The sequence below is a fragment of the Coffea arabica genome, chromosome 6c, assembly GCF_036785885.1.
Source record: "Coffea arabica cultivar ET-39 chromosome 6c, Coffea Arabica ET-39 HiFi, whole genome shotgun sequence".
In the NCBI taxonomy this organism is placed as follows: domain Eukaryota; kingdom Viridiplantae; phylum Streptophyta; class Magnoliopsida; order Gentianales; family Rubiaceae; genus Coffea; species Coffea arabica.
Genome location: NC_092320.1, coordinates 26,795,147 through 26,867,235, shown reverse-complemented (window position 1 = coordinate 26,867,235; position 72,089 = coordinate 26,795,147). Strand labels below are relative to the sequence as shown.

Here is a 72,089-nt window from a genome sequence, read left to right as displayed (position 1 = left end):
TTTTGTCCATTTAACTATTGTACCGACCTTGCAATTTTTTTGCAACAGCTGCACTACACTACGGAAATTGTTACGTCCAGTTATTGTGCTCCATATCATTATTATTATTTGTTGGTTTTATCTTATCATTTTATTTTTTTTTAGTTTTTATTTGCTCATTTTTCACCATTACTAATTTGTAATTTATGACAAATTTTAGCCTTTTTTCCTACCTCTCCAAAATGAAATATTAAATTTTCACATGAAAAAATACTAGGGGTTCAACAATTTGCATTAATTTTTATGTTAACTTTTATAATATTTAGTTCAAATTTTTATATTCTTATTGTTCAATTATTAAATAGTATGTAATTTTACCACATAGAGTACGGATGGAAAAAAATTAATAATTACGCTTATTAAGTATTATAAGTAAATATTTAAAACTAATGATGGGTGTAAAGGATGGTATAAATTGATAACTTAGTTAGCAACAATGAATTTAAATGATTTTGCAAAAATGAATTCATGCAAATTTGTGGGTTAACTTTGAATAAAACTAGAACCGATGAATGGAGAATCCACAATCCATCCCCACATATCACACCAGAAGCAACTGCAGGAACCATTAAAATGGGGATCCATTATCTAACATCCTCACACGGCAGCCATCATATTTTTAGGGAAAAGTTGGCTGCCGGGCTCTGTCAGAAATTAAAAAAAATAAATTTTTTTGCTGCCGGGCTTAGTCAGAACCTTATTTTTGCAATTTTTTTTTCGAACAATAACCTGATCAATTAGCCGTTATGATGGGATAGAGGCTGATGCCATTTGAGTCATTTTCCATTTTAATGAAATAGCATAAAAGAGTCATAATTATTTCCTAAGGGCAAAAAAGAGAGTCAATATTGACAGTTTGTCAACTTTTTCTCAAAAAAAAAGAAAAAAGAAAAAAAGAATGGTTTGTTAACTTAGCATGCTTCGAAGCATTTACATTTTTTGCAAGTGGTTTAAAATATTCAACGACTTCCGCCCACAATTTTGGACATGGCTAATGACCAATGAGAGAAGAAAACTTGGAAAGTTGGAAGTTCAAACCGTGCCTGACAGTTTCCTCATCAGTACTTTATAATTGTCAAAATTATGTGTCCAATAATTACTGTTTTGCGTATTGTAGAACCTTAACTGCTTCGAAAATGTAAGACTTACCTCCTTTAGAGGCAAATTATGACCCACATGATTGATTGATATTCTAATTAATTGATTGATAATTAATTGGTATCTCCCATTAGACAATGATTGGTGATTGGTATCCTAAATAATTGATTGACATCTTATCAATAATTAATTAGTATATTCCATTTGTTAGTGATTGATTGATATCTATTATTAATTGATATCTTATTCAATCAGTTAATCAATCAAATCAATCAATTAGTCAGAAAATATTAATTTCAGTTATGAATTTTAGCAAGAGTTCCTTGATGGAAGGAAACCCTAGGGATTTTTGTATTTGCCAGTAAGGGTCCCTAGCCTAGCCTATAAATAGCTTGTTGTATTCCATCAATTATACACCTTTTGGTTAGGCATAGGCTAGAAGATCCCTACTCTAAATTCTCCTTCTACTTTTCTCTTCTTCTACACATCTACATAGTCACTTTGTCTACACAGACAAGAACAAAGTAAGAAGACAAGGAGTTGCAAAGATCAATCTCTGTTCAACAACAATGGCTGGAGGTAAATCATTTAAATTTCCGCTGCCAAATACAAGTTATTTGTACTTATTTGATTTAACATGTGGTATCAGAGCCAGGTTCTAGCTATGTTGTTTAACATATAACTTCATGGTTTGTTGGCAATCTGAGAAAAGTTATATAGATTCATTTAATATTGAATGAATCAAATTCAATTTGTCATGGGATCTATGTATCCATTATCTCAATTATTGAGAATTAATGGCTAATTCCATGTATATGTATCATCCTTGTGATGATTTATTTATCATGCAAGTATGTTTCATACATATATCGTTAGTATGATATTTAATTTTCATTTGGTTATGCCTGTATATAACAACATAACTAATTTTATCTTGCATGAATTATGATTAGTATACTTATGCCTTTTGACTTTGCATCATGTATGCTAAATGAAGGTTGAACTTTACTTTTGAGGCAGTTTATGAGTTCTATTTAAATAACTCCATGCCTCTTGAAATTATTGGTTAATAATTGGCATAGCAAGTTGCTTGTTTCGCCTAATTATTTAAACTATAATTTGTGACATTTATCAACCTTTCATTTTGTCACCTTTATAGATGTTATCATAAAGATTTTGCATCTTGTATTTAAGAGTAGCCACAGCATCTTATATGCTTGATGTTTAGAATTTTAATCACATAAATGTCTAGTGATTACTTGAATAACATCTAATTAAGTAAACAATTAATTTATTTAAATTATCACTTGGCCCACAGGAAAGTGATAGTTTTAATAAGATTAGTTGAAATAAGATGGTAAATTTAACATTGTGCTAAGAGATTTTCCTAGACCCACAGGTATGGAAATTTCTATTTTTGTTAATAGTTTTAATTTACTAGTCTTATTATAAAGAAAGTAAATTCAATGCGTGTTTGGCAACCTCTACCCACAGGAAGGTTTGAATTTATTATTTGAATTAACATTGGTTAATTCAATCTTTATGTCTTAAATTTCATAGCAAAAATGTATGTTTATTCTTGGATATTGCAGTTTTTTCTACCACTACTCTTTTTAATGATTCATCTCGTATTCCAATGCTATCCGGTGAAAACTACACCGAATGGAAGGACAAGATTCTTCTAACTTTGGAGTGCATGGATCTTGATTTGGCTCTTCATGAGAATGAACCACCCATTTTCACGGATTCTAGTTTGCCAAATGAAAAGGCTGCTTATGAGGGGTGGGAGCGATCTAATCGCCTAAGTTTGATGCTCATTAAGTCGCATATCAGTCAAAGCATTAGGGGTTCAATTCCTGATTGTGACCGAGTCAAAGCTTACATGAAAGCAATTGATGAACAATTTGTAAGCTCTGACAAGGCTTTGGCTAGCACCCTTATGAAGAAACTTGCAAGCATGACACTTGACAAAAGTAGGAGTGTGCACGAGCACATTGTGGAAATGAGGGATATTGCGGCTAAATTAAAGTCTCTTAAAGTTGAGATTTCTGAATCATTTCTTGTACATTTCATTCTCAATTCTCTTCTGTCAGAATATACTTCGTTTAAGATCTCTTATAACACACATAAAGAAGAATGGTCAATTAATGAGCTATTGACCATGTGTGTTCAAGAGGAGGAGGGATTGAAACATGAGACACCGGAAAGTGTTCATGGTAAAGGAAACACAAAGAAAGGAAAAGGCAAGAGTGTTCTTATGAAAAAGGATGGCAATAAAGACAAATGCCGTTTTTGCAAAAAGAAAGGGCACTGGAAGAAAGATTGCCTCAAGTACAAGAAACTCGAAAAGAAAGGTAATCTCACCTTTGTGTGTTATGAATCTAACTTTACTGAAGTTTATGATAATGCTTGGTGGATTGATTGTGGATCTACAATTCACATTTCCAAAACCATGAAGGGCTTTCTGAACCTAAGGAAGCCATTGGGAAGTGAACAAAACATCTATTCTGGAAATCGGATGCGTTCATCTGTTGAAGGCGTGGGGACCTATAGACTCATTTTAAAGACCGGTTTTCAATTAGATCTTGAAAATACTTTTTATGTTCCATCCTTTTCTAGAAATTTGATTTAGACTATCTATTATTGGATATGATTCCAATTCTCATCTTTCAACTATGAATCTTTTAAAAAATAATAAAATTATTGGTTCTGCCAATTTGGATGGAATGTTATTTAAACTTGAGTTAGACCCCACATATGAATATAGCCTTTTAACTGTGCATGGTACTGGTACTAAACGCAGTATTATCAATGAGAACTCTCTAAAACTTTGGCATAGGAGATTGGGACATATCTCCATTGATAGAATCAAAAGGTTGGTGAATGATGGAGTCTTATAGACTTTAGATTTCACTGACTTTGGTACTTGTATAGGCTGCATAAAGGGTAAGCAGACTAACAAGACCTCAAAAGGTGCCAAAAGAAGTTCTCAATTACTTGAGATTATACACACAGATATCTGTGGACCTTTTCCTACCCCTTGCTTGAATGGTCAGAGATATTTTATCTCATTTATAGATGATTATTCAAGATTTATGTATCTCTATCTCTTGTTTGATAAATCAGAAGCACTTGATGCTTTTAAAATTTTCAAATTAGAGGTAGAGAAACAAAAGGAAAAGAAAATCAAAATTGTGAGATCAGATAGGGGTGGTGAATATTATGGAAGGCACACAGATAAAGGACAGGCATATGGTCCATTTGCTAAGTTTCTCCAAGAAGAAGGTATTGTTGCTCAATATACAATGCCTGGCATACCACAACAAAATGGTGTAGCCGAAAGGAGAAATAGAACTCTCATGGACATGGTTAGAAGCATGATTAGCCGTACCAGTTTACCTTTATCCTTATGGAGTGAAACTTTAAAAACAGCCGTGTATATTTTGAATAGGGTACCATCCAAGTCTGTCCCCAAGACGTCTTTTGAGATTTGGAATGGATGGAAACCTAGTTTAAAACATTTACACGTATGGGGTTGTCCAGTTGAAGTGAGGGTATATAACCCACACATTAAGAAATTGGATGAACGTACAGTTAGTGGCTTCTTCGTAGGCTATGCTGTTAACTCCAAAGGGTTTAGATTTTACTGTCCTTCACACACTCCAAATATTGTTGAAGCTAGAAATGCTAAATTTCTTGAGGAGCATGAAATCAGTGGGAGTGGTTCTCAAAAAGTGGAATTTGAAGAAGTAAAGGATGCACTTGTGCCACCTTTACATGATCTAGTTGTTATTCAAAATATTGAAGAACAACCAATTGAGCAACCTCCACTTGAGCTACCACAACAAGAACAATCAACAATAGTTGATCCCACTAATCAAACTCCCCATGAAACAGTGGGAGTTAGAAGATCTACAAGAATTAGAAGGCTAGCAATTTCTAGTGATTATGAAGTATATCTCCAAGAGTCTGACTATGATGTTGGACTTAAGGATGACCCTAATTCATTTCCACAAGCCATGAATGGAGAAAACTCCACATCTTGGTATAATGCCATGAAAGAAGAAATGGAATCAATGGCTAAAAATAAAGTCTGGGATCTTGTTGAATTACCCAAAAAGATCTCTATTGTGGGTTGCAAATGGGTTTTCAAAACCAAAAGAGATTCAATGGGTAATATCGAACGATATAAAGCTAGACTTGTAGCCAAAGGTTTTACTCAGAAGAAAGGCATTGACTACCATGAAACCTTCTCTCCTGTTTCAAAGAAGCATTCATTGCGTGTTATCATGGCAATAGTAGCCCACTTTGATTTGGAGCTACATCAAATGGATGTGAAAACGGCATTCCTTAATGGGGATCTTGAAGAAGAGGTATACATGTGTCAACTTGAGGGTTTTGTCGATAATGATAACAACCAACTTGTTTGTAAGTTAAAGAAATCTATATATGGACTAAAACAGGCTTCCCGTCAATGGTATTAAGTTTCACAACGTTATCTCTTCATTTGGTTTTGTAGAGAATATCGTTGACCAATGCATATACCTTAAGATAAATGGGAGTAAATATATATTTTTAGTCCTATATGTAGATGATATTCTTCTTGCAAGTAATGATATGGGTTTGCTGCATGAAACTAAAATGTTTCTTACACAAAACTTTGAAATGAAGGATATGGGTGAAGCCTCTTATGTCATTGGCATAGAGATTCATAGAGATAGAACAAGAAAAGTTCTTGGTCTGTCTCAAAAGGCCTACATTGAAAAGGTTTTGGAAAGATTTGGAATGAAGCACTGCTCTTCCATTGCAGCTCCCATTGTCAAAGGAGAAAAATTCAGTTTGGTTCAATGTCCTAAGAATGAGTTGGAACGAAAAGAGATGGATAGCATTCCGTATGCTTCACTTGTTGGAAGCCTTATGTATGCTTAGGTCTGTACCAGACCTGATATTGCTTTCATAGTTGGAATGCTAGGTAGGTATCAAAGTAATCCTGGAAAGCTGCCAAAAGAGTTTTGAGATATCTGCAAGGGACCAAGGACTACAGACTTACATACAAACAGTCTGATTATTTAGAGGTAGTTGGATATTCTGATTCGGATTTTGCTGGATGTGTGGACTCAAGCAAATCTACTTCAGGGTACATTTTCCTTCTTGCTGGAGGAGCAGTATCTTGGAGAAGTATAAAACAAACAATTGTTGCATCATCCACAATGGAAGCAGAATTCATTGCTTGCTATGAGACTACATCACAGGCTTTATGGTTGAAGAACTTCATATCGGGCCTAAAAGTGGTAGATTCAATAAGTAGGCCACTGAAGATCTTTTGTGACAACTCTGCTGCTGTGTTCTTTGCTAAGAATAACAAGAGTGGAAGTCGAAGTAAGCATATCGACATCAAGTTCTTAATGGTCAGAGATCATGTTAAAAAACAAGAAGTAATCATTGAGCACATTAATACTGAATTAATGATTGCTGATCCTATGACTAAAGGACTGCCGGCAAAAGTCTTTCAGGATCATGCAACTCATATGGGACTCAGTAGCTCGTGCTAGATTATTTCTATTTTCTTGACAATTTGTGTCTAGACATTTGTTATTAATGTTTGCGCGCATTAAAATTGATACATGTATAAAGAAGTGATCTTTTGATCCATAAAGTTGGACCCTGAGTAACTTATATGAAGTCATTCATAAAGTTCTTTTAAAGCACTTAATTAGGAAATATAATATATTGTAATACATGGAATGAAGTGTTCGCAATAAGAACATAACTGCCATGATTCGAATATTATCATTTTCTAATTAAGCAACTGCTCATAACTGTCAAGCCTATTGAGTGACAATAAAGACTTATGGCCACTTAAGCATCTAGTCACTCAAGGTTATCTGACTATGGCATGTGGATCAAGTGGGAGAATGTAAGACTTACCTCCTTTAGAGGCAAATTATGACCCACATGATTGATTGATATTCTAATTAATTGATTGACAATTAATTGGTATCTCCCATTAGGCAATGATTGGTGATTGGTATCCTAATTAATTGATTGACATCTTGTCAATAATTAATTAGTATATTCCATTTGTTAGTGATTGATTGATATCTATTATTAATTGATATCTTATTCAATCAGTTAATCAATCAATTAGTCAGAAAATATTAATTTTAGTTATGGATTTTGGCAAGAGTTCCTTGATGGAAGGAAACCCTAGGGATTTTTGTATTTGCCAGTAAGGGTCCCTAACCTAGCCTATAAATAGCCTGTGGTATTCCATCAATTATACACCTTTTAGTTAGGCATAGGCTAGAAGATCCCTACTCTAAATTCTCCTTCTACTTTTCTCTTCTTCTACACATCTGCATAGTCTCTTTGTCTACACAGACAAGAACAAAGTAAGAAGACAAGGAGTTGCAAAGATCAATCTCTGTTCAACAACAATGGCTGGTGGTAAATCATTTAAATTTCCGCTGCCTAGTACAAGTTATTTGTACTTATTTGATTTAACAATTTTTGTTCAAACATAATTTTGGTTCTCTTGAACCTTAACCTCATTTTTCATTCATATACATAATCACCAAGGATGTACTTGTTTTTGATATTTTTAATCACATTTCGTCAATGTAAAGAAAGGAAAAACAAAAGTTTGAAATTTAATAATTTCCCTAACCCTCATTTAATCAGAATTCAAACATGTAATTCTATTGGCAATGCATCTTTGAAACACTTATCAGTTCTCCCGAGACATTTAAAAGGCATGGCCAAGTCTAAAATATCCTTTTGATTATGTGGAGCTTAGATCAGAGGAGAACTTCGTATTTGTAATTTCGTATGCATAAATGGTTATATGGAGAAATTGTTTACTTGAGTTAAAAGTAATTATATTTTATCTCCTTTGTTTTTTTTTCTTTGCTTGACTAACCTTGACAAACTTACTAACTTGAGACATTACAATTAATGGTAACTTGTTTAAAAAGTCATGATTTTATCTTTTGATTCAACTAATTGTTTCCTTGCTTAGAAACCATTGGTCTACTGGTTAAAGTTGTTCAAATCCCCCTTTCCTTTTCCTATTTCTTAAATTCCACCGATCCCTTACCAAAACAAAAAAATTTAAAAACAAAAAACTTCTAAAAATTCCAAAAATTGCCTTGTTTGTGTTACATGAGAACAATCGTGACATGCAGTAGTAATAACTCATTATGTAGTTAATCATGTTTGATACTGGTTTTCATTGTGAGACTATTGTCATATGTTAAACAAATTGTATTTGAATGAGCAAATCCTTCAAATAGTCCTCCAACTATTTTACTAATCCACGTTTGGTTCTCCATCTTAAAAATGGGGCAAAATGGTCTTATAACAAAATTGTTTGAATTAAATTGATCCCTATGTGGTGGAGCTGTCAAGGGAATTCAAATCTCACAACCCCTTTTGTCCAACTATTTCTTGATGGCTAGACAGCATAGGGACCAATTTGGCTCAGAAAATTTTATTGAAGGATCGTTCTGTCCCATCTTAAAGATGGAGGACCAAATGTGAATTGTTAAAATAGTTGAAGGACTATTTGAAGAATTTGCTCGGATTTGGATTTATCCCAGAATATCTATTGCTGAAGTTTTATCGCTCATGACACGTATCGTGTCAACGCTAGAAGGACTTATTCTGTTAATTGATGTCAATAAACTAATTTCACTTTGCTTCGCGGGTGCTTATGCATTTAATGTACCGAAACTTGTTTCTTAAGAAGTTAGCGCTGTTCTGAAATGGTGTCTTTATTGCAAGAAGAGAAATCTTGAGGCTGTTGACCTTCCAATATTTAGGCATTCAAGAGCATTAATAGTTTGTTTTAATTTGAATTGCTATCAAATTTTGAACTTTCCATAATAATATTTCTCTTAGTATTATGTGCTATTGAAGTTTTGTCCTTTATGAATTAACTAGAATTTTTTCTGTGTCTTAACACGGTCTTTTTTGATTTATTGCGAATTTATACAAATATAAATAATATAAAAACAAAAATTAACAACAATCCTATATGTTTAACAATATTAACTTTAAAAAATTAATATATTCTAAATGTTCAATTATTTACTAATTTTTAAAAATATGTTTACATATTTTCACTATAATATGATATTATACATCAAATCATGTACTCCATATCAAAAAACTTGGTAGATATTCTTCTTTTTTACAAATATTCTTTTAGATAATATAAATTTTTATAATGACCATAAATCTAGAACTACATATTCATATTTAATTAAGTAGAAAAATCCAGCAATTCATTTTTTCATTAATAAATATTCAGTTTCCAACAGTATTGATAAATCTATCAATGTAACAGTTAAGTCTCTTTTTTACACTAAATTAATACAAAATTAAGGGAATAAATGATTAACAATTTGAATACTAATCAACAGTACGGTTGTGAAAGGAAGTCATTTGGGATATGTAAGATTTTAATAATAGTGATTAAGGAAGTAATTTGGGATATGTAAAATTTTAATAATTGTGATTTGGAAAACGTTTTATTATAGTTCTATAGGGTAAAATACACTAAACCCCCTTGTGGTTTGGGTTATTATCATAAAACCTCCTCATTGTTTAAAAACCCCCAAAGTACCCCCTCATAGTTTAGACTAATTTGGGCAATGAACGGAAATCGTCTAATTTGACGGAAAATATGAAATTCCTATATTAACCTTGTTTCAAAACTTATCATCTTCTCCAAATCTCCATTTTTTCCTTCGACAACAGTAGAACAGCTACCAATTACCACAGCCACCATTCAACTAAAAACCCATTCTCCTTTGACTCGGCCTCCGTCACCGCATCCACCTCAATCGAGCCCATGTCCGCTGGCATCACAGCCGATAACAGCCCTCCCAAACCATTATCCGAACCTAGAGTCGCAAGCTGCAGCAGAAGCAGAAGCAGAAGCTGAAGTTGCCTCTATTGAGTCCATTTCCAAGTTCCGAATTGCACTAGTCCAGCCCTCGGAAATCAGCCCAACCCGATCCAATTGCTAACAGAAACCTTAATTGTTCAGCAAAAGAGCTCAAAAAAAGAAGGAAACAGTTTTGCAAGAAATACATTAAAAAAAAGAGGACTTTTTTTTTTTCCAGTGCTACGTAGAAAGAAAGTACAAATTTAGAAGCAGAAAAAGTACTCAAAAAGCTTTCCAATGGCAGAGAGAATTTTGGAAGAAAAAGCAGAGAAACTTTCCTGGCTTCCTTTTCTCCCTCTACCCTCTATACATTTTTTTTTGTTTGCTGGGTTTGTGGAAAATGGGTTCTTGTTTCTTGTTCTCTCACCCAGAAAGATTGCAAAATGCCAATAGCGCAAAAGAGTCTTTTGATGCTTTTGCCGGATCCTTTAAACAATCCATTGAAACTTTGAGGCAGTCGCAGTTAGTGGATCTCTATGGCTGAAATCACTTTCCATTCTTTTCATTCCATTCCGTTGAGCTCCCTTGAATCACAATCCATCTGTATTTGTTCCAAGCCCGCCACCGCCTTCAATGCCATATTACTCTCTGCTCAGTCCACCAATTGATTACATCCCAAACCCACCTGGTATAGTCGGAGGAGGAGGATTTGTTCCGCACAGCAGCCCCCGAGTTTACAACTAAATTCATCTGGTATAGTGATGGAAGTGTACAAATCAATCTATCAATGGTAATTTTTGCTGCTTCAATTGCCATGGTCACCACCGTCATCGTCATCTTCAACATCATTGCGTCTTAGATTTCATCTAAATTCATGTAATTTCTACTCCAGATCGTTCAGGAGAAAGAAGAAAAAGGAAGAACAAGGAAAAAAAGAAAAGAAAAGAAAAGAAAACGTAAAATTATCACATTACCCTTGATGTATTGTTATCACACTCGCTTGTCAAGCGTGTGTAATTCACTTCCCGTCAAATTAGACGATTTTCGTTCATTGCCCAAATTAGTCTAAACTATGAGGGGGTACTTTGGGGGGTTTTTAAACAATGAGGAGGTTTTATGATAATAACCCAAACCACAAGGGGGTTTAATGTATTTTACCCTAGTTCTATATGTAATAATATGTTAGAAAGCAGTATCATTAAGGTAAGATTGGTTATTTTTTAAAACAATATCCTTAAGATAAGATTTGTTATTTTTTAAAGTTATTTTCAAATTAAAGATAATTTTTAAACATATAATATAATCCATTTAGTATTTAATATGGGTAAAACCCAAGTGACCATAACCCGTTAATTATCTTCAATTAGACATGTCACATAGGAGTAAGAAGTAACTCTGATTAAAATAATTATTTTCATATATATATATATATATATATACACACCACAATAAATTTGGGCCACTAACTTGTTGCGCCAGAGAACGTGTATCTAATAAACAACTATATTAACATTGTGGAGATTGATTTAGACTAACTGGGAAAACAAGCCTGTTAAGCAAACAACATTCGAGTGATTTAGGGTTATTGGCTAGAAGGGGACCAGTCATGGCGGCTTTACAGCCATTTGACCAGAACGATGACTTGACGGGAGTTTCTGCTCAGGTCATTTCTCCATTGTCATCCCCTCATCGTCACTTGAAGAGGTCGCAGCTGGAGTGTAGGATGTCGGTTGGGAGCTTAAGAGAGATCAATGTGTCATTGAGTGACTTGCAACAATTTCACAATGAGCAGGAGCAGTGTTGTCAGTCCTTCATAGATAATGACTGTCCTCGATCAGCTTTGTTAGATGAAGTAGATAAGGAATTACTAAGTGGTCTAGACCTTAGTTCTCAGGGTGTCGAGAAGGTGGCAAGGAAGGTTGGCAGGCCAAAAGGTATAAAGAAACAGGTTGCTCAGTCATCTCTAGCTTCATATCTTTTGATGTCTCATGTTAAACCCGTTTAGGTTTATTATTTGGAATATTCAAGGAGCTTCACTGTCGGATTCTCTTAAATATTTGCACAAGATCTGTGTTGATAATGCAATTTCGTTGGTTATTTTGTTGGAGCCAATGTCGGATATTAAGAAGGTAAAAGTAGTTCGGCGCCGGTTGCATCTTGATCATGGCTTGTCCTTTTTAAATAGTAAGGTGTGGTTTTTATGATGTAGCATCTGCAAATTCAACTTTATCAAGTTAGAGGAGCAGGTTGTGCATGCATGCCTCTCTTTTCAGGCTAGTACTGTTCTTTATTTGTTTATGGTGTACACTAAATGTTTGAGAATAGGTAGGCGTCCCCTCTGGAAGGCCTTGGAGGATCTTAGTGTGGGAATGCTTGACTCGTGGATTGTCGCTAGAGATTTTAATGTGGTATCGACAGCGGAAGAAAGTGTGGGGGCTAGCCGGTAAATGTCACCAATATGGAGGAGTTTTAACTATTCTATGTTCACTTGTGGTCTTTTCACTGTCAATTTTGATGAAAGCCCATTCACTTGGACGAATGGTTTGATCTGGTAGCGATTTGATAAAGCGTTGGTGAATTCTACTTCGGCAGCGCATATTGCACTCACTAAGGTCTCTCATCTTCACCGAGGTAGGTCAGACCATTTTCTGCTTCTAATTCAGATGGGTAAGGCTTCACCTTTGGTTCCTGCTTTCAGATATCTTAACATATGGCATAAACATCCCTCGTTCATGGACTTGGTTTCGACGGCTTGGAGGGATTCTAGGTTGAGAGTTGGAATGGTCCGTTTCTACTCAAAGTTGATAGCCACTCGGGCAAAGTTAAGAATTAGGAGTAAGGAAGTTTTTGGGAATATGTTTCTCGAGTTAAGATAGCGGAGGACCTATATAAGCAGCAGGAGGTGGAGTTCAACTCACTGCACGATGAATCTTCTAAGTTACGTCTGAATGAGGCCCAAGCTGTGTATTTGCAGGAGTTGTCCGTGGAGGGGGAGTTCTAGCATCAAAAGACAGCTGTCAAATGGCTCAAAGAGGGTGATGCCAATACCTCCTTTTTTCACTCGGTGGTGAAACAAAGGAGAAATTGTAACTACATCTCACGGATCAAGGATGAGATCATGGTGTGCAGAGAACGATATAAAGAATTCGGAGGTGGAATTTTTTTCAACTTTGTTTTAGTCTGAAGGACATGTTATGCCCCCCGTGCTCCCGTTCTCAGTGCTGCGGGTGGAGCCTGTAGAAGATGCTATGCTTCAGTCACTCCCGGAGATGGATGAGTTTCATTCAGTGGTATTCTCTCTAGATGCCAATAGTGCTCCAGGCCTTGACGGCTTTGGGGGCGGGGTTTATCAATTTTGCTGGGAGGTTATCAAGGAAGATTTGCTTGAAACAGTGCAAGATTTTTTCAAGGGTGTAGGCAACCTAGGAGTTTTTCTAGTGCGTTATTAGTGTTGCTCCCAAAGGTTGAGGGGGCGTCTCAATGGAAGGATTTCAAATCGGTTAGTCTGTGTAATGTCAGTTCGAAAATTATTTCTAAAGTTTTACTAGTAGGTTGGGGAGACTGGTACCCAAGCTAATTTCCCCTTGGCAGACTGGTTTCGTACCTGGGAGAGGTATTATGGACAATGTGTTACTAGCTCAAGAGTTAGTGTTAGATTTGGATAGGCGCCTGTCCATCCTGAATTTAATTCTTAAACTTGACATGGAGAAAGCATATGACAGAGTCGAGTGGCCATTCCTGCTATTCTTGCTTCACAGTTTTGGGTTTTCAGAAGAAGTAGTGGACTTGTTATTTAGAACTTTCTCCAATTCCTGGTTTTCTATTCTTGTTAATGGTCAACCAATAGGTTTCTTTAAATCAAGTCGGGGGGTTCATCAGGGTGACCCCTTATCACCCGGCCTTTTTCTTTTCGTGGATGAGTTTTTGGGTTGGGGTATTCAGGAACTGGGTCGGACCCATATGGGCAGCCGCTACATCTCTACTAGAGTGAAGGTGCCTTACCTGGCCTTTGCCGATGATACGATAATTTTTACTCGCTGTTCGAATTCTTGTCTGATGGCATTGCGAAATTTCTTACTGCTTTACCCCAAACATTTGGGACAGAAAGTAAATGTGAGCAAGAGCGTGTTTCTGGGGGTATTCGAGAATGTCTTTGGAACAGACCAGTTTGGTTGAATCAGTTTTAGGCTTTTCCAAATAGTCATTTCTGATGAAATATTTAAGGATTCCTTTAGTTCATGGTAAGTTGGGTGTGACGGTTTTTGATGGCCTCTTAGCAAAATTCCATGCTCGGTTGTTTCACTGGAGTTCGAAGTTACTAAGCATGGGTGGCAAGATTATTCTGCTTAGGCATGCGCTTGGTTTGCTCCCTCTATATATAGTACAAGTCGTCTGCCCCCCAAAGTCTGTCTTGGTCGCTCTGGGTAGGATATGTAATTCTTTCCTATGGTACTCAAACATGGAATCGAAGCGTTTACATTGGACAGCTTGGGAAAAGTTATGCTTCCTGGTTCGGGAAGATGGTTTGGGAGTTCAATCCTTTTCTAATATTGCTCGGGCCTTTGTGTGCAAGTCATGATAGAGTCTACGGAAAAAGGAGTGGGTTTGGGCAAATTTTATGCATGCAAAATATATTAAGGATCGTCACCCCTCTTTGGTGATAATTGATTGTCCTCCAGCCGCCTGGCAGCGTCTGCTTGATGTTAGGGAGTTTGTGGAGTCGTGCATTCGATGGAGTCTAGGTAAGGGCATGGTTGACTTCTGGCACGATATTTGGTGTGGTCAAGTGTCATTGGCAACAGAGCTGGGGGTGTACAATCCCCCGCATTTTTTGGTAGGGGAATTCTATACTAGTCAGGGTTGGAACGTGTCTCAGCTCAAGTAGTGGGTTCCGAGCCTCATCTTGCAGTCACTCAGGTCCAGTTTTATCCAGATCAAGATGATTTCATGGTCTGGCTTCCATCCCACATTGGAAATTTTATGGTGGCTTGAACCTGGGGGTAAATTCGTCAGAAATGGAATTTTTCCTTGATAAACCAATATGTGTGGAGTTCGTTAGTTCCGTTAAAGATCTCACTTTTTGTGTGGTGGCTCTTGAAAAGGTGGCTTCTGCTTGATGGTATTCTATAGGGGAAGGGCTTAGCATTGGGCTCTATGTGTAATTGCTGTAGGTCGGCACAAGAATCAGCAAGTCATCTTTTTCTCCATGGTCTAATGGCAAGGGGTGTATGGCGGCATTTCTCCGAAATTTTTGGGATGCTTTCGTTTTTGGTGTTTCTTCTCTGTTAGGCCGTTGGTTCCTCTCCCACCCCAAAGTATCGGTCTCACATATACAAGTCTTGATTCCTTTGTTGATTCTGTGATTTTTATGGAAGGGCAGGAATTCAGCCCGGTTCCAGTCGTGCCCCTTCCCCCCAGATCAGGTGATCTTTCACATTGAGGACTATATTAGTCAAATGAGGAAAGCAGGTTTGTTTACATCGACTTGCTTCACTATTGATGAAGATTGTCTGTGGGCAGGGATTGGGAGGGCGCGGTGGTGGAGGCTGCGCATCGAGTGAGTGTCCTAGAGCAAGCCATCGTTGGGATAGCTCAAATTAAACTCTAATACAAGTGTGGTGGACTGCTTAGATGGTTTTTGCATACTATAAGGAATTCAGGGGCTTGGATGTGTTGTTGGCGAAAGCTGCCTCAATACTTGCGGGATTGTGCTTCTGCAGTGATAAGGGCTTTAGCTCGTTTGTCGTGGAATCAAACCCTCAGGTTCTTGTTCAGTTGGTTCACTCTGAGGCATTGTCTAAGTGGTCGTTGTGCAATACTCTGCATGAGATCCGGCATTTGCTTAACAGGCTCGGCGAGTCATTGAGTCATGTGTATAGAGAAGCAAATGCGGTAGCTAATACTTTGGCTTCCTTGAACTTGGGATATCAAAAATATTGGGAGACATTGACAGATTTTCCTGCCAAGGTTCGAGCGTTGGTGCACGTTGATTGTCGTTAACGTGACAATTGTTCTTAGCTCTTTGTTATGTTTCTTTTCTAATGTAATCTCAGAAGTTTTTCAATATAATATAGGGATGATTCCCGTTTAAAAAAAAAACCTGTTAAGCTTATTGCTCAAATTTACGAAGTAGTCCAGTCTTCATATATTTCTTGATCACAAAAAAATAAAAAATCTTTTTGCATATGCCATACTAGTGCGTGGTAATTTGTACATGCCCACATTTATATCATTAGATCATTTGCAAGACTTTGATTTAAATTAATTGGAGCCCAACGAACTTAAGGGAGATTAAAAAAATGGGTTTTTAACTGTTTTGAGTCAAATTTTATAGATACTAACAATGCACGAACTATTACGATTGGATGCATGACATATAACTAAAATTTAGATTTCAAATTTAAATTCATATTAGTAAAGTTATCTAATAGAAGATTAATTCATTGCATTTTTTCAAGTTAATTTACTTGTGGAAGAAAACTACACCTCTCTTTTTCACAAGTTGCATTAGCACCGACCCTAGACATCTAATACATGGTGATTAGCAAATTTTTGGCATCAACAAAACAAATCTCTCAAATACATACTACATCTTGGCTACACTATTCTCTATCTCAGGAAGAAAATAATTTTCTTGACGTACCATTAGTAAACAAGGAGAAATAGGGTTTTGGACTATAATATTTGGCTTATGTGCTAAATTAGTTCCTAGTGTTTTGATTAAAATAAATTTGGTCCTCAAAGTTTCTAATTTTAGACAGATTATGACAACTAACACAAAATTACACTATCTAACGGTCAAAATCAAATTGGACTTAATCAAAAGTTTTCACTTTGTATTTTTGGTCCCCAATATTTAAAGTTTTAATCAATATATTCGCTTATATTTCAAATATTTATATTTAAGGTTTACAAGTGAAATGAAATGTGAATTAAATTAGATGCACGACAAAAGTGTTCTCAAATCCAAATAAAAAAAACCTAAAAGCACTTTGAAAACTTAGGTTGATCAATCCTGTGTTTTGATGATAACAAACCAAAATGATGATTCTTACTAATATCTTTCCAAGTGCTTCGTGAGAATACAGGTATACAATCAAAACAATTAAGATTGAAAGCATTCAAATGCATAAAAAGTGATTCAAAGGATCAAACGCTGCTCTCAGACGCTACTCAATCATTTGGACGTCTGACAGATAACGATCACACTCTCAAATGGTATGATTCGGATGCTGGATAGACATTTAGGATGTCCACTATCATCAAACGCATTGATTGAATGCACAATAGTAGCATCGGCTGTTCAAAGAATTTGAGAAGAATTTGTCTACATTCTGTCTGCCATCGGATGAAGAGGATTGGACCTAGAAGAAAGGTTTGGCCATCCGACAAGAGTTGAAAGAAGTTTTTCACTTAGCAATCAGATGTATGCTTTAGACACATCCCTAGCATTGGACGTCCGATACTCCCAATAGCTAGTTTTTTAACAGTTAGTTTTTTTATTGTTGGAGAAACTTTTGGGGCAAAATTTCACCATCTATAAATACCCCTAAGTATGAGAAGAAACAAGACTTTTGTCGCGCCCCATTTTTTGATGAAATAAATAAATGGTTTGAAAAATGGATTTTGTGATTGGAAAATGAATCGTGATTTAAAAGAAAAATGGGTCAAGATGGGGGTTTGAAAATGCGACGATTTGACCCAAAATTATAGTTTAAAAAGGGTTTTTTTTTAAAAAAAAAAATGGGAGTCGCCACTTGGTAATGAGTTAAGGTGTACCAAGTCACCTAAAAATGAATTTTTTAGAAAAAAAAAAATTATAAGAAACCCCTTTTAAACGACTCCTAGTCCACGTAAACCAATGAAAAAGGTTCGGGAGTCACATTTGACGAAGGGGAAGGCAAGGATAAAAATCCAAGGCACCCCTTCGACCTAGCCAAGGCTAGTTGCATGATTTAATCAAAGATTTTCTTGTTTTAACCAAAGAATTTATTACATTTGGATGCACTACGTGAATGCAAACCCTAGACCTAGGGGTATTGGGGGAAATTTCCCTTCAAAGGTTAAGTGGTGCCAATCACATTAATTGTGAAGCCCAATAACGATCCTTTGAAGAAATCACGAATAATGCAAGTGGGATGCAAATGAAGGGAATGCATGTATGCAATGTGAAGGCATAAATTTGAAAAAGTAATAAAAAACAAAGATGCATAAGTGAAAATGTGCACGTGAGTGGGCAAGGTATGGTATGTGCAATGGTAATATGAAGTGCATGTGTGCAAGTGATGATAAAGGTGTTCGTGTGTAAGTGAAGGGATAAAATGTGTACGTGTGCAAAATGGGACAAAAGTGTTAGTGTGCAAGTGAAGGGATAAAAGGTGTACGTGTGCAAATGGGAGGAAAAAATGAAAGTGTAATGATAGGGTGGATGCATGAACCTAGGGAATGCATGCATATTGGGTACGGGGAGACCTAAATCGTGACTCAATTTACCCTTTTGTAGAGGGAATACAAGCGTGCTAAGGCTTAGAAAAAGCCATACTCGTCTATATTCCATATTTAAGGGGCCTCTCAAGCAAATGAACCCTATAACTAGCATGAAATGCAAAAATCCTAACATGGAGGGAAAAGGGGTTCGAGGGGCATGCAAAATGATAAAACTAAAAAGAATGCATGACATGTAATGAACATGCAAACATGTACTAACGGGGGGAAATCCCTAAGGGTCTAGCGTTGGACTAGCCCATTCTATGCATTCCGACTAGCGTTGGACTAGTGGAAACGTCCATTCATCCATCACATTCATTCATGGCTAAGGAAAGCGAGTAGACATGCCAAATACTCATAAACACATAGCACATAACATTTAGCATGCTCGACTAGATGCAAGGCCCTAACAAAGCAAATTAACACTTAACACGTAGGCATGCAACCAAGCTAATGAACCTATTACATTCACTAACTAAAACAAAAGGGGAAAGGGAAAAAGGACCAAATTGCTCGCCACAGCCCTATCTATTACAAGCCAAGAGGTGTACACATTACCCCATTAAAAGAATAACTTAATGAAAACAAAAAGTAAATGACACAAGTAAAAGGAATTAAAGAAAAGCTAGGAAAGCAAAGTGGACATGCAATTCACTTAGCACGTTGAGCCACATAGGAGAGACACAAAAAGGGATAAAAGAAATTATACCGTCCCCTTTGAATTGATGCCCTAAATGGAGTGAAATCACTTATTTATCCTCCAAAATAAAAGAAATGGTCAAGATACCAATTTATTTGGGAAAATTAAAGAAAACATGCAAACACGGGCTCACATGGTCATAAAGCTCTTAAATTCATGCATGAGGTGCAATTTAAACAAAGCATAGTAGTTAATTGAAGCAAACAAGCAATGAAGTTGTAAAATTAAAAACTACCAAGGACCAAATTGAGAAAACATTCAATTGGTTGGGTCATGGTGGAACAAGGGGGAGACTTGGGGGGCCAAAGTGCAAATCTTAAAAGCCATTTGCATGCATCTACGTATGAAAAGACTTTGTTCTAATTTCTGCAACATGAACTACCCGACTATCCCTTTTCCATTTTATATTTGTGGACTTCCTCAAGCTTTAGGACCAAATCAAATGCAGTTCGCACCCAACAACAAACCACTACCTGATCTACTCACTTTACAATGCAACAAAAGAAACAATCAAGCCAAAGGAGCCTGCTAAACAACGAAGGAAATTTTCTGCTGCAACATTCATCCAGAATTTTTCCAACTTTAAGCTTTCAAATGCATGTTTCATAGAAGATTTCAAACAAAAACCAGCAAAAATCATCACTCAATCACCATTTAACAACTAAACACTTTGATTAGCACAATCCAATCGTGAACATCAAAGCATTAAAGATCCAGTGAGGAAACAGAAAGACAACAGATGCGGCAAAAAACCAGCTTTCTAAATTTCTTAAAGGGAACTTCATCATCAAAAACAATTATCGATCCCTAAAGGAACTCATCACAGCACTTAGCCATAAAATGCAGCAAAGATAGAAAGCAACTTGCGTCAATTTTCCAGCCATGGCTCTAGGCAAAACTACTGCAACAAGCAGTTTCATTTCTTTCTTAACCTTGTTCAGAAAAATTCATGCAAAATAACACAGGTCTAGATATGTTTAGCTTAGACATTACCGCAACATGTAACGAAACAACACAACGAAACACCATGAATGCTTGCTGCAATTTCAAAATCCAGCTTTTCAAGACATCAGACCCAACCATAACAAACAAACAAATGAGCACCGAATGATCCAACTTCCCAAACCTATCACCAAGATATAATACTAATCTCTGAAGAGAGAAAAATCTAGCAGAGGAGAAGTTGGCCAGACCCCATATTCGTTCATTAGCTTCAAGTTACTGGGTTTTCATCAACAAAGATACAACTGACAAGCACTCACAATTCTAATCAAATGGAAACAAATTATGCAGCTTGGAATTTAACCAAGATTCACCATTTGATCATCATATCAAACACATACGGCGACGAACATACACATGAGATACCGTGAAGCAAACAACAAGAGCCCAGGAGATAGTTTAAGCCATTCTGGAAATCTTTTACTCAAACCAAAAGATTGATTTTTCCCAGAAATTTCTATAACTAAAACAGAATTTCGGAAAAAACTGTTGCTGCAGATATTCAAACACAAATATAACCAAAACCTGGCTCAAATAAACCTCATGGGTTTGTCAAGAAAAACTATAGAAAGACTCCCTACCACCTTATCAGGATTCAACACTAAGTATGCAAACAAAAGGCAAATCTAAATGGGAAGAAAAGCTAGCAACAAAAACAGATTTGTTCATGCCACCTTTACAAATTTCTGACCTCCAAATTTGTGGCATATCAGACCCAACCGACAACTTGGAGCAACAATTTTCACTAAAAAACCTTAACCATCAGATTTATTTCCTCAAAGCAAGATTAAACAAACAGATTTGCAACAAAACTCAAACCCTTCGGCTGCCATAAGAAACAAAATAGCAAAACATGTTCATAACCAAACATAACCAGATCTTTGGCATATTTAGAGCTCAACCTAAACTTGTATGAGAAGTAGAGAGCAAAAAGAGATTACCTCTTGACGCCTTGCAGGGTCAGATGGACAGAGAATCGGTTAACAAGATTACGCCTGGATGCAGATTTCAGAGTGGTGGATTTTCTGGTGAAGATTGTCCAAGAGCTCTTCTAGCCGCCGCCCTCCTGTTTTCTTGTTGCCCTCCTTTGATTTTTCTGGTTTTTCCTTTGCCGTTGCTTTTGCTTGCTATCCGTCACTCTCTCCTCGTAAAAAAAATCTCCCCTTTCTCTCCTTCTGAAATTCTCTCTTCCCTAGCCACCGAACTCTCCCCGTTTCCCTTTCTGTTTTTCTTTTTTTCGTCCCAGAACAGCCGCCTCTCTTTTTTCTGGTTCCTTCTCTTTGCTTTTGCCGTATCTCCCTCTTTCTCTCCCGTCTCCCTTTCGTAGTCCTCCTCCCTTGCGGCTGCCCCTTCTTTTTTTTTTATACTAGGAACCCCCCTCACCCTAAAACCTTCAATCCTTCTTCTGCAATTTGCAGCCAAGGAGCCGCCTAGTCCTCTGTTTGCAAGCTGCGGCAATACGCAGCTTCATGCCGCGTTTCTGTTTTCTGTTTTTTTTTTTTAAACAATATTGATAATAATAAAAATAACAAAATAATTTAATTAACCTTGGATAAAACAAATAAACTAGAAACAACAAAGTATAAAATCCAATTCTTTTTCATTTTCCATTTTTATCATTTTTCATTTTTTCCAAGAAAGCAATGAATAAAACAAAATGACTAAAACATATTTTTTTTTGAATGTTTTCCTTTTCCTTTTCCTTTTTTCCCTTTTTATGATTTTTCATTTTTTCATTTTTTCACGATTTTTCCTTTCTCTCTTTTTTTTTTTCAAGAAATTCTATGCTAAAAACTTAAAAAAAATAAAAATAAAACTATAAACTAAAAACTAAAAATCGAATAAAACTAACACGACAAATAAAAAAATAAAAATAAACAGTAAATGAAATTACACCAAAATTTTGGTGTCTACAGTTTGCCCCTCTTTGTCTGAGTTTTGAAAAAACTTGAGACAAAGAAATAGACACCAAATACTTACCTGGGTCATTCGGCTTCAGCTACTTGAACGACTGCTGTTATTGACATGAGGACTGACTCATTTTAATGAGATTGACTCGGACGAGAAATTTAAAACAGGATAGACCCGAACTGGAAGTTTAAAGACGGGATTGGCCCAAACAGGAACTTAAAGCGGGACTGACCCGAGCAGGAATTTAAAACGGGACTGACCCGAACATGGATTGAAAACGGGACTGACCCGGACAGGAATGTAAATGGGATAGACCCACGGAATAGACCTGAACAGAAATTTAAATGGGATAGAAATTTAAATGGGATAGACCCAGACAGAAATTTAAATGGGACAGACCCAGACAGAAATTTAAAACGGGACTGATCCGAGCAGAAAAATTAAAATTGGGACTGACTAGAGAGGGAAATTCAAATCATGGGACTGGCCCGAACAAGCTTTAATCGCGGGACTGACCCGAATAAGCTTTGAATCGCGGGACTGACCTGAAAATGCTTTTGATCGTGGGGACTGACCCGAATAAGATTTTAATCGCGGGACTGACCCGAACAGGCTTTGAATTGTGGGACTGACCCGCATAAGTTTTGAATCGTGGGACTGACCCGAATAAGCTTTGAATCGTGGGACTGACCCGAAAATGCTGGGACTGACCCGAATAAGATTTTAATCGCGGGACTGACCCGAACAGGCTTTGAATCGCGGGACTGACCCGAATAAACTTTGAATCGTGGGACTGACCCGAAAATGTTGATCGTGGGACTGACCCGAAAATGCTTTTGATCATGGGACTGACCCGAATAAGCTCTTGATCGTGGGACTGACCCGAAAATGCTTTTGATCATGGGACTGACCCGAAAATGCTCTTGATCGTGGGACTGACCCGAATAAGCTTTTGATCATGGGACTGACCCGAAAATGCTTTTGATCGTGGGACTGACCCGAAAATGCTTTTGATCGTGGGACTGACCCGAATAAGCTTTTGATCATGGGACTGACCCGAAAATGCTTTGACATTCGGTCAGTGGGATTAAACCCGAGCCTGCCGTGATAAAATTTGTGTTGATTTTTGATTGATGATTTTTTCCCTTTGCTCTTCTTTTTGACTTTTGAAAATCTTTCCAAAAAATTAATTTGCCCCAGTATGATGAATTTTTGCAATGTGAGTCCAGAGTTGATTCTGTATCGCCATGCTGTTGCATTTTTTGATGAAATTTGCTTGCGACATTTTCAATCTGCCTTTGTTCACCGGAGGACTCTTTCCGACACCGATTCCAGTGCGAGGTGTGCTTACTTTCATCTGTGTATGCAATTTTCTGCAAAAGAGAGAAAAAAGAAAGAAATTGCCACCATCATTTGATCCGTTTTCCTTTGAGAATCGTGTAAACATGAGTCTTTCAAGGCCTTTATCAACTTTTGCTGCGGCAGTCGATTGAGTTGGATTTTTCACCCTAAGGCTTTTCCGATTTACAAACTGATCAGGTATGTGCTTTGCCATATTGCGAAGTCTGCGTAACTGACTTTGTTGAACCTTAACCCTTTTCAAGAGATGACTGAACCCAAGTGTGCTTTGAATAAACCACGGGGATTGTTATTCACCAAAATTCAAAGATAAAGAATGAGGTATGCAAGAAAATTCACATGTCATGTAAGAAAGAATATGCACAAGAATGCACACATAACCGTTTGTGCTTAAATTCTACAACAATGCCATGAATGCAAGTAATTTGGAAAAATGAGCTTCCTAAGAATGTATTTGCAAAAGAATGTTTTACAAAATGACACCGTTTTGGCCAACAAATGTCATATTCAATTCTCTGGATATCTTTGTTCTGGAATTCAATGTTGGCTGAGGTATGACAAAAATAAGGAGAAAATCCAAATGAACCAAGTCTTCAGCTGTTCCTTTTCATGCTTGCTTGCTGCCAAAAACCTGCCTTGGCGCCCTTTCGGGTTTTCACCAAGGTTGCCCTCACCCTTTTTTTTTTTTTTTCCCTAAAGAACAAAGAAATATCTCGACCATGATCGACTTAAAAACATGATTTGAAGATTTCTGGCATCAGTAGAATGTACTTCCCTTATGAGATTAGGCGAAAACATTACGGACATCACCTGCCTGTTGATTAGCAAATTTTCTTGATAGAGATACAGCAAAGAACGAAAGCCAGGACTTTTGGGCTTTTGTAATGAGGTCAGGTGGGGTGTTTCAAGAAAAGTTGAGGCTTGAAAGCAGGTTTGATGAAAGGTGTGAAATAACCTGAGATTGCATCATTTGAAAGCATCTTCAATTTCGAACGAAATTGAGGGAAATTTGCCCCAGTGTAGGGTTTTCTGCTTTTTCTTTCTCTTTCAAAATAAATTTGCCCCAGTGTAGGGTTTTCTTTTCTTTTGATCATCTCTTTTCCAAAATAACTTGGCCCCAGTGTGGGGTTTGCAACTCTCAGGGGCTGCCAAACGAAAATTACTGTTCTGATGGCTCAAAGGGGATAACTAGGGATGAAATGTTTTGATTGGAAAGGAAGATGGCCTGACTTTTACCTCGTCCCTTGCATGATTTCCCAAAAGAAATTTGCATAATCAAAAATAAAGACTTCTTACACATGTCTGATTTGATAGGTTGAGAGAACGTTTGCCCATCCATCTCTTCAAGGATAAGTGCTCCACTCGGTGGCACCTTTTTGAATGACAAATGTCCTTACACGTTTAGATCAAATTCATTTTTGACTTCATCTTGCATTGGCAAAACTCGCTTTAACTCTTTGTCCTCCTTCTCTAAAGGCTCGGAGGCAGACCTTTTTGTTATGAACACAGGCCACGCACTTTGATAACATTAGCCATGGCACATGGCGTTCAGCTGCTTTTCATCCATCAAAATCAATTGTCGGTGACGCTGCTTTAATCAATCAGCTTCGAACTTGGCAAAGAAGGGATTTTCTCAATGAAGAGATTTTTCAATGAAGGCTTCCTCAATGAACGAATTCTTAATAAAGGGATTTCTCAATGAAGGCTTTCTTAATGAAGGAATTTTTCAACGAAGGGATTTTTGGCATTTTCAAACGAAGGGATTTGTGGCTTTTTCAAACGAAGGGATTTTTGGCCTTTTCAACAAAGGAATTTTTCACGAAGAAAATTTTGAATGAATGGTATTATCGGAATCCAGAACAGTGATATTCAAATGGTCAAATAATTCCATCTTTGGCCATCTAACAGAATTAAAAAATTCGGGACAATAATCAAATAAACAGAAAAAACAAATTATGCATTTGATGGAAAAACTAATCAAAACGGAAACAAGACAAAAACTTAGTTGCAAAAGATGTTTTCATTAAGCTATTCACATATGCAAGAAATGGTTTTCGTGAACCTTAGTAAATAACAACCCCTAGATTTACCGAAATTTCCTTCGAGAGGGAAGATACTCGGCCATTCAAATTATGCAAAGCTCCTTCAGGATTTTCAAATTTCGTCATTGGAGGTGGATGTTTCGATGGTGTCCTTGTGTTCAGGGAAAGGATTTGTACTTATGCTCGGCCCTTGTTCACCTCTTTTCCTTAGCATTATTTCCCCTGCCTCGATCATGTCTTGGACTTTGTGCTTGAGTGCCCTGCAATCGACGGTTGAGTGACCAGGTACTCCCGAATGATAGGCGCAAATAGCATGTGGATTGTACCCAGCAGGCATGCCATGAAGGTAAATTGGAGGGGGAATCACACCTATTTTGTTGGCAGCCTTCAATTGCTCATACAATTGGTCCAAAGGCCTGTCTAGGTTAGTGAAAGTTCGGGTACGGCTTTGATTGTAGGTCTGAGTGGGTCGGGGATAGTTGTAGGTGGGTCTATTTAGTGGGGAAAATCTTTGGTGGTAAGGGGGTCGAGGACGAGTTTGTTGAAAGCTTGGTTGAAATATTTGGAAAGGAGTTGTAGGCGGGTTGGCATAATTTGGGCGAGGTCGAGGATGGGTGATATTGGTGTGGTAAACAGGACGAGGATTTGAGTAGTAGGGGTAAGGGTTTGAGTAGGTAGGGTATTGTTGAGGTCTGGGTCTTGGGACAGGGTTTTGACTCCAGGTGAAGGTAGTTTCCCCCTCTTGCTTTTTGAATTGTTGCTTCTTCCCATTACCTCCTTGGCTTTGCAAAGCTTCCACTTGAGTTTTTAGGGCAGACACATTAACAATTTTTCCAGCCTTCACGAAATCATCAAATTCCTCAAGCTTATTAACAATTGCGGCAAATGAGCATCCAGTCATGCGAAAAATTTCTTCAAAGTACGGCGGATCATGTGCCTTAATGAAAGTGCGTATGATTTCGTCCTCCGTCATTGGTGGCTCGACTTTTGCAGCTATTTTCCTCCACCTCTTGGCATAAGTCTTGTGATCTTCAGATGGCTTCCTCTTTGTCCCTTCCAACGTGGTTCGTGTTGGAGCCAGCTCGCAATTATACTCGTACTGCTTTACAAACGCATTGGACAGGTCCAGCCAGGTCTTTGCTTCTTCAGGTTTCAGCTTGGAGTACCAGTCGAGTGCATCCCCCTCCAGACTTTCTGGGAATAGCTTCAAAGGCAGATTTTCATCATCTGTTGGCCTACCCAACTTGTTGGCGAACAGTCGGAGATGTGTCTTGGGATTGCCCGTCCCATCATACTTGTTAAACTTCGGAGTTTTGAACCCCTCAGGCAATTGCACATTCGGGAAAAGGCAAAGCTCATCGTAATCCAGGACTCCTTGCTTGTTCAACCCCTGACTCTTCCTTATAAATTCATCAAAACGATCAAGGCGCTTAAGCAACTTCAGATCAACGGGAGCGGAAGATTCCCCCATTTCTGGCTTGGTTTGAAAAGTATGGTCCGGCAGGAATGGCTCAGCAGCAGGGTAATAAAAGGTATGTGGCTCAGGTGGTATATTTGAAGTGATTTGGGGTTGTGGACCTCGCATATGAGTAAGAAAAAATGAAGGATGAGGAGGGTAAGTGTATGGCAAATTTGTGGTGGGATAGGTGAAAGTTTCTTCGGGTGCAATAGGGAATGATGGAGTAACAGTGGCGTGGGCCGAAGGTAGGACAAATGTCTCTTGCTCAGGCTGTCTGGCGGGTACAGGTTCAGGTTGAACTCCGCTGCTAATTAGCTCATCATCCAACTTCCTTTGAGCGGCCATCTCAGACGCCATCTCTCCGAATTTGGTAAGCATCTCAGTCAACTGAATCCCCAAACTTACAGTCTCGGGTTGAGCGGTAGTAGCAGACCTATCTGACTGTTCTGGTTGTGAACTCATGTTTTCACGACTCCTCTAGGCTTGATTAAGAGATCGTGGTATGATGGGGTTTTGACGAAAAGCTAAGTTTAAATATTACCTGAAAATTTTTGAAAAATTGCCTTTAGATTTAACTTTCGCTTAGTTATTTCAAGAAAATAAAGAAAAGGAAAAGAAAAAGACAAGAGTTAGTAAATATCTAAAAAAATCGGATGTATGTCCTACGGGGGAGCCCTTTTTGTGCCAAGGGTAGGCCTAGCATGAAAATGCAATCCACTGAGGTAGGCACTATACCATACCTGATGGATCTGATCAACTCATTGAGTGAATAATAATTTTTTTTTGAAAAATTTGGTCAATTGGAGTGACGAGAGACACTTGTCAAAACGAGGACCTCGTCCGAAGGGATTGATCACTTTTGATTGATACAAGAATTTGCAAAAACGCACAGGTTTGACTTTGACGAACTTCCTATCGAAGAGATTGGAATTTGTTGACAAATTTCTCAGTGAAGCACGGGTCAAAACTCCAACTGATCAAATGCAAAGGATGGTTTTCTCAAAATCGACTAAGTTTCCATATTTGAATTTCGACATTGAAACCTTAATTGGTCAAATGAAATTGACCATTTATTTAAAATCGACCGGATTACCCTAAAAAGGGAAACGAGTCAAATGAATTGAGTGAAATTTAGAAACTTACTCAAAATTGACCGGATTATCCTAAAAAGGGAACTTGGTCAAATGAATTAAATGAAATCGAGAATTTATTCAAAATTGACCGGATCGCCCTAAAAGGGTAAACTGGTCAAATGAATCGGACGAAATTAATGATTTACTCGAAATCGATAAGATCGCCCTAAGAATGGAAAAATTGGTGATTTATTCAGAAAATCGACTAGATTGCCCTAAAAATGGGTGAATTGGCCAAATGAAATGAAATGAAGATTTATTCAAAAATCGACCAGATGACCCTAAAAAGGGTAAATTGGTCAAATGAATTAATGAATTTGATTTTATTCAGAAAAATCGACCGAATGACCCTAAAAAGGGTAAATTGGTCAAAATAAATGAATGAAATTGATTTATTCCAAAATCGACCAAATGACCCGAGAAGGGTAAATTGGTCAAACGAAATGAATGAAATTGATTTATTCAAAAATTGACCAAACGACCCTAAAAAGGGTAAATTGGTCAAATGAAATTGATTTATTCAAAAGTAGACCGAATGACCCTAAAAAGGGTAAATTGGTAAAATGATGGTTCATTCAAAATTAATCGACAAAACGGATCGACTGAATCGTTCGGCCATTGGTGGTTTCAAAAAAAAATTAGTCTATGAGCCTTCTAAAATCACGATTTGGCCTCAATTTATTTATCGTCTCAATAGGAGGAATCATTTGTGAATTTCTTCAAATTAATGTCCTTTTATGCAAGGGATTTTTACCAAAAATGGCCAAAAAGTGATTATTAGACGCTCATATTCCAAAGATCACTCTATGAAAATGATCGGATCCTACCTTACCTTGTGCACTACCCCTTTGGATGGTACAAAATGTAAACGTGCAAGTCTCGTTGGATTAAGTATCCGAGACACAAGACGGCTTATTCCTAACACGGGATCCCCTAAATGGCATTCCCTTTCTAGGGTTTAGTGCATGATGCCAATTATTAAAGCAGGAAAAAAATGCAATTTGAAATGAAACGTGACCTAAGGGACCCTTTATCTGCCAGGGTAAGCCTAAAAATGACATGCAATCATGCAATATACCAAAATCTTTAAACGTGCAATAGCCTGTCTACAAAGGTAGGTTCTAAAAGAAAGTCATGCCAGACCTTTTATCTCTTAATGTTTGTGAATGCAAAAGACAAAAGACAAGGAAACGTGAGCTCAACACATAATCACATAACACATTTGGACAATTAGATAATATAAAAGGCAATAAAGATAAATAAGGAAAGAGGGTTGGGACCCCTCCCCTCGTGAATAGTGTCCCTAATTCAGGATAAGGCTGACTCTACCCTAGGCAATTCTAATATGGATGCATGAGGCTTGGCTTACTAATGCATCTAAACTCGATAGGTCATAGGCCCCCGAGCCTTCAGACATCAATCCCAAGGTACTTCGTCGGTGGCTCGAGCGATTCCCCAAACACCGCTACGCACACATCGTGTCACGGCTACGTGTTTGAGTGAATCTATCAAAATCCCCAACCTTCGACTAAAAGCTAAAGGCTATCAACCAATAGCTTTAAGCGGAAGATTGAGTGACCCATTGGAACATGCTACACACACATCGTGTCGTGATCACATGTCCAAGTGAGTCACCTAATCCTAATAGGGTGGAGTGGCGTGACAAGCCACTAAAGAAAAATAAAAGGGATAAAAGAAGTAAAGCGTATGCTCGTATGCTAGTGCTCGTTTGGAGGGGAAGGGTCAAGAACCAACGCGAGGCTCTAGGGTGACCCATACCTCCCAAAATGCAATGCAAGCGCGAGATAACAAGTAAACATTCATTCAAACATACATTCATGAGTCGAGGGATTAGTTGGATACGCGTGAAATGCAAAATCCTAAAAAAGGAAAAAAATGCAACCCTAAAACACCCAAATGTGATATATGAAAAGGTTAAAAGAAGAAAAAGGTTGATTAAATCAAATTTGCTCGGACTCTCGAAAGTCCCCAGTGGAGTCGCCAACTGTCGCGCCCCATTTTTTGATGAAATAAATAAATGGTTTGAAAAATGGATTTTGTGATTGGAAAATGAATCGTGATTTAAAAGAAAAATGGGTCAAGATGGGGGTTTGAAAATGCGACGATTTGACCCAAAATTATAGTTTAAAAAGGGTTTTTTTTTTTAAAAAAAAAAATGGGAGTCGCCACTTGGTAATGAGTTAAGGTGTACCAAGTCACCTAAAAATGAATTTTTTAGAAAAAAAAAATTATAAGAAACCCCTTTTAAACGACTCCTAGTCCACGTAAACCAATGAAAAAGGTTCGGGAGTCACATTTGACGAAGGGGAAGGCAAGGATAAAAATCCAAGGCACCCCTTCGACCTAGCCAAGGCTAGTTGCATGATTTAATCAAAGATTTTCTTGTTTTAACCAAAGAATTTATTACATTTGGATGCACTACGTGAATGCAAACCCTAGACCTAGGGGTATTGGGGGAAATTTCCCTTCAAAGGTTAAGTGGTGCCAATCACATTAATTGTGAAGCCCAATAACGATCCTTTGAAGAAGTCACGAATAATGCAAGTGGGATGCAAATGAAGGGAATGCATGTATGCAATGTGAAGGCATAAATTTGAAAAAGTAATAAAAAACAAAGATGCATAAGTGAAAATGTGCACGTGAGTGGGCAAGGTATGGTATGTGCAATGGTAATATGAAGTGCATGTGTGCAAGTGATGATAAAGGTGTTCGTGTGTAAGTGAAGGGATAAAATGTGTACGTGTGCAAAATGGGACAAAAGTGTTAGTGTGCAAGTGAAGGGATAAAAGGTGTACGTGTGCAAATGGGAGGAAAAAATGAAAGTGTAATGATAGGGTGGATGCATGAACCTAGGGAATGCATGCATATTGGGTACGGGGAGACCTAAATCGTGACTCAATTTACCCTTTTGTAGAGGGAATACAAGCGTGCTAAGGCTTAGAAAAAGCCATACTCGTCTATATTCCATATTTAAGGGGCCTCTCAAGCAAATGAACCCTATAACTAGCATGAAATGCAAAAATCCTAACATGGAGGGAAAAGGGGTTCGAGGGGCATGCAAAATGATAAAACTAAAAAGAATGCATGACATGTAATGAACATGCAAACATGTACTAACGGGGGGAAATCCCTAAGGGTCTAGCGTTGGACTAGCCCATTCTATGCATTCCGACTAGCGTTGGACTAGTGGAAACGTCCATTCATCCATCACATTCATTCATGGCTAAGGAAAGCGAGTAGACATGCCAAATACTCATAAACACATAGCACATAACATTTAGCATGCTCGACTAGATGCAAGGCCCTAACAAAGCAAATTAACACTTAACACGTAGGCATGCAACCAAGCTAATGAACCTATTACATTCACTAACTAAAACAAAAGGGGAAAGGGAAAAAGGACCAAATTGCTCGCCACAGCCCTATCTATTACAAGCCAAGAGGTGTACACATTACCCATTAAAAGAATAACTTAATGAAAACAAAAAGTAAATGACACAAGTAAAAGGAATTAAAGAAAAGCTAGGAAAGCAAAGTGGACATGCAATTCACTTAGCACGTTGAGCCACATAGGAGAGACACAAAAAGGGATAAAAGAAATTATACCGTCCCCTTTGAATTGATGCCCTAAATGGAGTGAAATCACTTATTTATCCTCCAAAATAAAAGAAATGGTCAAGATACCAATTTATTTGGGAAAATTAAAGAAAACATGCAAACACGGGCTCACATGGTCATAAAGCTCTTAAATTCATGCATGAGGTGCAATTTAAACAAAGCATAGTAGTTAATTGAAGCAAACAAGCAATGAAGTTGTAAAATTAAAAACTACCAAGGACCAAATTGAGAAAACATTCAATTGGTTGGGTCATGGTGGAACAAGGGGGAGACTTGGGGGGCCAAAGTGCAAATCTTAAAAGCCATTTGCATGCATCTACGTATGAAAAGACTTTGTTCTAATTTCTGCAACATGAACTACCCGACTATCCCTTTTCCATTTTATATTTGTGGACTTCCTCAAGCTTTAGGACCAAATCAAATGCAGTTCGCACCCAACAACAAACCACTACCTGATCTACTCACTTTACAATGCAACAAAAGAAACAATCAAGCCAAAGGAGCCTGCTAAACAACGAAGGAAATTTTCTGCTGCAACATTCATCCAGAATTTTTCCAACTTTAAGCTTTCAAATGCATGTTTCATAGAAGATTTCAAACAAAAACCAGCAAAAATCATCACTCAATCACCATTTAACAACTAAACACTTTGATTAGCACAATCCAATCGTGAACATCAAAGCATTAAAGATCCAGTGAGGAAACAGAAAGACAACAGATGCGGCAAAAAACCAGCTTTCTAAATTTCTTAAAGGGAACTTCATCATCAAAAACAATTATCGATCCCTAAAGGAACTCATCACAGCACTTAGCCATAAAATGCAGCAAAGATAGAAAGCAACTTGCGTCAATTTTCCAGCCATGGCTCTAGGCAAAACTACTGCAACAAGCAGTTTCATTTCTTTCTTAACCTTGTTCAGAAAAATTCATGCAAAATAACACAGGTCTAGATATGTTTAGCTTAGACATTACCGCAACATGTAACGAAACAACACAACGAAACACCATGAATGCTTGCTGCAATTTCAAAATCCAGCTTTTCAAGACATCAGACCCAACCATAACAAACAAACAAATGAGCACCGAATGATCCAACTTCCCAAACCTATCACCAAGATATAATACTAATCTCTGAAGAGAGAAAAATCTAGCAGAGGAGAAGTTGGCCAGACCCCATATTCGTTCATTAGCTTCAAGTTACTGGGTTTTCATCAACAAAGATACAACTGACAAGCACTCACAATTCTAATCAAATGGAAACAAATTATGCAGCTTGGAATTTAACCAAGATTCACCATTTGATCATCATATCAAACACATACGGCGACGAACATACACATGAGATACCGTGAAGCAAACAACAAGAGCCCAGGAGATAGTTTAAGCCATTCTGGAAATCTTTTACTCAAACCAAAAGATTGATTTTTCCCAGAAATTTCTATAACTAAAACAGAATTTCGGAAAAAACTGTTGCTGCAGATATTCAAACACAAATATAACCAAAACCTGGCTCAAATAAACCTCATGGGTTTGTCAAGAAAAACTATAGAAAGACTCCCTACCACCTTATCAGGATTCAACACTAAGTATGCAAACAAAAGGCAAATCTAAATGGGAAGAAAAGCTAGCAACAAAAACAGATTTGTTCATGCCACCTTTACAAATTTCTGACCTCCAAATTTGTGGCATATCAGACCCAACCGACAACTTGGAGCAACAATTTTCACTAAAAAACCTTAACCATCAGATTTATTTCCTCAAAGCAAGATTAAACAAACAGATTTGCAACAAAACTCAAACCCTTCGGCTGCCATAAGAAACAAAATAGCAAAACATGTTCATAACCAAACATAACCAGATCTTTGGCATATTTAGAGCTCAACCTAAACTTGTATGAGAAGTAGAGAGCAAAAAGAGATTACCTCTTGACGCCTTGTAGGGTCAGATGGACAGAGAATCGGTTAACAAGATTACGCCTGGATGCAGATTTCAGAGTGGTGGATTTTCTGGTGAAGATTGTCCAAGAGCTCTTCTAGCCGCCGCCCTCCTGTTTTCTTGTTGCCCTCCTTTGATTTTTCTGGTTTTTCCTTTGCCGTTGCTTTTGCTTGCTATCCGTCACTCTCTCCTCGTAAAAAAAATCTCCCCTTTCTCTCCTTCTGAAATTCTCTCTTCCCTAGCCACCGAACTCTCCCCGTTTCCCTTTCTGTTTTTCTTTTTTTCGTCCCAGAACAGCCGCCTCTCTTTTTTCTGGTTCCTTCTCTTTGCTTTTGCCGTATCTCCCTCTTTCTCTCCCGTCTCCCTTTCGTAGTCCTCCCCCCTTGCGGCTGCCCCTTCTTTTTTTTTTATACTAGGAACCCCCCTCACCCTAAAACCTTCAATCCTTCTTCTGCAATTTGCAGCCAAGGAGCCGCCTAGTCCTCTGTTTGCAAGCTGCGGCAATACGCAGCTTCATGCCGCGTTTCTGTTTTCTGTTTTTTTTTTTTAAACAATATTGATAATAATAAAAATAACAAAATAATTTAATTAACCTTGGATAAAACAAATAAACTAGAAACAACAAAGTATAAAATCCAATTCTTTTTCATTTTTCATTTTTATCATTTTTCATTTTTTCCAAGAAAGCAATGAATAAAACAAAATGACTAAAACATATTTTTTTTTGAATGTTTTCCTTTTCCTTTTCCTTTTTTCCCTTTTTATGATTTTTCATTTTTTCATTTTTTCACGATTTTTCCTTTCTCTCTTTTTTTTTTCAAGAAATTCTATGCTAAAAACTTAAAAAAAATAAAAATAAAACTATAAACTAAAAACTAAAAATCGAATAAAACTAACACGACAAATAAAAAAATAAAAATAAACAGTAAATGAAATTACACCAAAAATTTGGTGTCTACACTTTATTATAAGAGAAAAATCCTATACAAGAATACAATTTGAACCCAACTCCAACCCTTACATATCATCTCTCATCTCCCAAGAACCCTCTCTCACTATCCATGTATAAGGCTACATGTCGTCTCTTGTATGCCTTTGTGTGTCTCTTTATAATATGTTAATGTACCTATTTATAGGGAATATTATTTGGCCAAAATTTAAATAATAACAGAAAATCAGTGCTAATCAGAATAGAAAATAATTAAATCCTAAACAAAATAAAAAATTTCTTAACCACTATTTCAAATAACTAAAATCAATTAGAAAACTAATTACTTCCACACAAAATAAGAAACCTACTTAAAAGAAATTAAGCTAATTTCCTAACAGATGCTAATGAATTTTCTAGAATTAAAGGTTATAAATCAGCTAAAAAATTTGAAATAGTTTGTGTGAAATACATGACGGTAATCAAGATATTAGAGAACAAAAGAAATCTCTACTTGTTGTTAAACATGAATCTTTCAAAATGGAATCTCATAAGAATGTTGATAAGTGTATTATAGATTTAGTGATATTATAAAGATCTTGAATTGTTTGGTAAAAAATATATTTTGGACGAGAAAAATAGAAAAATTTTAAATGCTTTATCCAAAGGTTGGGAGAGCAAAGTGATGGCCATTGAAGAGATTAAAAATTTAAATTCTATGTCTATTGAGTTTCTTATAAACTCTCTAACCTCCTATGAATTGAAATTTGAATCTAAAGTGCAAGAGGAGGAAAACATTAAGGCAAGAGAAGTATAACTCTCAAAACTTATCAAGAAAAGGATGATTTGCTCTCACTTGATGGTGAAGATGTGAATGATGTAACTCTTATGATGAAAACCATCTAGAAACTCTTCAACAATAAGAGAGGATTTAGAAGAGACGGACCAACCAACAGTCAATTCTCAAATTCCACAAAAACAAGAGCAAATAGCAGACAAAATTTCAACAACTTTCAAATTACATGGAATGATTGCAATTCAAATGGTGAGATTGAAGAAAATTTTGAACGGGTCAAATGACATTTATCGTCATTAGAGATGATGAGGTATCTTCTAACTATTCCTCTAATGATGAAATGATGATAATATTGAGACACTTGTGATTAAATTGTATGATGGTTTGAAGGAATTTTATGCAAAATATAAAGATTTGAAATCAAGATCAATGCTTAGTTAAAAAAAAATTCAAATCTTTTTCAACAAAACAAAATATTGAAAAAGAAAAATGATGATTTAAAAAAGTTTAAAGTTGATAGTGTTTGCAATCAAAGTGATTTCAAAAAATAATTAGATGAGAAAACAATGTTTTATGAAAAGATTAAAGAAGAACAAGCCTTGTTGAGAAAAAAAAAATGAATGATCCTAGTGATTTTCTTGAAAAAGAGAAACAAGATATTTTGGAAAAGAAAAATATTAGGAATATTTTGATTAATAAAAATTTTACTACTTATAGGAAAAATGGATTATGCTTTGTTAGATCCCTTCATTTGAGAAATACTCATATTATGTGATTATTGTTGCCAACATGGTCATATGAAAAGAGAATGTTATGTAAAAAAATGTGAATTTGAGAATGAAAGCCATTTAGGTTTTAAAAGGATAAAACTAAGCCTTATGGACCCAAGAATAAATGGGTCCTAAATGTGAGCTCTCTTATATAGGTATTCAAAAAGAATTTAATCCAAGTGAAACTTGAAAAATGATGCAAAATGCCACTTGGAGTCAATAGAACAAAAAACTTGAATGTTTGAAAAGTATAAAAGAAAAAGGTAAATCATGATCAACAAGAATGATAACCAATATAAGTAGATGGAATGATATTGAGGAATGTTTTCAAAACTCAATTTTTTTTACCTCAAATTTGTATGAAATAAATAAGTGATATTTGAATGCTTGATTGATGTGTATCCTAGTATGTATTCTTGTGAGAATAGAACACATAGATTTGATCTGCCTAATTATTTTAAAATTCTATTTATATATGTCCTATGTGTGCTTGATCTTGAGAACCCCCAATATTCTTTTTTTCTCTTAACTTACAAAAAAAGGAGGAGTTTCTTGATATTTCTTCATGTATAATGTCCCTTTATATTTATCTATTTTTTGATGATGTCAAAAGAGAGAGAAAATTGAATTATACTTCTTTGTAAAATGGGTTTGTACTTAGGGGGAATTTATTTCATCAAAAAATTCATTATTTTATTTATCATCATAAAAAAGGGGGAGATTGAAAACTTAGATCGATCAGTGCTTGATTTTGATGATAACAAACAAAAATGATGATTCCTACTAATTTTTTGCCAAGTGCTTTATGAGACTATGGGTATACAATCAAAACAATCAATATTGAAAGTATTCAAATGCACAAAAAGTGATTCAAAGGATCGGACGCTGCTCAATTATTCGAATGTCCAACATATAAGGGTCACACTCTCAAATGGAATGATTCGGACTTTGGACAGATATTTAAGATGTCCACTACTTTCGGACACATTGATCGGATGCACAACGGCAGCATCGGCCGTTTGAAGAATTTGAGAAGAATTTGTCTACATTCTGTCTGTTATCAGATGAAGAGGATCGGATACAGAAGAAAGTTTCGGCCGTTTGACAGGAGCTAAAAGAAGCTTTTCACTCAATAATCGGATGCACGCTTTGGACACATCCCTGGTTTTGGGCGTCTGATAGTCTTAATGGGTAGTTTTCTAACAACTAGTTTTTTTGATTGTTAGAGAAATTTTTTGGGTAAAGTTTCACCATCTATAAATACCCTATGTATAGGTGTGGAAACAAAATATTGTATGGGTAAAAAATACAAGTTTTCAAGATTGATTTTTGGGTAAAAAAATATTTTGAATATTATAGAGGTGTGAAAAAAGCTCTTAGATTTATGAGATTTCTTACCGAGGAGAAGTAAAATCTTGGATAAGATGAGTCTCACTTGTAAGTATTTCTTAATTTGTTGAGTGAGTTTTCAATTGTAGTTAGTTGAGAGTTAACTAAGAGAGTTGTAAAATTCCATGGCTATACTAAAGGATTTTAGGGTGAGGAAGGAATGAGTCTTCACTTGTACAAGTTGGTTAGTATCACCATCAATTGAAAAAACTACTTGGTTTATTCAATTCTAAGCTTGGAAGAAACTTGGGAGTTTGTTTGGATTGCATTTCTCTCTTCTTTTATTCTATTGTATGGTTATATTGTTTCATTTTTATTGCTATTTTGTATGCTTGATTGTGTAACCACTTTGGCTAATTTTGGTTAGTTAAAATTGGGTGAATATTTGTAATTACTTGCTTGATTCTTGAACAACTTAATTCATCCCCTCTTAGGTTGTTTTTGGGCCCTAAGAATTGGTATCAGAGTTTGATCTTCTAGAGATTAAATTCAATCAGTTTAGGAGTAAAGATGGCAATCAATAATATTTTATTTTTAGAGAGACAATCTATTATTAGACCACCTATGTTTAGTGGTTCACTTTTTAGTAGTTGGAAACAAAGAATAGAAGTTTTCTTACAATCTATTGATATTGAATTTTGGTTTATTGTTAATCTAGATTCTTATGAAACTACTCTTTTGGATGCAAATATGAGTAAAAATAGATCTAAAACTAGGAATGAATTGAGTGCTCAAGATAAGTTAATCTTACTTTAAATGTAAAATTTATGTATGTTTTGTATAATATTTTAGATGCCAATGAATCTTATGGAATTAAAGGTTGTAAATTGAATTAAAAAATTTGGAATAAATTGTGTGAGATACATGATGGTAGTCAAGATATTAGAACAAAAGAAATTTCAACTTGTTGCTAAATAAGAATTTTTCAAAATAGAATCTTATAAGAATGTTGATAAGATATATTGTAGATCTTGAATTGCTTGATAAAGAATATACTTTGGGTCAGAAAAATAGAAAATTTTTGAATGCTTTATCCAAAAATTAGGAAAGTAAAGTGACGACCATTGAAAAGGTTAAAGATTTAAATTCTATATCTATTGAGTTTTTTTATAAACTCTCTAACCTATGAATTGAGACTTGAATCTAAAGTGGAAGAGGAGAAAAATGTTAGAGCCAAGAACTTATCAAGAATGATTTGCTTTCAATTGATGGTGAAGATGTAAATGTTATAACTCTTATGGTAAAAACCATAAAAAAACTCTTCAACAATAAGAGAGGATTTAGAAGAGGCGGTCTAAGTAACAACCAATTCTCAAATACTGCCAAAATAAGAGCAAATAGAAGACAAAACTTCAATAACTTCCAAATCACATAGAATGATTACAATTCGGATGGTGAGGTTGAAAAAAATATGACAAGGGTCAAATGGCATTTATGGCTGTGGCGACTCCACTTCCCCCTAAGGCGAACTAGAGGGTTGGCGGGCCATTTGCTTAGCTCTCGCCAGGACTCACGCAAGCAATCTAGCCCAAATCATTCCGAAGAATAACCTAAGCTATTACAATAACGAATCTCCCAGAATAGATCAATTGCTAAAGCCACATAAAACTTAACTATTCACTCTCCAATTCACGACCAATATTCATTCTTATTTCTAAGAAAAGGTCCATTCCCAAACTTTGCCTGATTTTCAATTTTTATGCGAGTATATACATATATATATATATATATTTTGTAAAAAGGAACAACAAGTAATTGGATATATACCCAGTAATGGTTAAGCAAAAATTGAAAGGACTTTCATTCCATCCAGGTCACACCACAAATAATGAATACAAAACTTGGAAGTTCAAATATTCGTAAAAATTTAAAACATGCCTATAGGGCCAATCACAAGATAGATGTAACGTAATCATTAAATTCACAAGGGAGAACCTTACTAGTTACTCAACTAGGTCAATCCATTATAATACCAGTAGATCTCATCTCCTCGTTCAGTTTCGATTTAGATCAAGTACTAGGATCCCATTGGATTATACAAGACTGTCTATCAATTTTTCCTTCTATTATCTATCTAACTCTTCTAACGGTTTTGAACCATTAATATCCTTTGACGAGTTAATCTTAACTTTTCCTCGTGTCTCTTTTCAAGTTCAAATCGGATCAATATTTTCAAATTTAAGGCCGTAAGGTTTAAAAGGACACTTTTATTTCAAACTAAAATTATCTGTATTTTTAAGTTCCGTAAATCCAAAAATCACTAGTCCTATACCAATCAAAAGTTCTACATTTGTCCCAAAAGGCATCCTTTCAAGATAAAATTTGTAAATAAATGGATCTTGACCTTAAATTACAGCTTTAACAAATAGGAAAAACAATAATGAATTTGACATTTCATTTATCTTAGGAAAATTTCCGATGCTCATAGAATTTAAGAAAATTTGGAAATTTTTACACGGTGAAAAGAGCCATTGTGAACTTTTAAATCTAATAAACGAAACTAAATTTTGGATTTTTTTTAATGATATATGTGTGTGTATATATATATATTACACCAATGCATCACAAATTTTAAAACTGTACGGTGTTCCTTTTTGTAAAAGAAAAAATTTTTTTTAGCAAAACCAGGTTTAAAAATTATTTCCTTTCAACTTCAAATTTCATTTTCAAGAATCAACGTTTAAAATATTAAGCAAAATTTTGCCAATGATTTGTAAGAAAACAGGGCTAAAGATAACTAAACGTGTTCGGCCAGCAGCAATACTACCAAAATTTTCACCGATCCTATCATCACTTCCTTATTATAATTCATCAATCTCATGAATTAACCACAATATGCCATAATCAACATATATCAAGCTCTCTTATCTTATGCGGCAAGAATCACCAAAATTTTACACTATGAAGGATAGAGAATTCCCGAGGCATCTAGCCTAGTAATCAAAGTCCAAGGAATCTCTTCCATAACCCAAGCTCAATTAACCGGAAATCATTGAATTTAACCATAAACTTGTACATCTAACGAGTTCAAACACCTATCTCATCCAAAACTCCAACCCTAATTATAACAAGTCTTAGATCTCCAAAGTTTATCATAAATTTTGTCACACTCGCACTATTTGAAACTTCTTAATAACATCTTCTCTTATCCACTAGTTTACCCCTTTTTTTTTTTTTTTTTAAAACAAGGTCATACAAGAGGGAGAATAATCAACCAAAGTGAGAGCATGTCATTGCATGAGTCGATAATGAAAATAAAACTTTGCATGTGTACTTCCAAACAAGTTAACAAGCCGACATGATCAGGTACAGAATTTATAGCATTCAAATACTTCAAAAGGGATCAAATATCATGCTTAACAAAACATATAGGCCAAAGCACAAGTATCACCCCAACTATCATAAACTAAAGGTATAAAAGGTCGTGCTTTATAGTCTAGCTTGTAACTGAGCGAGGGAACTTAATTCCCTTAGGTAAGGCCAACCTCAATTTGAACATTAGAGCTACAACAACTATCTTTTCAATTAAAGTTCTGCATTCCATCGTAATATCTATCCTTTAACAAGCACGGGTCACCACATACTTAACTAGGTACTACAAAAGGTAGGCCTTCCAAATTCCAAGACATAATTCCAGTTATGTTCCCAAGGCAAGATCAAGGTATATCAACTCTAAAATATATCCAGTGGCAATGCTCAAGCACTAAAGGTTATCCCAAACAAATTAATCATTTATTTCCCCATAACTTAAATCAAGAACGCCTCCAAGCAAATGCCATTATTCAAGAAATTTACTTACTATCTTTTAAACAGTGTTTAATCTCTTACAATCTTCTTCTCTCTTGCTAGTCTAGCACAATAATCCTCAATTATTGAATCTTAATAACCATCGAAACCACAATTGCTCACTACTTCACTTTTTCACTTAATATTCAAACGAGCCCGAATCCCACTGTCCGGCATCCTCAACTTTTAGAATTTAGGATACACTACAGAGATCTGAAACCTAGAGTTCTGATACCACCTGTGGTGACCCCACTTCCCCCTAAGGCAAACTAGAGGGTTGGCGGGCCGTCTGCCTAACTCTCGCCAGGACTCGCGCCAGCAAACTAGTAAAATCCTTCCAAAATATAGCCTAAACTATTACAATATTGATCCTCCAAAATAGACCAATAACTAAGACCACATTAACTTCAGAGATAATAGCACCTTCAGATAGCGACTCGTCGATTCTTAAACACCTTACGCGTTACAAACCATGGAATAAAATCAAACAACGCCAATTAACAAATTCATACTCACCAAATACATTCTTACAAGCTAATTAACAAATTTACACAAGCCACATAACCAATCTAGGGTTTACACTTTTCCAGCTTCAAGTGGCAACCCGAAACAAAACTACATTGTTTAATCCGAAATACATTACAACTACAGAGCTAAGTCATAAGGTTCAAATACATTCATAAGAAAATAAAAGTAGGCTCAGATCTCTCAAATGTCAAGACCTGTCAAGGAAAACAAATAAACGTGGGGTGAGCTATAGCTCAGTGGTGCCCCAAAACATGCAATCAAATAAAACAAATAACACGCATTGATTTCAACTAGAGTAAACAACTAGGAAAGCGTGTAACAGTACAAGGTAGGATACAGGGCTCTCAGGAGCCATTTCTCCACGAGCTTGATCAAAATTTTCCGTAGTCGAACCCCGTCAACTTTCACTATCTAAGGTCCATGTAGAACTTCTTATTTTTCTTAACTCTGGCCACCAATTATACCCCTATTCAGGACCCGAACGCCAAGCGCGAAAGTGGTAATACTCGAGTATACCTTAATATAGGCTGGTCGAGGGATTCACCCAACGACGTTACGTCCAACACGTGGCTACTAGGTCAGGATAAGAGGCCCTCCCACCTTTAAGGTGTGGTACATTCCCCTGCCTAGTGATTTAGTACTTGAGATAGGATAAGAGACCCTCCCACCCTCAGGTGTGGTACATTCCCCTACTCAGTGCTTAGCAAGTGCAAGCAGGATGTTCACGAAAACATTTCACACAAGTCACCACTCGAAAGGCTAGTGTGATAAAGTACACACTGCTCACTTCGATGGATCAGAAACCATTTTTCAGTTTTCACATATCAAGTCAAGAAAGCACTTTAATCAAGTAGGCATAGAACAAGTAGGGACACTTACCTAGGAGTGAAGCTCAAAGGTCAAGCTGGGATTCAAAATTCCACGTCCTCGCTATACCCTAGAAAACCAGGTTTTAAAACTATAAGTTTTACTATACAAATGCTTGATTTATATACAAGATTATCGGGTTTTATAGCTAGATTATTTTCTCGAAGTAACTCAACCATTCTTTTGAAATTAAAACTAGTAAAAATGATAAAACATTCCGTATGGTTTCTTTTAAGAAAAATACTTTTCTTTCTAGAGGAGCAAATAGAACTTATTTATGTCAAATGGGTTTTCTTGCCAAACAAGTTTTCTACGGCTTTTGTTTAAAACTATTAAAATCTCGCGTTTGTAACGAGTTTCTCAAAAACAACTAGCCAGGGACAAATTTTAAGGAAAGAACAGAAAATAAAAGAATACCTAGGGTTTTAAAAGCAAGTGAAATCATTTTCTAAAAATAATAAAGCTAATTTAAGCTAGGAAAAGAAATAACTAGTTGACAATGTATTTCAAATCCCGAATTTCTCACGTGATCGTACAAGACGAATTTTTTGTAGTTTAATACATAGAGTAAAATATATTCACTTAGCCCGATTTGAAAATACTCAAGTTCACAGGGTCAAAACGAACTTTTCAGATTCCGATTCACAAGCACATTATATCTCAGATTTGCCAATATAGCAAAATCACATTTCAAACAGCAATATCACTTGGACTTCGTCAATCATTAGCCCTGGGTTTCAACAGATTCATATCTGATTAAAATTAAACAAATGACAAAGGCTTCATCAATCATTAGCTCTTGGTATCCAACAGGCTCATATCAGATCACAATTAAACAAATAAATTCAAGGCCTCTAGGCAATTCCATCGACTAAACCGCAAGGGTTTTATCCACCAAGTGAAACTAATAACATGTAATTCCAGCAGTTAATTCCATCAAAATTTAACGCTTGTGCAATTCACTCAATTAGCCAAGAATTTCCATCTCAACATTTTAGCCATAAACATTAAATTGTCACCCCAACTTTCTCATGCATGACCCTCTTAAAATATTCTAGAGTGAAATCAACAAGTGTGGAATATTTTACAGCTTGTCAAACTTTAAATGCAACAATTTGGAATCCCAAAATTCCTAAAGAAAACTGGAAAAATCTTTTCTTCTTCACTCGGCTATACTGGAAAAATTCCAGCAGCTTCATTTAACTATTTCCAGTTCAATCTCCCAACATATCAAGAGTTTCACATCTATATAGCTTACAAGACTTAAGACACACGTATATCAGGCATTTCTAAACATCATTTCCAAAGAAAATTTCCAAAAACAAGCTGCAATTCCAGCTTCACTCCCTCGGCACAAACAGAAATTTTTCCAGCACTTAGTTGGTCATAATCCAGCTTTTCTTTCGGCCAAAGCCTTGTATTTGGCACTCAAATCCAGCATGCAACTCCTTAACTAATTAATTAACGTTTCTAGTTCAAAATCAGATTCGGATAACAGCCACATTCATCCGAAATTCCAGAAACTTGTTCAGCTCTTCTCGGCTAATCTTGCATGCAACAGAATCCATTTCATTTTTTTATTTTTCTGGCTTAATCCGAGCTAACTAACCTCATGCAAGACTTAATCACTTAGTTTTTTAGTTAGCTAATCACATTTATGAGCTCAGATTACTTCAGAGAAACAAGATTAAAGCGGCAGTTCCATTTCAGCTTCTCGGCAAACCCATTTCCTTCAAAATTAGATTTTTCCTCTTATTCAATTCATCATCCGAACGCCTAAACTTCACATGCATGGCCATAAACAATTTAATCTACCTCTGATCAACTCATCTTAGCTCGGAAATTACCTCAAATTGAAGCTTATACACGCGACAAGAAAGCTGTCAAATTCTCCTCCTCTCGGCTCGCGCAAGGACTGCAGGTGTTGGTCCTGGTTGCGGATGGTTGCAGCTGTGGTTTTGATGGCTGGAGCTGATGAAGGTGGTGATGATCAGCAGCTCCCGCAACTGCCTCTTGCTCTCTCTCACTCTCTCTCTGTCTCTCTCACTTAACTTGCTCGGACAGAACAGAAAGGTTGCCGCTCGTGCGGCTTCCTTTCTTTTCTTTCCTCTCGGCTTGCAGAGTGCAGCTCTCTCTCACTCCTCGTCGATGATAACAAGGCAAAGGAGAATGTTGTTGTGGGTTTGAGGTGTGGTAGTGTGGAGATGAGATGGAGATAAGTTGCGGATGAGGGAGTTGAGTGTGCGAGTGGAAAAGAAATGCAGTCCGGCAGAGAATGGAAATTTTCTGATTTGAAGAGTGGCCAATGGAGCTCGAATGGTTGCATGGAAATTTCCGAGATAGTGGAGGGCTATTTTAGTCTTTTCTCGTTTCCTCCAAATTTCTACTTAAGTCCTCAATTCTAGTCTAATTCCAAAATTTACCCCAAAAATAATTGAATGCCTAACGATATACTAATCTCGCAAAGATTCAATTATCGAGATTTTAACGTCCTAAGTGTATCCAGTGTCCTTGTAACGGTTTATCTAAAATATATCGATTTCGTCTTAATTCTAGGGTTCCCGTTAACACTTAACGTTATTAACACTTAAAATTAGCTATCGGAATTCAAAGGATTAATATTAAAGCAATAAAATACTCTACATCAAGAAATATTAATTTAGCTTGGCAAAAATTCAAATAGTTTAGTATGTTGCACAATTAAATGAGTTGTATCATAAGAATTATTTTTACATACCTAACTAAAACAAATAATAATAAAATTTATTCAAAGTCTAAAATGCACATGCAACAAGTATATATATGTATATATGTATATATATATATATATTTTTTTTTTCAAGGCTCTCACAATGGCCATTAGAGATAACGAGGTATTTTTTAACTATTCCTCTAATGATGAAAATGATGATGATATTGAGCCATTTGTGATTAAATTGCATGATAGTTTGAGCAAATTTTATGCAAAAAATAAGGATTTGAAAATCAAGATCAATGCTTTGTTAAAGAAAAATTCAAATCTTTTTCAAGAAACTAAAATGTTGAAGAAGAAAAATGATGATTTAAAAAAGTTCAAAGTTGATATTGTTTGCAATTAAAGTGATTTGAAAAAAAAAATTAGATGAGAAAACAATGTTTCATGCATAGATTAAGGAAGAACAAGCCTTATTGAGAAAAAGAATGAATGATCCTAATGATTTTCTTGAAAAAGAAAAACAAGATATTTTAGAAAAAGAAACATATTAAGAATACTTTGATTAATAAAAATTTCACTTTCTAATAAAAATATTAGGAATATTTTGATTAATAAAAATTTTACTACCTATAAAAAAAAAGATCATGCTTTGTTAGATCCTTTTATGTGAGAAACACTTGTATTTTACATGATCATTGTTGTCAATATGGCCATATGAAAAGAGAATATTACATGAAAAGAAATGTGAATTTGGGAATGTAAACCATTTAGATTTTAAAGGGTAAAACTAACCCTTATGGACCCAAGAATGAATGGGTACCAAAAGTGAGGTCTCTTGTGTCGGTATCCAAGAAAAATTTAATCCAAGTAAAGCTTGAAAGATGATGTAAGATATCACTTGGAATCAAAAGAACAAGAAATTTGAATGTTTGAAAAGTGTAAAAGGAAAAAGGTAAATCATGATCAATAAGGATGATAACCAATATAAGTAGATGGAATGATATAAAAGTGTGTTTTCAAAACTCAATTTTTTTACTTCAAATTGTGTATGAAACAAATGGGTGATATTTGAATTCTTGATTGATGTGTATTCTAGAATGTACTTTCGTGAGAATATAACACATAGATTTTATATGCCTAATTATTTTGTAGTTCTATTCATATATGTCCCATGTGTGCTTGATCCTGACAACTTCCAATATTTTTTTGTTCTTGACTTGCAAAAGAAAGGGGGAGTTTCTTGATATTTTTTCATGTATAATGTCTCTTTATACTTATTTATTTTTTCATGATGTCAAAAGAAGGAGAAAATTGAATGATATTTCTTTGTAAAACAGGTTTTTACTTAGGAGGAGTTTATTTTATCAAAGAATTCATCATTGTATTTGTCATCATTAAAAAAGGAAGAATTGAAAACTTAGGTTGATCAATCCTTAGTTTTGATGACAACAAACCAAATGATGATTCATACTAATATCTTTCCAAGTGCTTTGTGAGAATATAGCTATACAATCAAAACATTTAAGATTGAAAGCATTTAAATACACAAAAAGTGATTCAAAGGATCGGATGCTGCTCAATTATTTGAACGTCCGATATATAACGATCACACTCTCAAATGGAATGCTTTGAACGCTGGACAGATATTTAGGACGTCCACGACTATCGGACGCATTGATCAGAAGCACAACAACAGCATCGGCCGTTTGAAGAATTTGAAAAGAATCTATCTACATTCTGTTAGCTACCGAACGAATAGGATCGGACACAGAAGAAAGATTCGGCTGTCCGATAGGAGCTAAAAGAAGCTTTTCACTCAGCAATCGGACGTACGCTTTGGACACATCCTTGGCTTCGGATGTCCAATAATCACAATTACTAGTTTTCTAACAACTAGTTTTTTGACCTTTGGAGAAGCCTTTGAGGCAAAATTTCACCATCTATAAATACTTCTAAGTATGAGAACAAACTAGACTTTTGCCTACATAATATGCAAGTTTTCAAGAGTGATTTTTGGGTAAAAAAAATATTTTGAATATTGTATAGGCATGGGGAAAGTTCTTGGATTTGTGAGATTTCTCGTTGAGGAGAAGTAAAACCTTGGATAAGGTGAACTTTACTTGGAAGTAGTTCTTAATTGGTTGAGTGAGTTTTCAATTATAACTAATTGAGAGTTAATTATGATAGTTGTAAAACTCCTTGGCTCTACTAAAGGATTTTAGGGTGAAGATGGAATGAGCTTTTACTTGTACAAGTTGGTTAGTGTCACCATCAATTGAAAAGTTATTTGGTTGATTTTATTTGGTTTATATTTCTCTCTTTTTTCTTTTATTCTATTAGATGGTTAAATTGTTTCATCTTTATTGCTGTTTTGTATACTTGAGTGTGAGATCACTTAAGCTAATTTTGGTTATTTAAAATTGGGTGAATATTTGCAATTACTTGCTAGATTCTTGAACAACCTAATTCATCCCCTCTTAAGTTGTCTTTGGGCCCTAACACACTTTATATAGGCACAACATTATAATTTCAAAATCGAATGACAATACATGGATAATTTATGTAAAGAAAATTTATTAGGAAGAGGAGAATCCTAATTTAATATATATTTTTATTCTAAATACTATTTAAACTATTTGTTGTATGACTTCTAGATTTAACATTCAATCAATTATTTTTAGGGATCGTGGTTACATTAACAAATAAAGGTAATTACCAAAATGAAGTACTTGTATCGATTTTTGGAAAAACTCCCTATTGTTTTTCTTGTCTTTCTTTTGTATTAAATCAAATATTCAATACTAAAGTTTTAATATTTCTTGGCTGCTGAGGTTTTGGCCTAGTGATAAAAGTTGAGACGATAAAACTTTGAGATTTTGGGTTCAAATCCCCTTTCTCCTCCCACTTCTTAATTCCACCCTTTCCCTACTTTAAAAAAATTAAAGAAAAGATAATACAATTTTAATATATTTATATTTATGTTCATCTACATTGACAATTCTGTTAAATAATTGAAAAGCAGAACATTTTTTGGCCTAGCAATAGGGAAATTTAAGGTTCTGGCGGCAGAGGGTCTATCTCCAGAGCTTTGGTTATGGCTGCCCTCCAGCCGCTGGTGGAGGGGCACAAGACTTCCCCTATAAAGGAAAAGTCTTTCTCCCAATTATTTTCCAGCCCTGCAACATCCCCCATTCGGCTGCCGCCTGTATCATTGTACAAGGGGGAGGCGGCTGTCATCTTCATGAAGGAAGATGCTGAGAAACTTGCAGCACCTTTTCGCAATTTTCCCATGGCAGATCGGTGCTGGAGGACATCAGGAAGTTTTTCTCTACACTAAGCCTGCAGGACCATGTTTCGGTAGGTTTGTTGGACTACCGGCATGTCCTCATCAAATGCACTGTTGAGGAAGATTTCAACCGGATATGGACGCGTGGTATCTGGCATCTAGGGAGGTATTCGATGCGGGTTTTCCGTTGGACCCGAGATTTTCACGACCACAGAGAATCATCACTGGCTCCATTGTGGGTGTCCTTGCCGACGCTACCAGTTCACTTTCATGATAAACACTCCTTGTTCTGCATCTTGGCTCCAGTTGGAAGGCCTCTCTTTGTCGACACGGCTACGGCAGCAGGGACTCGTCTGAATGTGGCTAGAGCGCGTGTTGAGATTGATCTTTTAAAACCACCCTGCTCCCGGGTGTGGGTGGCAGTTGAAGAGGAGCCTGGGTTTTGGCAAAAAATTGTTATAGAGGATCTGCTGAAATACTGCTCTACATGTTGGTGCCTGGGACACTCTGTTGAGGAGTGTAGGAGGGATCCGAAAGTGCAGGGAGCTACTAGAACTCGAGGACAGACTGGGGCTGTGATGCGAACGACGCAACTTCAGGTTGCAGCAACTGACAGAAAGCGTGTGATTGATACCAGTGGGGATGACTGTGTGGTGCCGGAGCGCAGGTCGATTGTGCAAGATGCTGTCAAGGATGATACCCAGCCACTGCAAGGAGAAGCGCCTCATGGAGCAGATGTCCCTGTGTGCGATGGGGAGCATCTCAGGGAGGAGGAGCAGGAGTGCATGCGGCCTGGGCATGTTGAGGAGGCCATGGTTCACCCAGCACCACCAGTTTTGGTGTAGCATTCGGTGCAAGAGGAGGTGTCCCCATTGGCACAGGGGGGCCAGGTTGCTGTTGAGAGCAGTGTTGCTGTTGACAGCATCGTGGGAGTATCAGACTCAGTTGTGTGAGAGATAGCGGGCTTAGCAGAGGTGAGCACCAGGTGGTTGGAATCAGCAACCGACGATGGGACAACGGCTGAGGTGGAGGAGGACTTGCTGCAACTTCCATGTGTGGCTAGAAATTTATCTCCGAGGGGGGAAAGGCTGCCAAGGACTCAAAGGGCTTCACCTTTGCTACAACTCAACATTAATCAATCCGCGGTAATCGAGAATGCAGCAAAGAAAGCGAGGACCAGGGATATAAGGGCGAGGTTCCCGTTGGATAGATAGCTTCGGTCTTCGTCAATCTTTTTGCAAAATTTCTTCCAGGTTCTATCATGATTAACGGTCTTTTTTCAAATATCTGAGGGGTCTCTAGACCACTTAATCTAAGAAGATTAATTAAACTAGTTCTCTTACATAGCTTGAAATTGGTCGCTATGTGTGAACCAAAGCTGGATTTAGCTCAAATTCACTCCATACGTTTGCATCTACATTTTGACTCGGTGGTAGCTAATGACTTAGCAGATATATGGGTGTTTTATAGTTCACCGATCACTTGTACGATAATTGGGACCTCTGATCAGCATGTATCGATGTCGATTCAACATCCGTGGCTACCTAATTCCTTTATTTTTTCATTTGTCCATGCTAAGTGTACAATTGTGGAGTGGAGGGGATTGTGGCAGGCACTCCTTCGTGACAAACCCAGCTCGCTTCCCTGGTACATATGTGGTGACTTTAATGGAATTATGGCACCATATGAGAAGCGTGGGGGCCGACCTTTTAGCAACTCGGAGGGTTTGGAGATCATGACATTTATGGAGGAAGCGGGAGTTTTTGATGCGTGATTTTCCGGTTCTTGCTTCACATGGTGCAATGAGAGAAGGGGTAGAGCTAGAATATGGAACGCTTGGCTAGGATGTTAATCAATGGAGATTGGAGGCAGCCCGTCTCTGTGACCCACTTGGCCAGGCATCCCTCTGATCATGCACCGTTAAAAATCTCATTCAAGACTCCGGTGGATAGTAAACTGAGACCTTTCCGATTTTTAAATGTTTGGACATCTAAGACATCTCTGTTGGATGTTATTCGAGGTGCCTGGCAACGAGAGGTTGGTAAGAAACACAATTGGAGTTACGAAAAGCACACGCAGAGTTCCGTCAAGCGCTCTTAGTTGAGGAAAGATTTTGGAGCCAGAAGGCCCGAGTTAAATGGCTGCAACAAGGTGATTGCAACTCCAAATTTTTTCACGCACTGTTCAGCAGCGAAGAGTGCAAGGAGCTATACATAGAATTAAAACCATGAACGGAGAATGGCTGGAGGAGGATTCGGACATTACAGCTGAGGCAGTTCGGTATTTTGAAGAGTTATTTTCTGGACCTGAGATGGCTGCCACGGAGTTGTTGCAGTTACTCCCGAGTATTGTTACAGTGGAGGATAATGATTTATTAGAGGCTTGCCCAATGTTGGAGGAAGTAAAGCGAGCTATTTTCGATATGGATGGGGAAAGTGCAGCTGGCCCAAATGGCTTCACGGATAAGTTTTTTACCTTTGTATGGGATATTCTTGCACAGGACATACGTACTGCAGTTGTAAGCTTTTTCTGTGAGGCAGAGTTGCCTCAATTTATTACATCTACATTTATAGTATTGATCCCAAACGTGACCAACCCCCAGGATTTTTCTCAGTATCAGCCAATTAGTCTTTGTAATTTTTTTAACAAAGTGTTATCCAGAATTTTGGCCACTAGGTTAGCCACTATTTTGCCGAGACTTATATCCCCCCAACAGACGGGTTTCGTGAAAGGCAGGAACATCATTGAAAATTATTTGCTTGCTCAGGAAATTATGATGGTGATGGGTAAGAAGGCCAGAGGGGGTAATGTAGCTTTAAAATTGGACATGTCCAAAGTTTATGATCGGGTTTCATGGTTCTTCCTTTTAAATGTGCTTCGCAAATTTGGTTTTGGAGAGCGTTTTATTGATATGGTGTGGAGGCTAGTATCTAATGTTTGGTTCTTAGTCATTATTAATGGAGCGTCGTATGGGTTCTTTTAGGGGTGACAAACGGGTCGAGTTCGGGTTGGCGGGTCGGATTGAGGCTTAAGTATAACAAAGAACCTGCTAACCCGAACCCGACCCGCCAACCCGAAATGGGTCAGGGTACCTGACGCGAACCCGAAAATTTCGGGTTGGCGGGTCGACCCGAAATGACCCGAAACTTAATTTTAATTTATTAATTTATCACTGTAATTTCTAATAAAATCAATTTTTTCACAAAATTAATTACATCATCAAGTAATAAAAATTTAAATAAATAATTTCAAACCAAATCTAAAATAAATTAAACACCATAAAAGTGTTTTATTCCAAACCAAATATAATTTAAATTAAAACAACATAAAAGTAAAAAATAACATAATATATTATTTGTCCAAATATAATAATTTTAACTTCACACAAGTTAAATAAATTCATTTAGGATTAAGTAATTAATGCCTTTGGAAAAAAAGAATGATTTAGTTTAGTTAAATAAAATAATTTTTATGTTTATTAAATTAGTTTTAATTCGTAAACGGGTCACATCGGGTCATATCAGGTCACCACGGGTTGACCCGAAATTGACCTGTTTTCTTTTCGGGTTCATCGGGTTCGACCCGATTCTGACCCGAACTCCCAAAACCTCAACCCAAACCCATTAATTTCGTGTTAGGTTCGTGTCGTGTTTTCGGATCGTGTCAGGAATTGTCACCCCTAGGTTCTTTAAATCGAGCAGAGGTCTTCGGCAGGGTGATCCTCTATCACCAGCTTTATTTGTTATTGGGGAAGAGGTCCTGTCAAAGGGTTTGAATAGCCTTACCTCCCAGTATGGTTACGTAGGTTTCAGTGTTCCCCGGGGATGTCCCCCTGTGACTCATTTAGCTTTTGCCGACGATGTGATTATTTTTGCCAATGGTTCGGCAAGGTCTCTTAAGGACATTATGTCTATGCTGGAGTTATATCAAAGGTCATCGGGACAATTGGTGAACATCCAGAAGTGTGGTTATTTGGTGCATCTGTCAACCGCTTTGAGTTGTTGCAGGGTGATTGAGCACATTACGAGTTTTTCTAGACAGAAGTTTCCGGTTCGTTAATTAGGTTTTCCACTATATATTGGGAGGTGTAGATCATCCTTTTTTGGAGGACTATGTCAAACTCTTACTGGGAGAATTTTGTCGTGGAAGTCGAGATTACTATCACGTGAGGGTAGAATGGTGTTAATTAAGCACGTTCTTTCATCTATTCCGACTCACCTACTATCTGCTGCGGTGGTGCCAGCTGCCGTATTTAGTATGATAGAAAAGATTTGTTCCAAGTTTTTATGGGGGTCTTTGGATGAAATATCTAAATACCACTGGATTCGGTGGTCTCAGTTGTGTTATCTAGAGGTGGAGGGAGGTATTGGTGTTCGAAGAATAAGGGATGTCTACACGGCATTCTCGTGTAAACTCTAGTAGAATTTTCACATAGACATGTCACTCTGGTCGGCTTTTATGCGAAGAAAGTATTGTAGTGGAATTCATCCATGCCAGGCGGATATCAGGCTGTATGATTCAGCTACTTGGAAACGTATGTTAAATGTTAGCTGACAGATTGAGCTATCGATGTTGTGGATGGTGCTTGAGAGGGCGTGTAGTTTCTGGTATGATAACCGGCTGGGGAATGGTGCTCTATTTTTGAAAATGACTAGTGTTCCGAATCTTTCCTTTGAGGATTTCATACGTGATGGTAGATGGGATGGATAGTTACTGGCTCAGGAACTTCCCCCAGATGTGGTCACCCTAGTGATGCGAATGCCTGTGCCAAAGGAGGGGCGAGGGGACGAGGCTGTTTGGATGCCGTCAAAGTCTGGAGTTTTCACATTAAAATCTGCTATCAAGAGGTTCGCCAGGCTCGTGCCAATTCGGTTGTACTTTCTCACATATGGCACGACTGTATTCTGTTGAAAATCTCATTTTTCATGCTCCGACTACTTATGCGGAGATTGCCTCTAGATGATGTTCTGAGGAACATGGGGTTTCACTTACCATCCAAGTGTCGTTGTTGTGAAGCAGCGGGAGAAGAATCGTTGGACCATGTATTTTCTAGGGGACAGACAGCCATGGAGGTTTGGACCCATTTTAATGATGTTTACGGCCCTGTCTTGCCAAATGAGAATATATGAGCATGGCTGGTATCATGGTGGATGGCCCACCCCAATTAGCCTACAAACGGAATATTGTAGTTAAAATTCTGCCGAGTTTCATTTGTTGGAATATTTGGAAGGCGAGGAATAAAGCTGTTTTTGAAGGCAGGAAAATGCGTAGTAAGGATATCTGCTGGGCCATTTTCTAGGATGTGGCAACCTTGTTTGAGGCTCAATTCGCGCAGCAAGCTAAACGGCAAACATTCCATCACTTTTATGACCTTATCTCTCAGTTACGGCCGGTATACGAGATCCAACTTCTGCATTGGACAACAAGCATAGGCAGGGTGCTAACGCTTAATACCGATGACTGCTCTAAGGGAAATCCGGGAGTGTGTGGGGGAGGTGGTGTACTTAGGGATTCGGATGGAGGCCTCATTTTAGCATATTCCGCATTTTTAGGCAAGTCGGCCAGTCTATGTGTAGAAGATCAGGCAGTTTTGATAGGTATCAACTTGTGCATTGAGAGGAGAATTGATTGAATCTGCGTGCAATCAGACTTCACTATTTTGGTTGGCATCTTGCAGCGACAGTTTCAGTGTCCTTTGAAGATTCAGAGAACGGTGGAGCGTATATGGGAAATGGTGGCAGAGGACTCTTGATTCTCACATTGGTATTGAGAGTCAAGTAAGGTGGCGGACATCTTAGCTAATGTTGGGGTGTCCCATCCTCAGGAAGCCATGCGCATTTATGCCACGGTGGACAAGCTCCAATCATTGGCTCGAGGGGAAGGTTGGGTAGACTAGGCGTACCATCTATTTGAAATAAGGTTGTTAAGAGTCGGTGTATTGAAGTATGAGGGCAATGCCCCCTGTTATGGGTTGTAAGTTTATGCTTCTATGAATAAAGAGTATTTACAAAAAAACAAAAAAAGAAACAACTATATGCATTATGTATTTCATTTGATACTTAATTAATAACCAATTAAAATGCCAAAAAAAGGAAAAAATTGTTGTTCAATCAACTTAATTTACATATAATTGTTTGCACTAAAAGGGATATTTAATTAGTGTTTAATTATCAATGTTAGTGAAAGCATAATAAAACATCTTATCAATCAACTATTGATATAGCTAGACATATTATGCCAAATTTAAGATCAACTATGCACAAAAAGAAGAAACAATTAGAAATTCCTATATGAATAAATGCAATAAAAAATAAAAAGGAAAGTTTATTTGGCTTTTTGTTTTTTAGTCTTAAAATTTCTAGTGCATATAACACTATTTCAACAGAATTCATTTATAATTTCATCATCAAACCCTTAATATCATATTTAGAATTTAAGGAACCATAAAGGATGAAAAGTGTAAAGTCAAACTAACGACCAAACTGAAATTTGATTTTGACTTTTAGGAATGGTATCAATCATCCTAAATCTCCTCAAAACTAGAAAGTTTGGAGATGAAATTTGTTTTTCTTGAAATATGTGGGACTAATTTGACACACAATCCAAATATTAGGGAACTATTATGAAATAATTGAATATTGTGGATATCTATCACCTTTATCTCATCCCTTAGATGGTGACAAGTCTTCCACACTTTTCAAGATGATAAAGCTATCATGACTTTTGAGGTGATAAAGATGACACGACTTTTAATAAAACTATTACGAATCTCGATAAAGCGAGGTGATAAGCTCGTCGTAACTTATGGGAAGATTATATCACCATCTTGAAGAAGTTAGCTGCTATACTTTTTCCCTATAAATAGGGGTTAACCTTGACAGGTTGTCGAGGCCTGTGCAATAATAAAACCTGCTCAAACTAAAAGTGATTTCTGTAGATAGCGGTGAGCAGGGTCGAATCCACAGGGACTGGGAGTAATTATTTCTTCTCAAGTTCACAGTAACAAGGGGGTGTTTTTGTGCAGAAGGTGACAATCAAAGAAATTCAACTAAAATCTAAGAAACTACTAAAAATTAAATAACAAATTACTAAAATCTAATGAGTGATAATTAAGGATCTAGCCAAGGAATAACTTCAGCAATGGTTCACCTAATTGATCATTGAAGCAAAGGCAATTCCAATTATTTATCAATAAATAGGTTATAACTACCAAACAAGCGATGACAATCAACCCCTCCTTACTGTGTCGGTGATCAAGGTACGCCCGTTAATCACTGCTCTAATTGAGAAATAACCCTAGGTACGCCCGTAGAATTTAATTCCCCAATTGCCTTACGTATTAGAGGAGCCCTATTCTAACCAAATAACGCACTACCAGGGTTATTTTAGATTAGCCCGCGTATCCCCCTGACACGAATCTAATCGTGCCAGTTGTCACTATTTTGAGGTAATTAAACAATTACGGATTTAATACCCCAATTGACAATAGATTACCCAATCAATTAATTATCCGGATCCAAGACAACCAATTAATTAAATAACCATAAGCTTAGCAATCAAGGAATATGCAAATACCAATAAATAAAAGGAGAAGATTAAATTAAATCGATCTCACAGTTTTTAGATGAATCAAAGCATCCATTGCTCCTTGACTAGAAAGAGGGTTTAGCTCATTATTGATGAGGGAAACCCATGCAAAATTGTAACAACAGCTGCGGCCATTGTTCTTGCTCGCGCGAATTCAACTCGGCCGAAGGAATAAAGAAAAACGAGAAACTACGGAAAGTGATTCAATCTCTCAATTGCCGTTGACATGTCAAAGGAGAAGATACTATAAAGCTAACAAGAAAAGTCAACAAAAGCCACATTGGCTCCTGACATCCGTAAGAAGAAAACCAAAAAAGGTAAGAAAAGACTACAAAGGAAAAATCAAAAGCAAGACTAAACTAAAAGATGAGAAATCAAAAGCTAAGCTATTGCTCCTATTCTAATGGCTACTGTGCGGCTTCCGCCGCCCAGCCGAGAGAGGAAAAAGAAGACTTCGGCCTCCCCCTTTTAATGTTGTCTTCGGGCCAATTACCAAGAAGGGTTGCGGTTTGATATTCCAAAAATGTCCCTAGATGCCTGCTACTTGAACTCTTTCTTGATAATTGTCAAATTGACACTTGTTATGGTATTTTCGTTCTACTCCCTGAAATAAATGCGAAATATAAAAAATGAGTAGAATCTAGCAATTAATCCACATCAAGTCAGGTAATAGGAGGAATTAATAATAAAATAAATGATAAAATTGCAACCTATCAATTCCCCCCCACACCTAAATCATGCTTGTCCTCAAGCATAAGAAAAGTACACAGACACCAAAATTTGATAATGGTCATTGCTCTATCCAACAAATTGCCAAGGTACCAAGAAAAATAATAATCAAGCATCAATGGTCAAGTCCAAGAAACATCATCTCGGTTAGCTTCTAAACCACAAACTCCTCTAATTTCATGTTAACTAATCTAAGAAAAAGGAATAACGCATAACATTTATCAGCAAATGGTCCAACTATTAACCAAAATCTCAACATTAAATCCATAATTCGGCAAGCTGACTTTTATTACACACTAACACAACCTTCACTTTTTTTTTCATATTTTTTTTCCTACTTTTCTCTCTTTTTTTTCTCTTTTTTTTTTCAATAGTAACAAAAGACTTAGTCGCTAGCCATTTAAGCCTTTTGACGCGAACTTCAACATTGGCCGGATGAAGGAGCCCGGTTACTCAGCTTCTATCGCCACGTGACCACGTACTCATAGCAATTACTACTTTTTGATGCGAGAATCGACACTTTTGGTGAAAATCCCCGGTTACTCGGTAGTAAATACTAGCGGAGTACAGTCAAGTTTATTCATAGCTAAAAATCACAAAAACTCAATATAACACAAGAACCAAAAGAAAACTTGCATCAGCTAGCCTCATTTTCAAACATGGAGAACTAAAGTTAATAACCGGACCAATTCACATGAAAATGCCAATAATCATTCCCTATGCCTAGGAAAGTTAACTAAAAATTATAAGAGTAAAACAATCATCGATATTCACCAAAGAGATGTTTTTGGATTCAACCACATGAACTTGATACCCTTTTATTATTAAAACTTGGCAAAAGTAGAAATAGAGGCAATAATCCAACATCAAACCTTGGCATGCACTTACGAGCCAATCACTAAAAAGAAAAAAAAAATGAATGAAAGACACTAGCACCATAATTGCTCCCCCCCCCCCACACCTAAATCCTACATTGTCCTCAATGGAGGTAATAAAGTAATGAAAGTGAAGAGGACAACGAAACTTCCCTCTTTGAGTGGCCAAGAGGTAGGCGGGGGCGGTGGAGGAAACCAATGTGGTAGAAGTACGTGGCCAAGGTCTGAGACATCATAACTCAATCCAACCAGTAAATGCACAACTCTGTCCACCCAAAATCTCAACAAAGTCTCCAAGTGGATAATTAATTTTCAACTCAGAAGCGGCAATTCCAGCAATAGCAGTATAGAAATTAGACAATAACCACACAATCACAAGTTTTCCCTTTTTAATCAGGCAGCCAACCCATTAGAAAGAACAAATATTAGTCAAAATACCCCAACCAGTACCACTGGTGCACAACGTAGGCCAAAATCTATGAAATTATTATAGCAGAGTAGAACAGTAGTAAAGTAATAGCCCCAAATGTTAATCCAACCCCAAGAAAGAGAACGTGCCACCCAATGGAGTCAAATTGTAACAAGGGCCCCAATAATATGGCATACCAGTGATAGCATTTTAGAAATTGAAAAAATCACAACCCAATCACAAAACCTCAGCAGATGCAATTCAGTAGGCGCCAGTGATCCCCAACGCACAATTGAGAAGTAAAGTTAGTGCACTAATAATATTCGAAATCCAGCAAAGGTAGTCCAGGGGCAGAACAAATCGAGGAGAAGCTACTAGTGAAGCAATTCCAATGGCTGACCCAAAGTAATAAGAATCTCAACTCACAGTCAAAAGGAAACTTGGCTCAACTAAAATTTCAGCAAATGTCCTCCGAAATTTCACCAATTGCCATAGCAAAGCAAAGTAGCAGTAAAGCAATGGCCTCAAGTACTAACCCAGACACAAGACAGAGGCTAAACCCCTAAAGGAAGGCATCAGAGGACGGAAATTCCAGGGAATAAAGCAAGCAAAGGGGCCTTAGGTGGAAATCTAGTGCACTGAAGTCAATAATCAAAACCAATCCGGCTAGGAGGCAGAGGCTTGCACAAATAATTAGGCCCAGAATTACAGATAAAGTTTGGTCCCAACTCAATGATATAAATCAACAGGCAATTGAAATAAACTCCCGTGAAATCCGAACTGGAATCGAAGGATAGAACACCCCAAACAATGGCAATAAATTTTCCCGATTTTAACAAGCAGCTCAAGTGGCACAAAAGCCACGCAACTCAACCCACAACCACAGAGATAATCCAACTGCGCCACAGAAACTCTGGGTCATCGAAACCCAAACAATCTCTAACAACTATTCGAATTAATGCAATAATTAAAGCAGCAGATGGGAGCCCAATTGATTCCAAACCTGTCGGATGGGTTGGCGGCCAAGGATGAACAGCGGCGCAGGCTGGTCGAGCAGGCGGAGACGCGGAGGAGCTGGAAGTGAGGAGGGCCGCGGCTGTGCGAGGGGAAACCAGACAGCGGCGGCATGGGGAGCTGTATGTCGCGTGCGATTGAGAGTCTGAGTTGCGCGCGAGTTCGTGGCGCGCGGCTGTGGGCATGAGGCCGAGACTCTGGAGGAAATCCGGTGGCAGCACGAGCGGTGGAGAGCAGCGGCGGCGCACCAGCTGGTCGTCTGCTTGACGTGAGGTGCGGCAGTGGAGCGGTGGGGTTGCGTGCGGCAGTGGGCCGAGCCCGCGCCTGTGGCGGCGTGTGGACGGCGGCGGGCTGCTGGTCAAGGTATCCGGACAACAGAGAGGGAGCAGAAAGAAAAGAGAAAGAAAGAAGGAGAAAGAAAGAAAAAGAAAGAAAGAAAAGAAAGAAAAGAAAAGAAGGAAAAATTTTTTTTTTTTTTTTTTTAGTCAAAGAACTAGCTACGGTGAAGGAAAAATTTTTCTTCTTCTTGTTTTTTTCCTTTTTTTTTCTTTTTTTCTTTTGGTTTTTCTATATTTAATTGATTATTATTATAAAATTTTTTTCTTTTTTTAAATTAATTGAATAAATGAAATAATAATAATAGTTTTCCTATATTTTTCTTTTTTTTTTTATTTGAATCCTTACCTTTCCTGCGAACGTGACGCGGGCACGTCATGAGGGCAAGAGAGCTCCCACAAGTTTCAGAAGTTTCTGTTCGTGAGCTTCATGCACGTCACCACGCGGGCGCGTCATGACTGAAGGTCACCTACAAATCAGCAAAAACGAAAATTAACACCCAAAATCAGTCAAATTCAAGGAAAACAAATTTAAACTATGACACGAAACCAACAAACAACTAAAAGAAACAATTGGGTTGCCTCCCAATGAGCGCCTTTCTTTAATGTCTTTGGCTAGACATTATCACGTTTTGCTCATGGCGGATAAAATCTTGTAGCTCGTCTTAATGCTTCATCCTCTATATAGTCCTGATAACCCTCGTAGATGGAGTAATTCTTGGGCACACGAGTTACGGGCTTCCATGGACTAATAAATGGCGCTAAACAAGTCAACAATGATCTGCATTCTCCACTCACTCCTCCATCACACGCATTCATTGGTTCAAGATATTTTGCCATCTCCACTCTTAACTTATTCCTGTCATGAAATTTTAAATTTTCTGGTATAATAAAATCAATTTCAGTAACAGGAGTTGAAGAATGGGAGTCAGGAAAATATTGATTAAGGAGTGGAGAAGATGTCACCGTATTTGGAGATTGTTCACTGGAATCGTTCACTTGAATGAGTTGATCCTGGAGTCTCATTTCTTGCACTTCAGCTTCCTTTTCAACTGCATCTTTAAATCCGTTTTCTTGAAACTCTTGCAGTTCCATGTCATTTGGCCGGACAATTGCACTCTCATCTTCTTCTAGATCAACAATGGTTTCCGAGGGCAATTCTTCCCTTTGAGAAGCCAATCGATTCACTCTGGATGTCAATAGACATAGTTGATCTGCCAGATAATTCATTGCATCCTTCATCATCTCATCCTCCATTTGTGTCTCCTGTTGGAATTGGTATGTGTTAGTAGCTATTGGTTCAACTATTTCTTCAGGATACATACCTGACATAGATGACGATTCTTGAGACTCATACTGCTGAAAATTCATTGGCCCCGTTGAATAATTATAATTGGAGTTATCCCACCATCCTTGATCATACCCGTATGGATTAGGGTCATACCACGTTTGAGACCAGGGTGAAAAATCTCCGTAATTATTGAATGGGATACTCTGATTATCTTGATATTCGGGGCACATACCTGTTGAATGATCCCTGGCATAACAAATTTTACAGGTTGCAGCAGCCATTCTTTTTCTAATAGAGTTTACTGCCTCTGCATATGCAGACTCAGCAATAAAACTAGTCATATCGCATTTCCCGGAAAGAAAATCCAGTATTTCACCAAAATACGAAGTGTTAGAAGCCATAAAAAAAATAAGAAAAAAAATAAATTAAAAATGAAAACAAGGTGAACTCAAAAAGAAACAAATTAATCTAACACCAGTCCCCGGCAACGGCGCCAAAAATTGACAGGTTGTCGAGGCCTGTGCAATAATAAAACCTGCTCAAACTAAAAGTGATTTCTGTAGATAGCGGTGAGCAGGGTCGAATCCACAGGGACTGGGAGTAATTATTTCTTCTCAAGTTCACAGTAACAAGGGGGTGTTTTTGTGCAGAAGGTGACAATCAAAGAAATTCAACTAAAATCTAAGAAACTACTAAAAATTAAATAACAAATTACTAAAATCTAATGAGTGATAATTAAGGATCTAGCCAAAGAATAACTTCAGCAATGGTTCACCTAATTGATCATTGAAGCAAAGGCAATTCCAATTATTTATCAATAAATAGGTTATAACTACCAAACAAGCGATGGCAATCAACCCCTCCTTACTGTGTCGGTGATCAAGGTACGCCCGTTAATCACTGCTCTAATTGAGAAATAACCCTAGGTACGCCCGTAGAATTTAATTCCCCAATTGCCTTACGTATTAGAGGAGCCCTATTCTAACCAAATAACGCACTACCAGGGTTATTTTAGATTAGCCCGCGTATCCCCCTGACACGAATCTAATCGTGCCAGTTGTCACTATTTTGAGGTAATTAAACAATTACGGATTTAATACCCCAATTGACAATAGATTACCCAATCAATTAATTATCCGGATCCAAGACAACCAATTAATTAAATAACCATAAGCTTAGCAATCAAGGAATATGCAAATACCAATAAATAAAAGGAGAAGATTAAATTAAATCGATCTCACAGTTTTTAGATGAATCAAAGCATCCATTGCTCCTTGACTAGAAAGAGGGTTTAGCTCATTATTGATGAGGGAAACCCATGCAAAATTGTAACAACAGCTGCGGCCATTGTTCTTGCTCGCGCGAATTCAACTCGGCCGAAGGAATAAAGAAAAACGAGAAACTACGGAAAGTGATTCAATCTCTCAATTGCCGTTGACATGTCAAAGGAGAAGATACTATAAAGCTAACAAGAAAAGTCAACAAAAGCCACATTGGCTCCTGACATCCGTAAGAAGAAAACCAAAAAAGGTAAGAAAAGACTACAAAGGAAAAATCAAAAGCAAGACTAAACTAAAAGATGAGAAATCAAAAGCTAAGCTATTGCTCCTATTCTAATGGCTACTGTGCGGCTTCCGCCGCCCAGCCGAGAGAGGAAAAAGAAGACTTCGGCCTCCCCCTTTTAATGTTGTCTTCGGGCCAATTACCAAGAAGGGTTGCGGTTTGATATTCCAAAAATGTCCCTAGATGCCTGCTACTTGAACTCTTTCTTGATAATTGTCAAATTGACACTTGTTATGGTATTTTCGTTCTACTCCCTGAAATAAATGCGAAATATAAAAAATGAGTAGAATCTAGCAATTAATCCACATCAAGTCAGGTAATAGGAGGAATTAATAATAAAATAAATGATAAAATTGCAACCTATCAAACCTTCTCTTGTATCTGTGATAGAAAATTCAGGTATCATTTGAATGAATGAAAGAATAGTTATTTTCTTACTTTTCTCTTCTCCTGAGCTCTTTTAAATTTCCCATTTTCTTAGTATAATACCTACCACATAGGGCTACAAACCAATCGAACCACTCGCGAGCAGCTTAAGTCCGAACTCGACTCGAGCTCGATCAACATCAAGTTCAAGTCGAACTTGAGCTAATCAAATCAAACTTGAGATCAAACTCGAGTTCAAAGATATTCAGCTCGTTAACTTGGGAGCTGACTCAATTATATATATTATTTTATTTTAATTATAAAATTACATATATATCCCTAATATTTTATTATTTATTAAAAATAATTATTTTATTCATTTTTAAAAATAAAATAATTATTTTTTAAACTCGAGCTCGAGGTCAAACTTTATATTTTGATCTCATCGATGTCAAACTCAAGTTCGAACTTCATAAAATTAAGTTGAGACTCGAATCAATTCGGCTCGTTTGCACCCCTACTACTACATAAATAATTCAAATCCTATATCACATTAGTATTAGTTGGTCTAAGAATTCGCTCGGTGATATTTTTGAGGTAGCTCAATGCGCAGAGCACGAGGTAGTGGATGCCGAGATGAAATACGACCTGAATCCGACGGATTAGCTACGCTATGAGATGCATCAAGCTCGAGTGTGACTGCGGCGCATGCTGATACTCGAGGAGGGTTTTTGGAGGCAGAAAGCGCGGGTGAAATGGCTTTCAGACAGGGACAGGAATTCCAAGTTCTTTCACTCATTGGTAGCGGAAAGGAGACATCGGGCGATGATTCATCGGGTTAGGAAGACGGATGGAGTGTGGATCGAAGAGGAGTCACAAATTTGTGATACTGTCGTGACCTTCTTCCAAGAGCTTTTCACGGTAGAGGAAGCTCAACATCCAATGAAATTCTGAATATCATCCCAAAATTAATCACTGCTCAGGACAATTCGCTATTAACGGAGATTTCTTCTTTTCAAGAAATCAAGGACGCAGTCTTTGCACTGGATGAGGAGAGCGCTGCAGGGCTGGATAGATTCACAGGAATATTCTTTACCTTCGCATGGGAGGTGGTAGCCACAGATGTGTACAGGGCGGTAGTGAGCTTTTTCTGCGGTGTGGAGCTCCCTAAGAGTATCACGGCTACCTCGATTGTTCTATTGCCAAGGCGGAAAACCCCCAAGACTTCACTCAGTATCGGCCCATAAGTCTGTGTAATTTTGCTAACAAAATCATTTCCAAGCTTCTATCAACATATTGGCCAAGCTATTACCCCGGATCATATATCTACAGCAGAGCGATTTTGTGCAAGGGAGACAGATTGCGGATAATTTTTTACTAGCTCAAGAGTTATTAACAGATATCAAGAAGTCAAATCGGGGTGGTAACGTGGTGATTAATTTAGACATGATGAAGTGTACGATAGAGTCTCATAGTCCTTTCTTCTGCAAGTGCTCCGTCACTTCGGGTTCAGTGAGACCTGGATAGGCATGATATGGCGCCTGGTCTCTAATGTCTGGTTTTCGGTGTTAGTTAATGGGACTCCACAAGGTTTTTCCAAATTTTCATGGGGTTTACGACAAGGGGATCCCATATCGCTGGCCTTATTCGTTATTGGAGCAGAAGTGCTGCCTCGAGCTCTAAGTACTTTAGTACATAGAGGCGATTCACTCCTTTTAAAGTACCTCCTCGTTGCCCTATAGTATCGCACTTGGCATATGCTAATGATGTGATCATATTTTTCAGTGGTATGAAATATTCACTAAAATTGATTAAAGAGGTACTGGAGGAATATAGTGTTGCATCGGGCCAGCGGATCAATCGACAAAAAAGCTATTTCTTGGTCCATCCGTAGTTTCCATCACAAAGGGCAAGCTTGATTAGATAGGTACTTGGATTTTAAAAGCAGGCTTTCCCGATACGATACCTAGAATGCCTGTTGTACGTAGGCAGGCGGAAAAAGGTTTACTTTGCCGATATATATGATGTTGTGGCGGCTCGTATCCTGTAATGGAAGAATCAGGTGTTGTCAGCTGGGGGTAAAGTGGTATTAATTAAGAGTATGTTATCCTCAATGCCGATTCATTTACTTGCAGCTTCTTCTCCTCCAAAGGTGATGTTCATGGCCTTTGAGGAGTTATTCGCAAATTTCTTGTGGGGGTCATCTGATTTTGCTACTAAATTCCACTGGATGCAGTGAGAGGATTTGTGTCGGCCACAGGAAGATGGGGTATTGGTCTGCAAGGTATTAAGGAGGTCTACGACTCATTCTCGATTAAACTCTGGTGGAAATTTAGGCAACAACAATCGTTATGGGCAGAGTTTATGTCAAGAAAATATTGTGCAGGGTTGCATCCTTGTCTAGTTGAGGAAAGCCATTGGAGTTCCCATACCTGGAAGAGGATGGTTTCGGTGCAACAAGTAGGGAAGGACAACATTAGCTGGATTGTACAGCAAGGTTCGATGAATTTTTGGCACGACAACTGGATGGGGTCAGGAGTGTTAAGCAAGAAGGTGGAGATCTTCCATTACCATTTGGTGGCTGATTTTGTTGCTCGGGGGGACAGGAATATTGCCATGCTTAATCAACATTTGGATGTGGGTCTGGTCGGGCGTGTTCTGGAGGTCACGCCCCTGTCTTTTCGGGACAATGATAAAATGATTTGGGCTTTGACAAATTCTGGCACATTCTCCACATCATCGGCCTACTCACTTGTCCAATGGGTTAATAACAAATCATGGTTTTTTGCCTTTGTCTGGCAGCAGGGTCTTCCAATTAAAATTTCATTCTTTATGCTGTGATTGCTACAGGGCAGGCTCCTTCTTATGGACCAATTGAGGAGATTGGGGATAAGCAGCCCTTCCAGGTGGTGGTATTGCTAGGATCCATGGAAGGAGGACCTGAATCATGTTTTTTGTTCAAGAGAAAGGGCAAGATTGGTTTGGCGTTACTTCGAGATTGATGCTGGTGAAATGGGGGAGGTGAATACAGTGCGACACATGGCATTGTTTTGGCAGTTAAGGAAAGGGGATAACATATATTTGAAGTTTTTGAGTAGTATACTTCCATCGATTATTTGCTAGGAATTATGGAGGGTAAGGAATAGGGGGATTTTAGAAGGACAGAGAATGAGGGTCAGGGGAGACTGTGACTCAGATAACCCAACTACTAAGTGACATCTTTCATGTACAGTTCTCGAGGATGCAGTGGTCAAATTTCTCGTGGGAAGGGATGCTTCGAGATTTGGTTAATCGACAAAAGAGGCTGATCATTCAGTCGGTCAGTTGGGTATCCCTGTAGGGGGGGTGTAAGGTAAATTCAGATGGGTGTTCTCGGGAGAACCTAAGATTGAGTAGAGGAGGTGGTCTAGTGCATGATCGACACACTAATTTTGTATTTGGTTATTCGGAGCACTTTGGGATGATGACTAGTCTACATGCGGAGCTTCAAGCATTGCTGCTTGGTGTTAGATACTATATTGCTCGAGGATACTTGGAGTTACACTTAGAGGCTGATTCTCTTATTCTTATTCGGATCATTCAAGGGGTTAGTGCTTGCCCATGGCGGTTGTAAAGGGAATTGGATGAGTTGCTTATGTTTAAACAACATTTTCACACGATTTCACATTGTTACAGGGAAGCGAATGCACCGGCTTATCATCTTGCAAATTTTGGTGTTGATTCCAATGCAGGACAGGTTTTCAGATCTAGAGAGGGATATTAGAATGGATAAGTTGGGGTTTCCATCATTTCGTAGACAGGTAATTGGTTATCTGTGAATGTATCCATCCATTGTAAGCATGATTTTAGCATTAATGGAAAGTTCAATTTAATTAAAAAAAGATTATTTTCTTGTTTTTTCTATTGTACAATTTTTGAAGCATTCCTATGGCGTTCAAAAATATTCAATATTAATTGTTTAAGAAATGATTTCTCACATTGTGTGTTTGATAAAATGTCTAGGAGAAAAACTATGTAACTGTAGACACCAAATTTTGAATAATTTGTATGTGGCATCTACTTCATGATTTTTATTTCAGATCGCTTGCATTTGGTTCATTGTTGTGTGTTTTGCATTTCTAGTTGTTATTTTATTTTAGTTTTATTCATTTTGCCCTTTTAGTTTGTCTATTCATTTTTATTTTGTCATTTTTAGGTTTTTAATCACTTTTAAGTTTTAGATTTTAGTTTTTAGTTTTTAGTTTTTAGTTTTTTTAGTTTTTAAGTTTATAGAGTTTTTAGAAAGAAAAGAAAAATCTTTTTAGTCATTTTGTTTTTATTCGATGCTTTCTTGAAAGAAAAATGAAAATGCAAAATTATAAAAAGGAGAAAAAAAAGAAATTAAAGAAAAAGAGGAAAAGAAAAAAAAAAAAGAGAAAGGAAAAATTGTTCACAAAAATATGTTTATTTCTTTAAATTCAATCTTTGGGCACTTTAGTTATTTTTATTAAGTTATTTTGAGAAAAAGAAAATGATGAAAAGAGAAAAATTGAAAGTTAAAAAATGGCCATTTTTGTTTAGTTTTTTGTTTAAAATTATTTTTTGTTTTGTTATTATTATTGTTACCTGGTTTGTGTAATTTTGTTATTATTATTGTTTATATTTTATTTTATTTTATCATTTCTGTAATTATTATTGTAAAAAAAAAAAAAAAAAAGATATATTTTGTCGCGGCATGCACGCTGCAATTTTTTGCAGCGTGCAAAGGACATTCGTAAGAGACAATTGGAGGGTTGGATTTCACAGGGGTAACAAGCCCTCATCCTCATCGTTGAGATGAGGGTTTTAGGAGATTTGGAAGTGGATATAAAAGGTAAAAGAGCTACAGCCGCAAGGAGGAAAAAGGGAGAGCACGGCTGAAAGAGAAATGCTGAAGGAAACCAGAAAAAGGGAGATTAGGGAGTGACGGATATGCCTGGGGGAAGAAACAGAGAGCTGTACAAAAGGTTCAGGCAGGGAAAAGGGATAAAGATCTGAGAAAAGAAACAAGAGGGAAGAGAGGCTTGGGAGGCTGAGAAGAAAACGGCAAAAGAAAAGCTACGGGAAGGCCATTTGGTGGCTGGAAGAGATAAAACAACCGAGGACTACAGGAGTCTATTGGAAGACAAGAAGCAACGGCCGCGGAGGGGAGGTTTTTTTTTTTTTCAGAAAAAGAGTGAACGGCTGTAGACAGAAAACAAGAGAGAACGGAGAGGTTTTTGGGTGAACGGCTAAGGAAAACTGAGAAGCAGAAAACCAGAAGGCTACAAAGAGATTGGAGAAAACTTCAAGGAGAAAGCTGAGAGAGGGCCGAGAGTAAGAAAGGGCTGGCATATTGGAGAAAGGACTGGAGTAGCGTGGAAGGGCTAGAGAGAAAACGAAAGGAAAGGAACAACCGAGGGAGAGAGAGCTGACGGCTGAGTGGCTCCAGGAAGAATCTGAATAGCAAGAAAGAAAGAAAAAGGTTTCTGGTTCGTTGGAACAAAGAAAAAGAATCCGGAGGTACAGCTACAAGAGAGTCAGAGAGACAAAGATTTCATCTTTTGGAATACATCAAGCTTCGGTCAAGCATTAAAGGTAACATTTTTTACTTTGGACTGGATTATAAGTTGCTCAATCATGTTTGAATACTGAAAGTCTTGGTCTTTACACTTGATTACGTCCTCCATGCGAGTTTCTATCCGTGAATCTGGTTTGAGTTGGAAGGAGAAGGGATTGACGTTTAGCTGTGTTTGTGCTTAATGTTCATGGCTGTTTCTTTTGGTGGTCTTTATGCACAATCTGAGTTTGTGGGCTGGCTAGGCTCTGAATTCCATTGTTAGATTAGAAAAGGGAAATAGTGGCTAAAGAATGTGTTTTTTAGCTTGCCGAATGTGTCTATTGCATGATTTGTTTGGTTGGATTCCTGCAGCAGTAGTGGGTATGATTGCATTTTCATTTGAATTCATGTTTCATGGCGTCTTCCCGCATGGTTGAAAGTCAGAAATTGCAGGAATTTCTGGAGTTTGTTGATAGATTTGATTGCAGAAAGTTTACCTCTTCCATAACTTACATGAAGTTGGCTGCAACAAGCTAAAAGCCTTTGGTTTGTTGCAGCAACATGGGTCAATTTCTGTGGTCTTTGTCTTTCGCTGGTTTAAGCTTGGAGTTCATGATGTCTTTGATCTTTGGCTAAATGCATCCTGGACATGTTAGCTGCAGGTTACATTTTTTCTGTTGAGAATTGTATTTCCTGCCATGATAATGAACCAAACCTGGAAAATTCCAGCAAGCTTTGATTGCAGAATGTTCGTTGCCTTGCATGAATTCCTTGATGAGTTAACATAGTTTCCTTATATGATTTTTGCTTGCTTGGGTTACGGTAGTTGTGCAGTTGTTAGTTAGTTCAAAGCTTAGAAGATTGATTAAGAAGTTTTCTAATCTATTCTTGGGTACCGAGGCTTCTAAGCTTGGGAAGCAAATTGAAAAAGCTTGCTGCACTCTTTCTTCTTTTGCTGTTTTGATCTTCATTCCACCCTTGATGATCAGCTCCCTTTCTTGATTCAATCATGTAATGAAACTGCATGTTTAGTGAATGATGGATAGGTAGGATCTTGGTGCTGAATAAATCTGGTTTGCATGATTGAAATGAATAGAAAAAGCTGCGGCTGAAGTAGTTTTTCTTTGCAGAAAATTTTTAGATTTACATATTCCCATTCTAAGTTTTTCTTTTCTTTCTTGGCTTGTTTGAATGCTGAGTTCCGTGAGTTCATTGTTTGGGATTAAGGCTTTGATGTTGGGATGGGATATGAACTGGGTTGTGATGGAAAATTGCATTGGAATGGACACCACAATTGTAGCCAAGATGTGTTTTTTAAAATTGTGGTAACCGGGCACCTGTGGTGGAAGTTCTTGTTCAATGCACCTGAATTTGTAATTTGATTTTCACCTTGAGATCTTTCTTTTGCATGTTAATATTATGCCTTAGTGATGAGTTGAGTTTGGATTGGCAAACAAATGGGTTTTTGTGCTTTTTTCTGGTATGAATACGCATGGTTTGAAGCTGTCCAAGCTTGCGGCAGAAATTTGCAGAAGTAAAAAAATTTTCTACGTAGCATGCATGAAATGTGTTCTAAAGTTTGCGCTTTAACCCCTCAAGTTTCCCCTTATGCCACTATGACCCAGAAAATTGAGAAAATTAATTAATTTGGTCCCTATGATTTTGCAGCAATGTCACAAGGACCCAATTACATTCCATGTTCTTGCAATTAGGTCCCAAGGTGTTTGCATTTGAATCATTAATTGATCTTTATTATTTTGGGGGCCTTTGAAGCTCTTTGATGATTCATTTTGACGTTGATTGTGATTGATTAGTGGTCATTATTGGGTCCTAGAAATGCAAGTTTAAACCATTCATGGACCTTCATTCACTCTTGGATTCTTGAGATATAATGTTTGCTTGGACTTTATTTTTTTTTACTTGGGGACTTTTGAGTTTTTTAAATGCTTCAATTAGGTTCAAATGATTTGAGTAGTGCTTGCATTTGGGTCTTTAGTGGATGTTATGCTTGGGGATTGGATGATCATGCCTTTTGCCTTGGTCTTTAAGTAGTTTTGACTTCATTGAGTTGCAATTGAGGGGAAGTTTTGATGTTTTGGTGGATTTAAATTGTTTAGTTTATATCTTATCACTAAATTGGTGCATTAATCTTTTGTTTTTGGTGATTTTAGCCTAAGCTAGTCTTTTCTTGGGTGACTCTAGCCAAGTTGAGTTTGTTTACTTCCTTAGTATCACCAACGGGGAGGTATAATCTCTTTTACCCCTTTTGTTTCTCTCCTATGTGGACTAATGTGCTCATTGAAATTTGCATGTCTACTTGCTTTCCTAGCCTCTCCTTATTTCCTTTCATTTATTTCATTTACTTAAGTTATTCTTTTAATGGGGTATGTGTACACCTCTTGGCTTGTAATAGATAGGGCGTAGCAAGTAATTTGGTCCATTTCCCCTTTCCCCTTTGTTTTAGTTAGCAAATGTAATGGTTGCATGCCTACGTGTTAAGTGTTTAATCGCTTTATTAGGCCCTTGCATCTAGTCAAGCATGCTAAGTGTTATGTGCTACGTGTTTATAAGTGATTCGCATGTCTACTCGCTTTTTATAGTGTGGATGAATGGAGTGAATGAATGTACGTCACCACACTAGTCCAACGCTAGTTGTGGCTTCTTTTATCGTTTCCACTAGTCCAACGCTAGTCGGAATTCATAGAATGGGCTAGTCCAATGCTAGACCCAATAGGTTCTTTTTTCCCTTTTTCATTAAGTGCATGATCACCACATATCACGCATTTTTCCTTAGTTTATCATTTGGTATGTTCCTCAAACCTCTTCCCCTTCACTTTAGGACTTGCATCTCATGCTAGTTAGGGTTCATTTGCGTGAAAATCCCCTCTTGATAAGGGAAACGAGCGAGTGTGGCTACTCGATAGCCTTAGCACGCTAGTTTTACCTTCTAATCCGAGGGAAAATAAAAGTCGAAAATTAGGCGTTATCCCCGTACCCAATTTGTTGCATTCCCTTAGGGACATACTTTCATTTTTTCTCACTTCCATGCTCTTTTAATCACCTTTTTTCCCACATTTCTCAATCCATATTTTTCACTATGTTTTACTCATCTTACTCCACAAGTAGAATTCAAATTTCACATATATATTTATAATCCTATCTTCATTCATTTGCACACACTAATACTTTGATTTTTTCCAAATTCACACGTGAACTTTCTTTACACATGCGCACACAAACACTTTGTTTTTACACCATTTCATACATGAAACTTTTTATACACTGGCACACTTGCACTTGAGTCACCATTTGCATCAATCGACCTCTATGAGGTTTCCCTTTATTGGCCGCCACAATTCATGTGGTTTGGGACCAAAAACCTCACAAGAGACATCGTAGAATTTAGGATTACATTTTTTTCGTTTTTGCATTCATATAGGCATAATCCAACATGCAATACATACCTTGGGTAGAAAATTAGGAAAGGTAAGGATAAGTCGCGCAACTAGCCTTGGCTAGGTCAAAGGGGTGCCTTGGATTCTATCCTTGCCTTCCCCTTTGTCAAACGTGACTCTCGAACCTTTTTCTTTGGCTTACGTAGACTAGGAGTCGTTTTTAAAAGGG

The 72,089-nt window shown here is 37.3% G+C and overlaps 2 long non-coding RNA genes across 2 annotated transcripts; both read right to left on the bottom strand.

Moving 5' to 3' along the window:
• Nucleotides 1-30,405: 30,405 nt before the first annotated feature.
• LOC140008581 (uncharacterized) lies at nucleotides 30,406-44,942 on the bottom strand. Its single transcript, XR_011816082.1, has 3 exons — nucleotides 44,606-44,942; nucleotides 42,771-42,828; nucleotides 30,406-34,227 (listed from the first exon to the last, which is right to left on the bottom strand). It is a non-coding gene; the product is annotated as an uncharacterized lncRNA (long non-coding RNA).
• Nucleotides 44,943-56,553: 11,611 nt separating this feature from the next.
• On the bottom strand, nucleotides 56,554-59,838 carry LOC140008580 (uncharacterized). Its single transcript, XR_011816081.1, has 2 exons — nucleotides 59,343-59,838; nucleotides 56,554-56,930 (listed from the first exon to the last, which is right to left on the bottom strand). It is a non-coding gene; the product is annotated as an uncharacterized lncRNA (long non-coding RNA).
• Nucleotides 59,839-72,089: the final 12,251 nt, after the last annotated feature.